Consider the following 50821-nt stretch of genomic DNA (forward strand, 5'->3'; position numbering starts at 1 on the left):
AAAGCCTAAGTTCTCAACAAGAAAAGGTGCACTCATTGGAATGCCATTCAAAGTGGGAGGTCCAAAAATCCAACCAGGCATCACAGAGTTCCTTCTGTATGACGTCATTTGACAATGGCCCTTTTTGTTGTTGACATCAACTTGAGGCTGGCTGCAACTGGTACAATCCAAGTGGGATGAATCTGATTTCACGCTTTTCTGGAAAGAGTGCCTCTCAGTGACGGGAAGGAAACCAAATGTCGGTCACACATGCACACTTTCTGTTACTGTTATTAGTAGAATAGAGGCTAATACTTGTCCTGTTTTTGGTAGCATCTCAAGCTTTCCTGCATCATTCCTATGTTTCATTTGTTACATTTTCACTCAGGTCATCAATTAAAAAGATGAAGTTACACTCTGGACCGCGGCTGAGTTTTTCCTGCCTTATTCTTATAATACTGGCTGTATATTACACATTGGATGTAATTAAAACAAAGAAAAAAAGATTTGGCAGTTACTTGGCAAAATAACTCCATCACGACTGAGATTGGCCTACTCACCTGTAGAACTTTTTGACAATGAATATTCTTAGTTAAGGCGGCCCGGTAGTCCAGTGGTTAGCACGTCGGCTTCACAGTGCAGAGGTACCGGGTTCGATTCCAGCTACGGCCTCCCTGTGTGGAGTTTGCATGTTCTCCCCGGGCCTGCGTGGGTTTTCTCCGGGTGCTCTGGTTTCCTCCCACATTCCAAAAAAACATGCGTAGCAGGCTGATTGAACACTCTAAATTGTCCCTAGGTGTGAGTGTGAGTGCGAATGGTTGTTCGTTTCTGTGTGCCCTGCGATTGGCTGGCAACCGATTCAGGGTGTCCCCCGCCTACTGCCCGAAGACAGCTGGGATAGGCTCCAGCACCCCCCGCGACCCTAGTGAGGATCAAGCGGCTTGGAAGATGAATGAATGAATATTCTTAGTTAAGGGAGGATAACAGAAGTAGTGATGATGATCGACAGCCAGCAAAAGAAGGATTAGCCAATTTTGGCAGTACTGACAAGAGAATTTAATGATGTGGAGAATGTGCCAATCTGACAGAGCTGAAGGACAAAAAAAGGTTGTTTACAATAAGGTTGATCGAGCCCTCACTGGAAGTGCTGAGAGACAATCAAACAATCAACATACGTTACAAAATTTGTATACTGATTGACCATCGTTCTCTCTCTGTCTCTCTCTCACTCACTCCCTTATGCTATCTTCAACTTTTATGTCGGATCAGTTATCCACAGTCTATCCGTAGCCAAATATAAAATGGTTCTGTAGAGTATTAATTTAGTTTCTGCAGGAAATATGTCACCATTGCAAGGCTATTTATATTTACACTCGAGTGAGCTGCCATCAGTATTTCATGGCGGCCAAATCGGTCCGTGTTGTCGGCGACAGCCAAACAGCATTGCAAACGGACTTACCAGTGCTAGGTCAAAGGCAAGTACCACACACCTGACATGCAGCCAAATCCATTTTAAAAAAAATTATATATATATATATATATACCCGGAGAAAACCCACGCGGGCCCGGGGAGAACATGCAAACTCCACACAGGGAGGCCGGAGCTGGAATCGAACCCGGTACCTCTGCACTGTGAAGCCGACGTGCTAACCACTGGGCTACCGGGCCGCCATATATATATATAATACAATAAATAAAACCGTGTTGTACACCTTTTAGTCCCATAGACATCAATGACTCCCCCCAAAATAATGAGAAATTAAAAATAAATGGAAAAAGAAAATAGGTGGGTGCTGAACCGCTGGTATGCAATGGCTGTAGTTTTGAGTTGTAATATCACCATTCACCACTTGATGGAAGACATGGCTTAGTTGTGCTTGCACGGGGTCTTATCCTGCCTGCCCTATACTACAACATGAGAAGTCCTAATATATGGCAAAAAATGCCGTATTTGGTATGACATACTGTATATTGTAACAAAATAATGTAAACATTTTGCTTGAGTTTATTTTTGTGGCGGCAGCTAAAGAGAGAGAGATAGAGAATCCCTTTTTCTATGCTAGCATTGCTTACTGGCAATCAATTACCACAATGCACGACTAGCCTACAATGACCTCTTACTTCATTTATTAATTTTTTCGACCAACCATTATGATTTTTCTGTGAACTCTCAAATATTAGCCTGTCCCATGGGTTTTTACATTCTCTGCAAGCACCAGAACCCACAATGACTCTCTGCTGTCCAAGTGTCACGTCCCCCTTTAATGCATGTTGTTACGCTCCTGAGATCATTTACATTCTGCAGAAATTATCGGCCAATTCACATATTGTACTCTGCAGATGCTGTAACATTTGGCTCATATCATCCTTGTGACAGACAGATGCCAGGGGTAATTAGATCCAACCGATTAAAGTGGGTTCTGCTGTCTGTATGAAATACACCTCTGCAGTTCTCAGATGTCATCCATGAAATGAGACAGACACTCCAAATGAGTGAACAGCTCAGGCTAATATCCCATCGCAAATGCTGTTTACTCCGGGTGTCTGGATTAAGCTCAACTCTCCGTGACTGTGCCTGGCTGGATTACCAGAGAGAGGAAATCCTGCCAAAAAGAAATCTCTTGAAAAATAAGGAGTTGTTCCCAATACTCAAGGGAGAATGCTTCATATTTTATTCAATTCACAGTCATTTCTGTCTAAACTCTTGCACTTTTTCTGTTTGTGGAGTGACTTCCTCCCCAACTGCTACCACAATACTTATTACTGTACTGATATTGGATTGCATTCCTTGCTCGATATTGATACAACGTTGACGGTGCAGCTCCCATGTTCTAAAGGGCATAACCTTTTCAACATTTTGTGATTGTCGAGAGTAATAGACAATCACAAGACGAAATCAAGAAGCACCCAGGGGGCCAGCAACCACATTCAGCAGCAATAATATATGTGCAGCAGATGTCATTTTTAAAAGATGGATATTTTTGCTTCCATGGCACTTCTAGCTTTGACCTATTGAACATGGAAATTGTAATAGCTGCAGAAACCGTGACCTTTAGCTATTTCTGAATCATTTCCTACGGATGCTCTTTGCAACATGTGATAAGACAAAGAGGACACTCAACATTTTTTTTCACGTTTTAAAAAAGTCCAAAGGAAATTGCTGCCTTTGACTGTCATGAATTGTCAAAAGGTTATGTATAATGCTCTCCGACCTTCTATTAACTGTCACACAATGCACTCAGCATTCTTTATTGTCAGTATGAGCATAAGCATTTCTTTTTTAAGCGCATAAGCCTTCTTCATTGCAAGCATAAGCATTCTTGATTGTGAGCTTAAGCAATTCATCGTTGTAAGCGTAATCAATTTTCATGATTAATATAAAAATGTTTGACAACCAAAATACATAATTATTCCTTCAACAATACCATGTAACCAGTACAGACCAATCATTTGGGTTCACCAACCGTTGTGAGCTGTTCCCAACCTCCAGTAAAGGACAAGGGTTGCGTCAGAAAGGGCCCTTGGCAAAATACGTGACTGACACACCAGTCGGGGACAGAGTTTGTGATTTGGTTTAAAGATATTCATTCATTCATTCATTCATTCATCTTCCGAACCGCTTGATCCTCACTAGGGTCGCGGGGGGTGCTGGAGCCTATCCCAGCTGTCTCCAGGCAGTAGGCGGGGGACACCCTGAATCGGTTGCCAGCCAATCACAGGGCACACAGAGACGCTCCACGCTCACACTCACACCTAGGGACAATTTAGAGTGTTCAATCAGCCTGCCATGCATATTTTTGGAATGTGGGAGGAAACCGGAGCACCCGGAGAAAACCCACGCAGGCCCGGGGAGAACATGCAAACTCCACACAGGGAGGCCGGAGCTGGAATCGAACCCGGTACCTCTGCACTGTGAAGCCGACGTGCTAACCACTGGACTACCGGGCCGGTTTAAAGATATATCAATAGATAATGGGGTTAGAAAGTAATTTACTGTGTATCTATATAGCAAGCTAACTAGCTATATATATGTGTATCATATATGTCTAATTTAAAAAATCCCCGTCTCACCCCTCGGGTGGTGTCCATCCCCCATTCAGCTCGGGTCGTCTACCAGAGGCCAGGAAGCTTGAGGGTTCTACGCTGAGATGTCCGATGTTCCCGCGATCTGTTGCAACCACTCATCTAGTTTGGGGGTCACTGCCCCGAGTGCTCCGATCACCACAGGCACTACTGTCACCTTTACATTCCAGCCTCTCTCCAGCTTCTCTCTGAGCCCTTGGAAACATCAGAAAGAAGGAACACGAGAAACTAGAAAAATAACATCACTTGGGACCGCTACATCCACTACAATGGCTTTCCTCTGCCCTTTATCTATGATCACAATATCTGGTTGGTTCGCCATTACCGTCTTGTCAGTCTGTATCTGGAAGTCCCAGAGGATCTTGGCTCGGTCATTTTACACCACCTTTGGAGATGTTTCCCATTTTGACCTTGGGTTTACAGTCAATACTCCGCACAGATGTTTTGGTAGACTATGCCAGCCACCTGGTTAGGGCGTTCCATGTAGGCTTTCCCTGCCAGCATATTACACCCTGCAGTTATGTGTTGAATCGTCTCAGGTGCCTCTTTGCACAACCTACACCTTGGGTCTTGTCTGGTGTGGTATATATAACTAGCTGGTTCGCCGCCCTCCAGGCGGCTCATCAGCTAGTTCCTGCGGAAGGCTGGTAAGGTGGGCCTTTGGCCCACAAAAGTGTTGTTGCTTGGTTCAACTTTTTGTTCATCTTCATTGCTTATCGCGAAAATAAAGAGATGTTTAGCTCTACTAAATAACTAACAATTTTATTGCAATGCTTGTGGGTAGACAACATTTTTTCGCTAAGATGCCCGCGCGATCGTAGTGAGCCACTGCCTGAGCGGCGCAGTGGCGGCGCGCAGCGGCGCGGTGAAGTAGGTACGTTTTGAAAAGGGACAGACGGAAGGACAGACCGCGTGCGGGACGACGCGCAATATATATATATATATATATATATATATATATATACAAAGCGGGCGAGATGCGATAACATGGCTCTGTTGGAATGCTACTACTCAAGCAACCCTAGTCAGAGGGGTTACATGCAGAGAATGTGGGATAAATGGTTACTTCGAAACCCACAGTCACGGTTGACCACGAAACAACTAGTAGCTCAGTGTTCCAACATCCACAAACGGCAACTGCTGTCACAACTTGAGATTGATGAGGTACAACGCGGGTTCCATGGTGAAGGGCCCCAGGCTGCCAGATCAGAGAAGGAGGTCATACAAGAGATTGGGAGGCAAGCCCCAAAGAATGCAGATGATGAGATTGGGTGGCCAGCCCCAATGAATGAAATGCTGAGCGAGGCAGCAACTGACCTGAAAGCTAAGATCATGGCGAGAATGAAAGCTGGGCAACCTAGAAACCGATTACAACGGATATGTGAAGTACCATCTGAAAGTCTCATAGAAAGTGTGAATGCAGCACTGAGGGCGATCCCTACCGTAACGATCACAGAAACCAATGAGCTGATATACGCTTTAGCATCAGTGATCCTGGAGACTCTGGGCTATAAGAGCAACCATAGAAGTCATGAGATACGTTACCCACCATGGAAAAGACGGTTGGAGGCTAAGATCAAGGCGGCCCGGAAAGATGTGAGTCAATTGACGGAGGAACAGAGAGGTGTGATGAAAAGGCCGATACCCGAGAGGTACATCCAGATGACCATACCTGAAGCACTCGAAACTGCCAAACAAAGGCTCCAAGCCTTGTCCAGTCGCCTAAAGCGGTACACGAAAGAGAATGAGGCCAGACGAATAAACAGGCTGTTCGCAACACAACCTGCAAAAGTGTACGCTCAGTGGCAGGGTCCTAACAACAGAGCTGACCCACCAAGACTGGAAATTGAAAGTTACTGGAAAGGCATATGGGAGAAGGAGGTTGCACATAACAGCAGTGCACAATGGCTGGTGACCCTGAGAGAGGAGCACAGCAACCTCCCTGAACAGTACATCCCGAGTAGGGGCTTGTCCTCCCATGATGGTCCCTCTTCCAGCGCCTCATCTTCTGTTCCCCATTGTCTGAGACATTCTCTGAGTACGTCATCCGTTGGAGCCTTCTCCTTGATGTATTCATGGAGCTTGGATGTTTCATCCTGGACAGTGGCTCTCACACTCACTAGTCCCCGGCCTCCTTCCTTTCGGCTTGCGTACAGTCTCAGGGTGCTGGATTTGGGATGGAACCCTCCATGCATATATATATATATATATATATATATATATATACATATATATATTTTTTTTATTTCCAGGTTACGGTGTGCAAACCTTCAATCAGACAATGGTGCTGTTGCATCTAAAGTCACTCGTCACACAAAAACAAACTGGTCGAGTCTGTGCAGCGTGCAAATGCGCCAAGAGACTGTTTATTGAACTCTGCTCACAAGTGACCAGCAAAACATAAATCGCTTAATCCACGCTTAGTTCCCTCTGTTACACGAATGTAACAGTTGGATTAAGCGTAAATCGATTTTAATAGATTTTTACACGCCTTGAGAGCAGTGGCAGTTGAGTTGGTTTTACTTGTGTTCAGTTGGGACGAAAGACCCCACCCACCCACACACAAACATTGGAAGTTCTGATTTCAATTACTGGGTTAAATCTTCGACACTCCATATTGAAACAGTCTTTCATGCAGTCAGCATTTATCAGATATACACTGCAAATGTTTTGCTGGCAACTATCAAAGCTGCTAAGATATTTAAGACAGTCTTAAATTAGTCACAAAGGCACTGGACCGAAATGGTTTTCTTCAATATAATAAAAAATGTGATCAACAATGCTAAATGAAAGTTTTTTTTTTTTCTAAAAACAGACTTCGGTTTTGAGACGTGGCACTCACACCCAGCACTACCCGCAGGCAAAGCAGCTGCAATTTTACATGCAGTAAATGAAAAGTTCAAACATTTTTTGTCAACTTTAAGAATTATTTAAATGTGATCACAGTGGTGGCAGTCTCTTTCCACTTTGTCCTGTTACTTTCAAAGAATTTTAGAACACAATTTAGTTTCTTTAAATTGTTCTCTGTTGTCAAACAGTGGATGTGTTGATGAAATCAGACTTAAGAATTGAAATCAGACTGACTGTTGCCATGTGACAACCTGGTCATTAATTTCAATCTGTGATACAAATTCTGCTTGATATTAGGTCGCTCCATACCACTCTCAGACCCCTTAAGGCACCATGGAAAAATCCTGAGAGAAAAAGATAAGCTCAGATTGGTGATCAGCTCTTTTTAATAAGTGGCGTAAAACAAATTTGCAGGATGATATTGCTGACTACAACTTGCGCAAAATGAAGGAATTAGAGATCATAATTTCTCATAAATGTTTAAGTTTTCACATGTGAATGGTAGCGTCACCTACAGCAGTGTTTCCCAACCTGACACCACAAGTACACAAGCAAATGTCTATAAAACAAAATGGCTTTCATGTTCTTATGTTACAGTGTTTTGCTGTTTACACAACACTGCTGTCTGAGGTCAGCAAAAATACTGTGACATGAGGTCCAACCAGACCTATAGTAGGCCTATGGTCCTGAGGAGGACTGCCACTGCTCTTGTCAGTCAGTCCTTCCTTATCCATCCCTACATTACTTTTCTGTTCCCACTCTTCACATTTATCGCACAGTTTTTTTTCAATGTCCAGTCCTTCCTTCCTCCTTTGCACTCCTTTCTCTCTTGCCTTTGCCTCGTTCTGCTCTTTGTGCTCTTCTGACTCTTTACTTTTTATCTGTACTCCAGATCCATGTAATAGCTATGAAAAGAAATGACAGACTGCGGAGGTGGTGGCTTTTTTCAACCTAAAAAAGCAAAATGACAGGTGTTGGACAGATTGTGTGTGTGATGATCTACTCTCTTTTCTGACGAGGCAGGAAGGTTTACTTTTCATCTGTAGTCATTTGACATTTGATTTATTTCAGAATGCCGACAGACATCCATCCACATGTTCATAATAAATATGAAAACCAATATTAGACCAAACAAAACTTGTATGTCTTTTGATTTGAAATTCAGCCAGGAAGTATGTGGAATTTTAATTGTGAACATAGCCATAACCACCACCCTGGCGTTACTCGTGAGAAGACAAAATAGTTCAGAGAGAAGAGTGATCAATCTTTCTTCCTTACGTTATTTATTTTGACTGATACTGTGACTCCAGACACGTTGTTCTTGTTTATTAAACTTGTTATACCTTGTTTTAATAAATAGAAGGATCGTCTGGGCTTTATATTGTCATTGAATGACACTCAGGCAGATAAATTTTATGGATTTTTTTTAACCTCGATGGCAAGCTCTGCCTGTGCTGCAGCTAGAGAAAATGCACCGTAAATGAAACTACTGGAATCATATGAAAAATAGACAAACTGGCCAGATCATATTGTAATCAACTTGATTTTTATTGCAATGTATTGCTATTAAGAGGTTGCAGCGAACATTTCTACTAATTAAAATTGCTTGAAATACTACCATTCATCGGACAATGTATACGTACAATAGTGATGCATAATAACTTGCAAATGGGTAAAGAAGCCATTTTATACCTCTTGCTGACCATATACATGACTTTATATGGTAGAAATGTACAACATTGCATAGTATGTATCCACATTTTGAATTGTTCAGTAAGTGACAGCAGATCGGCAACAGTTAAAGCAACGTGTCAGGATAAACGCACACTGTGTGTTTTGAGTTAGAGTAGTACGGTTAGCTTTTGGAAAACCCTCAAACGCCTGGAATTATCTGTGCGCGTCAAATACAGGAGGCACTGCTGGGATGATTGACGCTTATCTTTAAGTTACTCGCACAGGCGCGCGCACACCGCGTTTAGTTAAGAGGATGTGAGTGTGCAGCAACGGGCGTGTGGTGACATCAAAGAGAATAGATTTGGAGTTGGCAGAGATTGGGTCCAACAAATGATTTAGCTGCTCAAGCTGTAAAAGTGATCAAGTGTGTGTGTGTGTGTGCGTGTGTACCAGTGGCGTGCGGTGAGGTTCATGGTTGGTGAGGCACCGACTCCTTTAGTGTCAGATTTACAAATGTATCAACCAAAAACAGTAGCTTATTCAATTGGCTACTGGTTATTTCATATCCAAAATTTGACCCCATGGGTAAAAATACAATATTCTATTGTATTTTTCTTCAGAATCAGAATCAGAATCATCTTTATTGGCCAAATATGTAGAACACACAAGGAATTTGTCTCCGGTATAACACGCTGCACTAGTATCATCGTAAACAACAAAATCATTGAACCATTTTAGAGTAACCACTAGTTTTGAAGTACCATTTTGTGGTGCAAGAAGAAGAGTGACTGTCAGTGACTGTTTAAGGAGTTAATGGCTAGAGGGAAGAAGCTGTTTAAGTGTCTACTGGATTTGGTGCGCATGGATCTGTAGCGTCTGCCTGAGGGGAGTGGCTGAAAAAGGTGGTGGGCAGGGTGCGGGGGATCCAGGAGGATTTTCCGTGCCCTTGTCTTGATTCTTGCAGTGTGCAAGTCCTCAAGAGTGGGTAGGGCGGTGCCAACGATTTTTTCTGCCGTCCTAACTGTCCGTTGAAGTCGGATTTTGTCCTTTTTTGTGGCGGCCCCAAACCAAACCGTGATGGAAGAACACAGGATTGATTCGATGACTGCAGTGTAGAACTGTCGTAGCACCTCCTGTGGCAGGCCATGCTTCCTCAGCAGCCTCAGGAAGTACATCCGCTGTCGGGCCCTTTTCAGGATGGAGATGCTGTTGACTTCCCACTTCATGTCCTGGGAGACTGTGATTCCCAGGAACTTGAAGGTCTCGACGGTTGACACAGGGCAGTTGGATAGTGTGAGGGGCAACTGAGGAGAAGAATGTTTCCTGAAGTCCACGATCATCTCTACAGTTTTGAGCGTGTTCAGCCCGAGGTTGTGTCGGCCGCACCAAAGCTCCAGCTGCTCCACTTGTTGGCGGTACGCAGACTCGTCGCCGTCTTTGATGAGACCGATGACCGTGGTGTCGTCTGCGAACTTTATGAGTTTGACAGCTGGATCTGTTGAGGTGCAATCGTTTGTGTAGAGAGAGAAGAGCAGTGGCGAGAGGACACATCCCTGTGGGGCACCAGTGCTGGTAGTGCGTATTGATGATGTTGTTGCTCCCAGTCTCACCTGTTGTGTCCGTCCCGTCAGGAAGCTGAGGATCCACTGGCAGATCGTAGGGGACACACCGAGGTGGAGTAGTTTGGGGGTGAGGAGTTCCGGGATGATGGTGTTGAACGCAGAGCTGAAATCCACAAACAGAATCCTTGCGTAGGTCCCTGTGCTGTCGAGGTGCTCGAGGATGTAGTGCAGACCTATGTTGACTGCGTCTTCCACAGACCTGTTTGCCCGGTAGGCAAACTGGAGAGGGTCCAGCAGGGGTCCAGTGACGTTCTTAGACTAATTTATTTTGTTATAAGATTTTGACAGGCTCTGCAGTTTGGTGTCATCAAAATGTTGTGACATCTCATTAAATTTTGTACAGTCGACCAAATCGAGGAAAGCTAGCTCACAAAATGATCAAACCTAGCTTTCATCTGAACACTGATGTTGACCATAATCTTATCGAACATTTGTTTTCTCTCATCTCTGACCGACTGATTTCTTCCACTGTTGTTTCGGCCAAGTGTGCTGCATTTCTGCTCAAATCGCTCATACAGTGTGTTAAAGTCCCGTCTCATGCGTTCAACAACTCCGATGGTGTCGTGGGTTCGCGCACAACAATATCCAATGTTCATGACTTTGTTTTGCAGCACTCTAAAAAGTGCATCAGTTTCACTGAAAATGCCCTCATATGCCATCATTAAAAAGCATGTCGATGCTTCTGACAGCCATCGATCATATCCAGTGACCATCATTTGAGTATCATTGTCCCAGCGATCGGGATCATAGGTTTGCGCTACTAGTTTTTTAACTGTTTTAACAGCTGTTTTCTCCAACACTTCCAAGACATACGCAGCTACAGCAGGGGCTCGCCTATCATCACTTACATCATCAAATCCTAAAAATGCTTCCATCACCACAGTCCACTTCACTTTTGGCAACATAGCGCAAAATAACAGATCTGTGCTTTGTTTGTGATATCCGTAGTCTCGTCCAACTCTATGGAAACAAATGGGGCAGCATTGATCTCCCTTTTTAGATCATTTATTATCACATCACCGAAAGCTTCAATTATATCGTTCTGTATTCTATTGGACAAGCCAGAAAGCACACTGGATGAGTCCAAATGTCTAGCTAACGTCTCATCTTTCTCATCAAAAGCATGTGATAGTTCTACATAATCGCCACGATTAGAAGAGCTTGCCCTCTCGTCGTGACCACGAAATGCCAACTCCCGTTTAGCGAAAAAGCAGGTTGCATGAATGAGGTCTTTCACAATCTCTCGGTTTCCCCTTACCTTGGCATTGCGGATGCTAACGTTGAACCTTCGCTGTTCGTTCAATGCCAAATCGATCCTTGCGCTTTTCATATCACAATATCCAGACAAGTTGAGAACAAAAGGCAGGGAAAACAGTAAAGACGGATTTTCGAAGGACAGCCACATCACCGTTCTTTTTGGCTTTACCACTCCGTTTGAAAAGTTGTCCGGGCTGTCCCGTAGTTTGAAGCAAACCTTTTCACTCCGGCGTTGGTCTACCTGTGTTAATCACGTCCACTTTTGACAGAAAGTCCAGTTTTGAGAAGTTTTTAAGCTTCGATATATAATCCTTTTCTTCCATTTTGGCTGTCCGACGTAGCAAATTTAAAAAAGGATCGCACTTGACTCGCCTGGCGCCTCTGCACAGAAGAAGAGCGCAACGTACCTGTTTGCTCACGTACGCCCTCTTAATTGCGGCAAAGAACGATCTGCCGCAACCTATGCCTTTTCACTGCGGTTTTATTTCCCATCAGCCAATCTGAATATGTCACCAAAAAAAACATTAAACTTTAATGGTTTAAAAACATTAGCCAGAATTAGGAAAAGCATATCAAATAAATGTATCTGCAAATGTTATATTGCTGATGTGCAGATGTACGGCAAGCAGGACGTGCCAGTTGCATGTATCAACCCAGTTTGTGATGATTGCGCAATGCAATGCGCGTTCAGAGGTGCGGCACTGCCTCACCTGCCTCCCCTGACCGCACGTCCCTGGTGTGTACGTGTGTGCGCGTGTGCGTGTGTGCGTGTGTGCGCGTGTGCGTGCGTGTGTGCGTGTGTGCGTGCGTGCGTGCGAGTGTGTGCGCGCGCGCGTGTGTGTATGTGCGTGCGTACGTGTGTGTGGACCCGGATGTCGGAAAGAAGTATAACTTCTGGATGCAGAAATAGCTGTCTTTCAGAATAAGAGTATTATAGCAAAATTTTGATTTAAAAGCAAGGCTGGTCTAACTGGACAGCATTCTTGAATGATCCATCCCTCTTCTACATTAGCTATCCTCATTAGGCATTTTTTTTAGGCAGCCTGATATATATATATTTTTAAAGAGGCGTCCTGACTGTTAATTGGTGGAGGAGATTTGCCTTGACATGGCTTGGCTTGAAATGGTACAGCTTGGCTTGAAACATTTATGGGGGGGCTTGACTTGACATGGCTTGAGTTGACTGCTTGAAATGACTGCTTGGCATGGCTTGGCATAGCTTGAATTGACCGCTTGGCTTGGCTTGACTGCTTGAACTGACAGCCTGGCCTGACCTGAATTGACCGCTTGGCTTGGCCTGAATTGACTGCTTGGCTTGACTTGAAATGACTTGGCTTGAAATGACTTGGCTTGGCATGGCTTGGTTTGACAGGACTCGACATGGCTTGTAATTTTTTTCTTTTGAGGGGAGGCTGACATTTCTGGTGATGCTTGAGTTGGCGGAAATTACTTGACATGGCCTCCCCTTAAGTTTTTCTTTTTTTTTTTTCAAATGGCTCGACATGACTTGGCTTGAAATGACTGCTTGGCTTGGCATTTAGTTGGCAAACCCCAAACATTTGTGTCTCTGTGCATGTTAGTCATATATTTTTGTGTTAATGCACACTGCACCCTAATCATTCTATCAGTCTCACTTTACAAAAAGTATTTTAAAAATAAAATTTAAAAATCTTTAACCTATGGTGGTGTGTGACCTGCGTCACCAGAAGTTGTTAGCGCTCATCACTCTGCAGTTGCAGCTTGTGATCACAGTTGTTGTGCTATATCTTTTATCAGTATCATTATTCTCATTCAGAATTTGTTTTGTAAAATTCATCGAGTGGATGGGCAAAGAATGTGAATTTAAAATTATTTAAATTTAAAAAAAAATATTTAATTTAAAATTTAAATGGCATTTTAAAACAGTACGTGTGATATACGATCGTTAACAGGATGCCTAAGTGCGTCGCATGCCTCAGTGTAAGGCTATTGCTCATCATGGTATGCGTGTTTACGTGCGTGCGTGCGTATGCGCGGTAATGGGTAGATCGCAGGAGGTTGGTTGATCGAAAAGTAGGTCCTCGGTCAAAATAGTTTGGGCAGCGCTGCACTACGACATGCGCCGTGTGATTTGATTGTGACCAGTGACCAGTACAGAGTGTAACCAGCCTATCATCCAAAATCAGATGGCATAGGCTCCGGCTCACCTGTGGCCTTAATAAGGGTGAGCAGCATAGAAAATGGACGCATGGATTGTTTGATTTAATTGGTGAAATGTATCATTTTGGGAGGGAATTATAGGCAAGTGCTGGTGGTGAAGGATCTCATACTGCAGAGAATTGCAGCTGGCAGCTCAGTGGACCGTCAGCAATGCAGACATGGAGGCGGTGGTGAGTCCAAACTAATGGCAGCCACTATCTTTCTGCAGGCAAACGCTTCTAACACAGGCCATCAACTCAACCCCCACTCCAGAGGCACTGTTATGAGTTCTGTAGAGAACGACAAATGTCTCGCAAAGAAACAGAGATGAGTTAGGAGATCATTCTCTCTCTCCCTCCCTCTCTCGCAGGCTAATAAGGTGAGGACATGTACTGTAGGTGTACCAAAGTGGATCACCACACCCTGATGCTAGTGGATTGTGTGCGTGTGTGTGTGTGTGCGCGTGTGTGTGTGTGGAGACTAAAATCCAAAATGAAAATGTCACAACAAGGTGAGCACTAACCCGAAACAGTAGAGAATCTATGTCAGTTTTATTCATGATGAAGATTAGTAATTTGCAGCATCCATCCATCCATCCATCCATCATCTACCGCTTATCCGGGGCCGGGTCGCGGGGGCAACAGCTTTAGCAGGGAAGCCCAGACTTCCCTCTCCCTAGCTACTTCTTCCAGCTCTCCCCGGGGGATCCCGAGTCGTTCCCAGGCCAGCTGGGTGACATAGTCTCTCCAGCGTGTCCTGGGTCTTCCTCTGGGTCTCCTCCCGGTGGGACATGACCGGAACACCTCACCGGGGAGGCGGTCAGGAGGCATCCGAATCAGATGCCCAAGCCACCTCATCTGGCTCCTCTCGATGTGGAGGAGAAGCGGCTCGACTCTGAGCCCCTCCCGGATGACTGAGCTTCTCACCTTATCTCTAAGGGAGAGCCCGGACACCCTGCGGAGAAAACTCATTTCAGCCGCTTGTATCCGGGATCTCGTTCTTTCGGTCACGACCCATAGCTCGTGACCATAGGTGAGGGTTGGGACGTAGATCGACCGGTAAATTGAGAGCTTCGCCCTTTGGCTCAGCTCCTTCTTCACCACGACAGACCGATACAACGTCCGCATCACAGCAGACGCTGCACCGATCCGCCTGTCGATCTCCCGCTCCCTCCTACCCCCACTCGTGAACAAGACCCCAAGATACTTGAACTCCTCCACTTGGGGTAAGATCTCCTCCCCGACCCGGAGGGGGCACTCCACCCTTTTCCGACTGAGGACCATGGTTTCAGATTTGGAGGTGCTGATTTTCATCCCAACCGCTTCACACTCGGCTGCGAAACGCTCCAGTGAGAGTTGGAGAGCTCCGTTTGAAGGAGCCAACAGCACCACATCATCTGCAAAAAGCAGGGATGAAATACTGAGGCCCCCAAAACGGACCCCCTCAACGCTTCGGCTGCGCCTAGAAATTCTGTCCATAAAGGTTATGAACAGAATCGGCGACAAAGGGCAGCCTTGGCGGAGTCCTACCTCCACTGGAAACGATTCCGACTTACTGCCGGCAATGCGAACCAAACTCTGACATCGGTGGTATAGTGACCGAACAGCCCGTATCAGGGGGTTCGGTACCCCATACCCACGAAGCACCCCCCACAGAACTCCCCGAGGGACACGGTCAAACGCCTTCTCCAAGTCCACAAAACACATGTAGACTGGTTGGGCGAATTCCCACATACCCTCAAGGACCCTGCTAAGCGTGTAGAGCTGGTCCACTGTTCCACGGCCGGGACGAAAACCACACTGCTCCTCCTCAATCTGAGGCTCGACTTCCTGACGGACCCTCCTCTCCAGCACCCCTGAATAGACCTTACCAGGGAGGCTGAGGAGTGTGATCCCTCTGTAGTTGGAACACACCCTCCGGTCCCCCTTTTTAAAAAGAGGGACTACCACCCCGGTCTGCCAATCCAGAGGCACTCTCCCTGTTGTCCACGCGATGTTGCAGAGGCGTGTCAACCAGGACACAACATCCAGAGCCTTGAGGAACTCCGGGCGGATCTCATCCACCCCTGGGGCCTTGCCACCGAGGAGCTTTTTAACCACATCGGTGACTTCAACCACAGAGATAGGAGAGCCCACCTCAGAGTCCCCGGGCTCTGCTTCCTCCAAGGAAGGCGTGTTGGTGGAGTTGAGGAGGTCTTCGAAGTACTCTGCCCACCGGTTCACAACGTCCCGAGTCGAAGTCAGCAGCGCCCCATCCCCACTGTACACATTGTTAGTGGTGCACTGCTTCCCCCTCCTGAGACGTCGGATGGTGGACCAGAATTTCCTCGAAGCCGTCCGGAAGTCGGCTTCCATGGCCTCACCGAACTCTTCCCACGCTCGGGTTTTTGCCTCGGCGACCACCGAAGCCGCGGCCCGCTTGGCCAATCGATACCCGTCAGCTGCCTCTGGGGTCCCACAGGCCATAAAGGCTCGATAGGACTCCTTCTTCAGCTTGACGGCATCCCTTACTGCTGGTGTCCACCAGCGAGTACGGGGGTTGCCGCCACGACAGGCACCAACCACCTTACGGCCACAACTCAGATTGGCCGCTTCAACAATAGAGGCACGGAACACGGTCCACTCGGGCTCAATGTCCCCCGCCTCCCCCGGAACATGGGAAAAGCTCTGTCGGAGGTGGGAGTTGAAACTCCTTCTGACAGGGGATTCCGCCAGACGCTCCCAACAAACCCTCACTATACGTTTGGGTCTGCCAGGACGGACCGGCATCTTCCCCCACCATCGGAGCCTACTCACCACCAGGTGGTGATCAGTTGACAGCTCCGCCCCTCTCTTCACCCGAGTGTCCAGAACATGTGGCCGCAAATCCGATGATACAACAACAAAGTCGATCATCGAACTGCGACCTAGGGTGTCCTGGTGCCAAGTGCACATATGGACACCCTTATGTTTGAACAAGGTGTTCGTTATGGACAATCCGTGACGAGCACAGAAGTCCAATAACAAAACACCACTCGGGTTCAGATCGGGGGGGCCGTTCCTCCCAATCACGCCCCTCCAGGTCTCACTGTCATTGCCCACGTGAGCATTGAAGTCCCCCAGCAGAACTAGGGAGTCCCCAGCAGGAGTACTCTCCAGCACACCCTCCAAGGACTCCAAAAAGGGTGGGTATGCTGAGCTGCTGTTTGGTGCATATGCACAAACAACAGTCAGGACCCGTCCCCCCACCCGCAGGCGGAGGGAGGCAACCCACTTGTCTCCCGGTGTGAACCCCAATGTACAGGCACTGAGCCGGGGGGCAATAAGTATGCCCATACCTGCTCTGCGCCTCTCACCGTGAGCAACTCCAGAGTGGAAGAGAGTCCAACCCCTCTCGAGAGAACTGGTACCAGAACCCAGGCTGTGTGTGGAGGCAAGTCCGACTATATCCAGTCGGAAATTCTCTGCCTCACACACCAGCTCGGGCTCCTTCCCTGCCAGAGAGGTGACATTCCATGTCCCAAGAGCTAGCTTCTGCAGCCGAGGATCGGACCGCCAGGGTCCCCGCCTTTGGCTGCCGCCCAGCTCATATTGCACCCGACCCCTTTGGCCCCTCTCATGGGTGGTGAGCCCATGGGAAGGGGGACCCACGTTGCCTCTTCGGGCTGTGCCCGGCCGGGCCCCATGGGTGTAGGCCCGGCCACCAGGCGCTTGCCAACGAGCCCCACCTCCAGGCCTGGCTCCAGAGGGGGGCCCCGGTGACCCGCGTCCGGGCAAGGGAAACCTTGGTCCATATATTTTGCTCATCATAAGGGGTCTTTGAGCCGTGCTTTGTCTGGCCCCTCACCTAGAACCTGTTTGCCATGGGTGACCCTGCCAGGGGCATAAAGCCCCAGACAACTTAGCTTCTAGGATCATTGGGACACACAAACCCCTCCACCACGGTAAGGTGACGACTCACGGAGTGGTAATTTGCAGCATGTTACCTCAAAAAAAATGTTGAAACTAACTCAGCAAACACAAGATATAGTAAACATTGATGAGGTGAAAAATGCAATGTACAGCACTCCGCAGAGCTGTGCAGCAAGCAAGGGAGTTTAAGTTTAGCAGAGACGATCTCACAACTCCAATTAAACAATCAAGCGCTGCAGGACCAAGTGAGGAGGCTGAGTGAAAGGGTGCCTCACCAAAACATGATGCCTGCAGCTGCCAATGGGCTTCCTGAAGTGACAATCAGAATAGAATTCAAGACTGCTGGACAGAATTGCGAACATGGGCAAAAAAACTGACTCTCACACACCAATTTGATACACCAAATTGATTTGATACAAGATCCTCCTCTTTGTTTTCAAATCTCTGAATAATCTCGCACCACCTTACCTCTCTGAGCTCATCCGCCCCTACACACCTGCCTGGCGCCTCAGGTCTGTGGACCAGACTTTGTTAGAAGTACCAAGAACTAAACTGAGGCTCAGAGGGGATCGAGCCTTTTCTGTTGCCGGTCCCTCTCTCTGGAATGACCTCCCACTGAACATTCGGCAAGCCTCCTCGTTGCCCATCTTCAAAGCCCTCCTCAAAACTCACTTGTATTCTTTGGCATTCGACTCAGCATGACTTAGATTTGTTCTTGATTTTACTGTTTGGTGCTTTCTACCGCCTTTATTACCGATTTGTCTTACTGTTTATTGTGCGTGTTAAATTGCTCCATGTCCAACACTTTGTATGCAGCGATGGCTGTTTGAAAGTGCTCTATAAATACTGTTGACTTGACTTGACTTGACTTGACATCAGGATGATACAGGCATCAGCAAAGAGAACAAGGAGAAAGATTATTCAAGAGGTGGTGAAGGCAATATATCCAGGTTCGAGTCTGCATGACATGTAGGAGATAAAAAAAGTGACCTCACCCCTTCCCCAACTGAGAACCATATTAAAATGTCGTTTCAAGGACGACAGCTATATGGACATTTACCACAAACTGATGTTTGTTTGTTTGCTTGTTTGTTTGTTTGTTTGTTTATTGAACATAAAACATATACAGTAATAATTTGACAGAAAATAAGGTAGATAAAAAAGTAAAAAGAAAGAAATCAGTCTTCATTCAACACAGTTATTATGTTCAAGGGAGTAGGATGAAGTAAAAAAACTTATCTAGTCCTACCCCGTTATGTGTTTATATCTACTAAATCATTTTTATATCAATCAGAAAAGAAAAAGTAAGAAGAAGTCTCCATTAAGGCTCATACTTTACCCTTAACCGTGATATTTTCACAACTTTTGGTTTGTATCGGGATTATATACATCCTCACCCTGGCACGCTTGTGTCAATTTTCTCTTGTATTCATAATGGATATTGCAATACCTTTCTCTATTTAGCAACTTAGTTCTGATTTATCATTATATTTAATGTTTAGAATTTATCATTTTAACTCTGATTGATGTAGGTTGTTTGTACTATTTTTTTGAATTTGTTTTCGAAATCAGCAAGCGATTTACTCATTTTTAGGTCCGTTTCGAGATTATTCCACATATTAACACCTTTGCTAGATACACTTCTTTGCTTGATGTTTGTTCTTGTTTTGAGTTTTTTGAATAAGTTGGTACCTCTTAATTCATAGTTGCTTTCTCAAATTTCAAAAAACTTCTGAATGTTTTGGCAGAGCAGGTTATTGTACAAAGCACACAATAATACTGTGCGGTCATTGTACAAAGCACACAATAACCTGCTCTGCCAAAACATTCAGAGGTTTTTTGAAATTCGAGAAAGCAACTATGAATTAAGAGGTACCAACTTATTCAAAAAAAACTCAAAACATGAACAAATATCAAGCAAAGAAGTGTATCTAGCAAAGGTGTTAATATGTGGAATAATCTCGAAACGGACCTAAAAATGAGTAAATCGCTTGCTGATTTCAAAAACACATGTGCACCACACGAGACAACCATGAGTTCCCTTACAGTCATTGAGTTAATGTTCATTCATTCATTCATTCATCTTCCGTACCGCTTGATCCTCACTAGGGTCGCAGGGGGTGCAGGAGCCCATCCCAGCCATCTCCGGGCAGTAGGCGGGGGACACCCTGAATCGGTTGCCAGCCAATCGCAGGGCACACATAGACGAACAACCATCCACGCTCACACTCACACCTAGGGACAATTTAGAGTGTTCAATCAGCCTGTCATGCATATTTTTGGAATGTGGGAGGAAACCGGAGAACCCGGAGAAAACCCACGCAGGCCCGGGGAGAACATGCAAACTCCACACAGGGAGGCCGGAGCTGGAATCGAACCCGGTACCTCTGCACTCAATCAAGTTTAAATCAACATTCTTTCTCAATCCATATCAATGCTATTTCATGTGCAACATAAGTATCTCAAACACCCTTCACTATGCCACATTTCAGAATGTGTAGTAAGTAGATGCAAATAACTTAGTTAATGTTAATACTGTTAATTGCTAAATGATGCTATATGGATGGTGAGTGAAATAAACAAGTACACTGCGCTTGTTCTAAAGAAATTCTTAAGGTCATACAACACCAGACTGTAAGTCAAGTGACCACAAGCTTTAACTTCTAACTGCGACTGTCAACCAGAGGGGCAGTGGAAGCAAAGGATAAACATGTGGAGCAAGGTCTCAATGCCACCAAGTCGGCACACCAATGCCAGAGTGAGCTCATAAGGGACGCATAAGGTATTGAAAACTAAGCATTTGAAAATATTTAAATAATTATCAACTTGCAGTGCTTACGAATACAGTGTCCCCTCGCTATTTTGCGGTTTGTTTATCGCGGTTTTAGTGCATCGCAGATTTTTTCAAACCTATTCATTAAAAAAAATAATAATAATAAAATTTTAAGTTCGCAGACAGTCCGCGAGAAGCAGCGAAAGTCAGCAAAACAACAGCAAGTCACATAGAGCAACATATACAGTACTACATGTATATGTTTACTGTATTTTGTTATTGATACACTAACCCAGGGGTGCCCGAACTTTTTGGATCGAAGATCTACTTTTCGATCAACTAACCTCCCGGGATCTACCCTTACCGGCGTGCGCACGCACGCACACACACACACACAACTTTGAGATTTATCTGCTTTATTTTATTTTTTAAATATTTTTTTAGTGAAAATGAGACTGATAAGATGATTAGTGTGCAGTGTATATTAACACAAAAAATATATTACTAACATGTACAAAGACACACAAATGGTTGTTTGTTTTTTTTCTTCTCGACACTCCTCGGATCTACTTGGGACCTGTCTTAGATCTACCGGTAGATCAGGATCTACCTAATGGGCACCCCTGCTAACCTAACCTAACTTATACATGTTTAAATAATCTATTAGTATATAGCATTAAGTAATGTTAATTACTACAAAATTTACTTCTACATGCATGTGTACCATTAAATTTGGCCTTATAAATATTTTTTATACCACGGATGGCAATTTTCCGTGGATACGCGGAAATCCGCCGTTTTATTTCTTAAATTGATCATTTTTGTGAATCATCTAAATCCGTTGAGAAAATTATAGGGGTGGTTAGGTACCTTATCGTCGAGTTTTCACGAGCTCTCCCGATCAGTCTTTCCATCTTCCGATTGTAAACAGCCCTGCGATTGGACGTGTATGATGTCTTACTTGTTGTGATTGGTCGCCCGTCCAGGCCACGCCCCTTTCCGCTTTTTTCATCACTAGCCATTGCCATCCCTTTTATACTCATACACATGTACATGTTCCTATATGGGGGGGGGGGGTACAGTACTTCGCGGATTTTCGTTTATCGCGGGTTGTTTTGGTCCCCATTAACCACGATAAACAAGGGATTACTGTATGTCCCTAACAGAGTGGAACTCTCTCACAGTCCATGCCTCAATTATCCACCCATACAGTAAATTATTTATAAATTACGTCAAATGAGTCCAAATTGTATTATTGACACTCCGATGGATTTGGGAAATAGACATTAAGCAACAGTCATCGTCACTCGACAATATTTGGTCCCTCGACAAGTGCTACGCGATAGCCGACAGCACAGCGCTTCTCACTGATCAAGACTTACGGCATCTCTGATGGGTTAGTCTGCTCATCGGCAACCCGCGGCCCCAGCCGCATGCGGCTCTTTAGCGCCACCCCAATGGCTCACCAGAGCTTCTTAAAAATATTTGAAAATCGAAAAAGATGGGGGAGTGAAAATTTATTTTTCAATTCACAGAGGGAACTGGCAAAGACGGGCAATCTGCAGGACCGAGAAAAGCATTTTAAAATGGTACACGTCAGCTACGAAAGTTAACACGCTGCAAAAGTGCGTCCCGTGCCTCGTTCATCTCAGGGGCTGTCGCTCATTTTGGCATGCGTGTGTAAGTGCGTGCGTGTGCGGTCACGGCTCGTTCGCAGGAGGCTGGTTGATGGAAAAATAGAGCTTTGGTCAAAAAAGGTTGTCTGCTCTTCAGGATGCACTGCAGGGGAAAAAAATCAGGAAGGCTCATTGGGTATTTGTAGCCAACTTAGTCATTTTGATAGTAGGCTAATATAGATACATACAGCATGTATTGCCTTCTTTCTAAGTTTTTTATTTGTTGCGGCTCCAGACACATTTGTTTTTCATTTGTTTGGTACAATATGGCTCTTTCAACATTTTGGGTTGCCGACCCTTGGGTTCGGCAAAATCCGATGCTGTAAAATAATAATATTTTAATCAAGGTTTTACTCCTACCCATTTACTGCATTTATTGTTTATTGTTGAGGGGAGGTGGGCGGGGTAAACAAACTCCGCAAACAAGTATCTTATGTGACAGTGAAGCAATACATCGTCTTCTTAGTTTCGTGCTTCGTCGTTTCAAACTAGACTTACTCTCTTTGCCAATATTTTATTCTGTGTAGCAGTCATTAATGCCAGAGCGCTGTTATTATGGCGAAAGAGAAAAGCTGACAGGATGACAGTGTCGCTCTGTTTTAGCCTTTAGATCCGTCAGCATGTAACTTAAAGTGACAGGCAAAGCTGACTGCAAAAATCAAAGCCTTCTTTAGCTTCCACATTTTTCAAATTGCACTATTTGAGTGGCTTAGAGAAACTTCAAAGCGTCAGAGAAGAGGATTTTTTTTAATTTCAGATAAGGCCCCTGAGCTGAATGTGAACTGCTGGGAGTGTAGAAGCTCACATCCTAATCAATGTGACCAGCTGAATTCAAGACCGAGGAGCTCATCTTGTGAGTCCTGTTTTTTTTCCCCCTCTCCCTCATGTTTCCTTGCTCTTTGTAATTTGTATAACAATATGATTTTCGTTGAGGAAGTCAAGCACCTTGATTTCACAAGGTCTTGAGCAAAATTCGTTGATTAGTTTAAATGCAGTCGTATCATCAGGTCCATTGATTTCTGCATTATTCCGTTGTCATTCTCAAGCCAGGATAAGATCCTTTAAGACTACCTTCAGCTGCGAAGTATGCATTTGGTAGTTAACGTCAGTTCGTCCCAGTCACTTTATCTCACCTGCTCTCCGATGTTTGTGAATTACCGCATTTCCGAAACACTATTTTTGTTGGAGCTTATTACCTCCCATATTACAGTGAAATGACAAACCATGCATGTCAACGTGACGTGTCTAATGGTGGAGGAGTCTCATCATCATGGACGATTTATGTTTGTCTCTAAACCGAGTAGGAGACTTTTGAGTCATCTCTAGATTGAGTCAGGTAGGGTAAAACAGTTTTAGATAAAATAGCTTCCACTTCCCTCAAGATCGGTTAAGTTACACGTGCAAATAATTGTCAGTCATGAAAATTAAAGTTTGCATCACTGTGAAATTTTGCTAAAACAATGGTGGACTCCACAGTTTGTGCAAATTTCTTTGCCCATTTGAATCAGAGATTGAATACTGTGGCCATGGAGAAGGTGTCCGGTTTATATTCAAGATGTTCAGATTCCACTGCACTCGACAGTGTGTTTGGACTACATTCTAACACCTCATATTGTGTAAGAGCGAGCAAGGCATTACTTTTTAAATTTGTGTAAACTGATATAATTTTGTCACACACTAAAATGATCAATGTTTGTTTAATTTCACTTTTGCAGTCCTGCATTTGATTATGCCACCCTCATATTCCCTTTCTAGAAACCAGGTAAAGATTATGTACTACAATATTAGTTAATCCCTCATCTGAAAATGCGACAGGCCCGGTCTGATCGATGAGCCTTGAGTTTGATAACTGTACTTCTATTAACAGACAGCATCGGTGCTTTCACTAAAAGGTTAAAAAAAAATAGAACAGAAAATAAAATAGTTGTAGCAACAATAATAATGGTGGAAAGCAGATAAAGATTAACAAAAAAATATAATACAAATACTTGTGGAATTGAGAGATTTTGTGATAAAAGAAAACCTGGGAAGACATTTGAATGATGATATGCTGTCTCATTACTGCATTTGTTGTGCAAGATTTCTGACAGATAAACAATGCAAATAAAAATACACTTATCAAATTTGCTTCTTTATATATTTATTTATCAATCAACAGTTTGTCCTCAAACAGGAAAAACAGCACTGAAATCCAGAAGCAAAGAAGACAGGCGAACCAATTTATATGTACTGTGTATTCGCTGAAATTGAATGTTTGACATTTAAATTGAAGATGCCGTAAGAGCAAGATTATGAGAGATCAAAGATTTTTTTGGGGGTGGGCGGGGGGCAGTCTCCAAATGATATCTCTTCACAGACGCATTCCATTGGAGTCCAAATATATATTCAAATATATTTGAGTGAGGGCGGCCCAGTGGTTAGCACGTCGGCTTCACAGTGCAGAGGTACCGGGTTCGATTCCCTGTGTGGAGTTTGCATGTCCTCCCCAGGCCTGCGTGGGTTTTCTCCGGGTGCTCCGGTTTCCTCCCACATTCCAAAAACATGCGTGGCAGGCTAATTGAACACTCTAAATTGTCCCTAGGTGTGAGTGCGAATGGTTGTTCGTTTCTGTGTGCCCTGCGATTGGCTGGCAACCGATTCAGGGTGTCCCCCGCCTACTGCCCGAAGACGCTTGGGATAGGCTCCAGCACCCCCCGCGACCCTGGTGAGGATCAAGCGGCTCGGAAGATGAATGAATGAATGAATATTTGAGTGAATACAGCCTCTTAACAGTTTGTCCCTCAGTAAACAAATGAAATTGGCAAGAAGCCATATAGCGACATTCGGCTTAGTGCTGTTAACAATGGGTCTCTACTGTGCAAAATATTTGATAAAACTTGAAAGAGCTAATGTTGTACAATTAAACAGCCCTTAATAGAAAATATGATCAATTTTGTGTGGAATAAACAATTTAACTATAAAACTATGATTTTGGGGACTGAAACATCACCCATGTGAACGAATGCCACTGGTTTGTCGGCATTGTTCAACCACAGCTAACCACATATTCGTACATAGTGTTGTTATTAATGAGGTTACCACATTACCACTAAATGGTCTGATGAGATGACATTCATGCTTGTAGGTCGATTGTTGTTCGTGTATTCAGAGGTTTTGGAGCAGCCGCATCATTGAAGATGATGACGGATGCAATCACAGCTTGGTACATCCAGAAGAGAATTACAGGAGGCGATAAGAGGAGAACAGACTAGCAATGTTGGACTTGTATTTAAAATTTAATTGGATTTTAAATCAGTTTCAGCAAAAGTACAGCTCAGCGATAAACTGTGTACACAGCAATGTGGTTACTTGGCTGTCGGAGTTGGCAAAGTATAATTTATTCTTGATTGCCAGTCATGACAGTCTTTTGTCAGCTCAGTCATAGCCACATGGGTATTATCTAAAAAATGAATAGAAGCATACATGAGACGGTAAAACTTGGTTGTGCACGGCATCTTTTGACCTAATCGTGTTGTCTCTTTGCTCAGTTTTGCCCGGTTTCAGAAATGTGCTTGATGAGACTCTAACCAGAATCAATCATGAGTCTGGATTCCAAGGCTGAGGGCTGGCTGCTATCCCCTCCAGTTAGCTTCCGAGTCAGTAGCGAAATGCTCTTGAAAGTACTGTTGGTCAGCACTCCAAATCAGGAGGTAAGATATTTGAACCTTGCACACCTAGGCTATGCCGAGAATTTTTCTCCATTATGATAATGAACTTGTCACCATAATTGAATGTGAACAACTTCACCGCCATGCTAACCAAGCTGCTATTCCGACTGCGCCCCAATAGTGATAGACTTTGAATGAAAAGAGTTTATTAACAAAAATGTGCAAGATCGACAAAGTACAACAAATGATGCTGGTTACAATAACCAGGAAAACAAGACAAACCGAAATCACTTGCAAAGGCCAAGGATAAATACAAATGGAAATCGCTGGTTGTGAAAAGACAAGAATGACCCAAAACACCTATAATACAAACCGGGACCAAGATTACATTAAAGATATACAGTATAAACAAATAAAATTGCAGAAATAAATACTTACAAACGCAAATGCGAAACATGACGAGAGAAAATATGTCGATCAACAAAAGACGCCTAGAAGAATTCAACACTTGGGTAAAGAGTTGTGAGCAGGGTGAATAATCCACCAAAGGCATCACAGTCCTTATATATTTGGCTTATTATGATGGAGACACACAGGAACAGAATTACGACGGGTATCAACTGGGAGTTCATTATCTTGCTCAAGGACGCTTCAACATGGTCACAATGTACACTACATATACACACTTAATATTAAGACACCTGCAATACAATACACGACAGCATATTGTAAATGGATCACAATTTGTTTTACTTATCGGTAACTGATTTGAAAATGCCCAACATTGCTTAAATCGAGTGTTTTAAGCTACTTTATGATTTTGGACATATGCAAATGAGATCCAGCACATGTTTTCAAACGTACCTAAACATATTTTCATGCCGGGTGTTGACTTAATTTGCAACCATGTTCTACATTTCCTGCGGCTGCTTCACTTGTTTCATTATGCCTAAGTGTCCAAAACAACCCTGAAGCAATCATAATCCTGTAGTCTGTGAAAGTCTTCGCTTGACTCCAAAGAAAAATCAATTTCTGTGCTTTCCAAGCCTAAATTTCAGTGGTGGAAGCATGTAGCTGCAGGCATGGAGTGCACACGGCATCCATTACAGTGGAGAAATAGTGCACTTCTCTCTACGGACAGCAAGTATATTTACTTTGGTTCGGCAGCCGTTTACAACGGAGGACTTTCTTAAGATTGGTGTAATTGATGGTTTCACATATTTCTAGACTTTTTCACTGAAACGAAATCAATGGCTAAAGGTTTTATCATTGTAACGAATTTATAATTCTCTGAGATTACATACTTTTAAAAGTAATGGTTGTCCAATTTTTTTTCAGAAGCAATATTAATGTTCTGAAAAGCAACTACACAATATTTCTGGACGTACATCCTACTTTTGATTTTATAATCAAATATAAAGTATCCCATCATCCCATAAAGCCTCCTTTTCCATTCTCTTTAACCCATTATACTGCTTTGCTTCTTGTTTTTTTCTCACGTTAAGTGTGTTTGGTATTTAGCAGGGCAAAAATTCCCTTTCTTTGAAATTGTAAATTGGTTGCTTGTATGCGGGCCTTTCTTTGTTTCACCACTGGGGACTTTCTAGAATGGATAAACAGGACTGTTCACTAAGCACGAACAAAATTATTCGTAACTGTTTTGGCCAATGGTTATCTATCTTTGCCATGCACTCAAGGAAGGAAAAGGGGAAGGGAGGAGAAAGGAGTATGATTTGAGCAAAAACACAAAAGGAGCAGAGCTTGTAGCTGCTTTTAAACACATGCAATTCCCCCAAAAATATTAAATACTTCAGTTGACACAGATTCTTTGACGACACCATCCAATGTTGCAAGAGCATAATTCATTTCATGGATTTACCATGATGAACCAGGATGCAAGGGTCTCTTTGTTGGAGTTTTGTAAGTTATTTTGATGTTGCATGCACGTCACATAAAGCAATTATCATGGGTCCATTTGGTTAAAGGTCAGCTCAATAGGACAGTGCAACTATGGAATGACATCTCTGTATGAGTGCTTTTTGAACAGTCTATTTAGAGAACACAATTTAAAACACATTTAGCCTCGAGCAAAAATGTATCTGCTGTCTAAGTGCATTTTGCCGCGTCATCTCTCATTAGGAGAACACATTCAACAGAATAATTTATTATGGTGAAACGTCCGCTGTCTCGATCCACTTTCAACATGCATATGAAAGCTTCTCCATGAACCCAGCAAATGCGTGTGTGCATTCTAGAGAGAGAGAGAGAGAGAGAGAGAGAGAGAGAGAGTGAGAGCGAAATATAAATATATATATATTTGTTTGTTCATTTGGAAAGCTAAAGGTTGGTTTTCTTATGCAAGCTGATTGATTTTCACCTGTCCGTTGTTCTGATATTTGAATGCAAGTTACATGAAGAAACCAAGCAGAACAAGGCAAAGTGTGCAGTTGTTGTACTTTGCTGTATTTTCTAATGATCTTTGGGGGTATTTTTCATGTTGTTTGTTTAACTTTAAATTGTGTCATATGGTACCAAGTTGAAAGCAAAGTGAAGCGCCCAATGTCTTTGTTCAATGAGCCGAGGGACAGAGACACACTTTAAATAATTAATTAGCCAAAACATGAAGATTTACATCATAAAAAATCCCCATTAGGCTTTTAGCACACAATAAGGTTGATTATAGATGAATGCAATTTCCCACAATGAACAGGCCATTTTTGACACATCTTGATTACAGTCTATGGAAATCCAAATGCCCTCTACCCGCTCCCTGCTCAGCAGCCTTAATGGAGATATGAGGTGACATTGTAAAGATGTGCTATATGCAGTCAGTGCCCGCCATTTTCACACTCCTTCTCACACCCTATTTAGCAATCAAGGCAGTTGGAAAAATTCTCAATGTGCCATTTGTTTAATACGCTGTCCTTGAATACACCATAATGCCAGTTCTCATGTATTATACAAACCATCCTGATACATAATAGATAACAATTTCAATAACCACACAATGGTTATGCATTAACTTCATTGCCATTCAAAAACAAATTGTGAATGAATGCGCAGGAAATAATTGAAAATGAATTATGGTCAAATGAAACCATGGTTGACCTGTTTTTAATTCCAAAAAGTATTTTATTGGCGCAGGCGCAACACTGCTCACCACCAAAAACACGCCATGCTTATAGTGAAGAATGTGGGGGCAGCATCTGCTTTGGGGAGGTTTTTCTTCAACTGCACCTGGGGCCTTAGTCATGGTGGTGGGATTTATTAATATAGGCATTTTAAATGATGAATTGTGTGCCAACTCCCATTTAATGAGTGTGAATGTGATGGGGTAATTTTGAACAGCACCCTCAAAAAATGTTCGCGGTAGCCGACTGGTTACCAGTGCAGTGGTTGTTCGTTTGAATCCGGCCCCAGCTTCCCTGTGTGGAGTTTTCACGTGCTTCCTGTGCTTGGGTGGATTTTCTCTGGGTACTCCGGTTTCCTCACACATTCCAAAATCATGCATGGCAGGTTTATGGAACACTCTAATCTAAATTGTCCTTCGGTCTGGTTGTGAGCGTTCATCTCTATGTGTGCCTTGCGATTGGCTGGCAACCAGTTCAGGGTGTACCCCGCCTACTGCCCGAAGACAATTGGGATAGGCTCCAGCACGCCCGCGACCCTTGTGAAGACAAGGTGGTTCAGGTGATTTATTGTGGGGAAGGTTTTGATATTATTTTTTTCCCCTCATTTTTTGTCACAAAAACCTGACTCTTGAATAGCGCTCTGTATACTTTTGATATCCACTGTATATTAGTTTGTAATAATAACAACTCAAGCATAATACTTGCTTGTAAACTTATTTGCCCATGTGGGTGTTTTAGAACAGATGATATGATGTTGATCCGGGTGAAATGTGGGCCTGTGAAGCCCTTTGAGCCTTTATGTGATTAAGGGCTCTTCAATTAAATTTGACTTGAATAATCTGTGAACCTCAACAGTTCAAAAATAACTGCTTGCATGAAAATATCTCTTTAAGTGAAAGTGACCTTTCTTACAGAGAACAGAGTTGTAGAAATAATGGATCCAAATGATTTGTTTTGTTAAGCGCTTTGTTACAGCTGCCGCTGTTGTGGAAAGCGCTATATAAATCAGCATGTATTGTATTGTATTGTATCGGCTGAATTGTGCTGCCTGCAGTACACTCAACCACCACATTGTTTTTTTTTTTTCTCCATTAAATTTAAAAGGCCGAAACAGACACATTCCTCTTAGAAGGTTGCTACATTGAAAGAGTTTAGAGTTCGCTTTCAGAGCTTTGAGGCTAGTAATTTTTATTTAAGCACCCTACATCAACATAAGAAAACTAGTTACTGTGGAAACAGTAGCAAAAAATGAGTACCGGTACATAATAGGATGAAATAAAATAAAAAAATTCTTTCATCTTTTATATTACGTTACAAACACAACATCTGTGTAATTTTTGGAATATCAATATTCCCGCCTGTAGGTTCTTAAATTTTAATGTAGTTCATTACTGTATATTGGTACTTGGAGAGCCAATCATTTTTTGGGATGGTAGTTGATGTAAAAGGGTTGAGAAAGGTCGATATAAATCATGCGTCGTCAATATAATGCATACAAAAATTAATTCATTCCCCACCTAGTTTGGTAATAAATTCATTGGTGCAACAATAAAAAAGTAAGGAGCCACTTTGCAGCCAAATGAATCATCTCTTTTTCGGTAGTCGAGCCTCAAGAGACGGTATTCCTCTCACCACAGGCACTGGAGTGAATTTGAAGGCTTTGCACAGAGATGCAGTAAAAGGGTCCAATGTTAGTTCAGCATTGAGTCAAATTCCATGACTAATGAAATTGGGTTTTAATGAGTAGGAGGATAACACAGCTGAGGAATGATAGTTGAGATATGACTGACCAACAACAGGAAAGAAAAAAGTGCAGTCAGAATTATGGATGAGACACTCTCGGAGGAAAGAAACATATGCAATGCAGCACTGTCTGCATGAGAGTGCATTTTAATCAGCTGAGAAAGCTCCAGCGAGTTAGATAAAATGTTTTCTCAGAAGTAGGAAAGTGTAGGTGGGATTTATGGTACATTATGTTCCCTACCAGAAACAAATGCTCTTTAAATTTTCGCCCACAGAAATCATTTGTCACACACGGTTGAAGCACTCATTTCTTTGCCTGTGCAAGTTGTTAAGACTTTTTCCCCCAGATTTAAAACAGCATCCTGCAGCTAAGTTAGATCATTTAAAACCACAGACTCTAATAGGTGAGAGTGAGTCATCGCTGGTATTTCACACATTGACAAGACACCAAAAGCTTGTTTTGTGTAAAGTTGTTGCCAAGCAAATGGGAACCAAATAAAAGCAGAGAAAGATATTTAATGTAAAAATAAATAAACGATGCATGATGACAGCAAAGTTGACTCTTTTGTATAAATACCAACTACCCGGTACTTCAACTACTCATTGACAAAGCCCTGTATTTATGGGGAAAATGCGACAACTCCTGACATCAAAACATGTCAGAATGTCAACTGCCGGTGGCTGGCATTGAAATCAAAATATTTCTTTGTCCTCTTGTGCTTCACTTTTCCCTGAGGGCGGTAATAACAATTGCTGCTGACAAGAATACTGTAGCATTCTCTTGGGAACAAATTCAAAACGATAGGTAGACACGAAGCTGACTTCAAGAAAAATGCCAAATAGGGCTGGATTAATATTACAGAGGAGTGGTTGAATACCAAACACGTCGTCGTTAAAATGAGTCTGGATCGGACTTACTCCTGACAGGATGGCATATTCAAGTCTTATGCTTGACAGCTAAACGGAATCCCCCTGGATAGTATGCAGTGGGCCCAACCCAATCTCAACACTGCAGAGTAATAAAAACCTGCAGCATGCATTCCCATCTGACCTATCACAGAGGATAGGTGCCTAATAAAAGAGATATAAGTAGCCTGTCATCAAAATAGTGTCGAAACAACTGTAGACCACATTCTTATTTTATGTTACATGCAGCAAAATGAAATCTACTTTTGAATTGCGCTCTGGGCCAGACGGGGAAAAAATAGTCTTGGGGATGTGCTTTTATTGCACCCACAGTTCCATTATATCAGCCAAGGTTGTTATGCCTATCATTTAAACATGTAAATAAGACGATAACAGCAAATGGCAAACTCGAGAGAAAAAGTCAACTCAACAATTAAAACAAGTTGCAATCATTTGCACCAGTGTTCAATTGGAATAAAACACGCTTCAATTCAGTAAATCATCTGAAATGAATTAATACGGACAATCTCCAGTAAGAGCATGTATGTAACTGTTATCATGTATTTTATAACATATTGTACAGTTGGTCCTTGCTTTAGGTATATTTGGTGGTTATGATGCTGCCTTGATGTTGGTTGGGTGGGGCCAGCCAGACAGCCTCCTCAGCCAGAGTGCTCAGCACCTCGCACCTGATAATCATCAGCTCATCACCCACCTGTGGCCAATCTGCTCGTTCGGACTGGTATAAGTTGGCTCCCTAACCAGTCCTCAGTGCAAGTTTGTGCCGTTACAACCTGTAGTAACCTCTGTTGGCATCTCCTGACGTTTTCGTTTCCTGTGCAGAGTAGACATTTCCTTGTGGACTCCTCATGCTTCTCCCTGAACCTTTGAGTAAGTCCCAGTTTTTTTCCCTGTGTGAGGGTTTCGCATCCTGTATAAAACATTTCCTTGTGGATTCCTCGTGCTTCTCCCGGTGTTCAATTTGCAAAGACTAATAAACAACGCCAAGTGTTGGCTTGCACCATACCTGCTTGTTGTCATGCAATTGAGGTCACATACAAACCTTAACAGATGTATTAAGATGCGTATGAATATTCTCTTGCATCCAAGTAATTTCATTATACCGTATGAGGGATTAAATTGATCGCAACTGGACTGCTTTGTGTGGTTGTTTGCCTCTCATCTTAGTAGGTTTCATCAATTGATGCAATTGATTTGAATAAGGCTTGTTTCGGACTGCACCAGCCCAAGTCGGTGTTGCGAAACCAACTATTTATGCTGGAGGCACACCCCAACTATGAATGGTATCAATTTTGGGGGGGAATGCAGAACAACAGTCGTTAAGATGCGTTGCAGAGAGGCATCTGTCAAGTTTATCAATACCAACTCCAATTCCAGTGAAGTCTACATAGACCACCATCAAGGAGTCGTACGAGCTGGACCTCTTAAGTGTTGGGTTTGTCGAAAAAGGGCAAAATCAGGACAAAGGATGTGTAAGTTCTGCACGCACAGAGGCCATTTCCTCTGAAGTGGAAGTGTGAACCACACTGAACACACACAACACCTAATTAGATGGATGCACTCTTTTGTTTCCAATTCACGTTTACTGCAATGAATTAGAAACTGTATCCCCTCATACCTCGACATTTGATGTGAAAATCAATTCTGCATACAAAATGTGCTCTTTTAAACTAAATAAATGTGACCACATAATTTTGAGTGCCACACTAACGTTCCGAAGTCTTAACTTATGCAAAGGAAACTATCAGAGTGCAATGCCACACAGAGCCACTAAAAATCTCAAGCAGGAATTTCATTTCCTGTAGTAAAATGTAACATAAAGCAGTATGAAAATGACATTGCTATTACTGGGCCTGCACTACCTCTATCAGACCATCTCATAAATCTGAGAGCAATACAAGGTTAGACATTCAGTGGCTGTTTTTTTTGACAGAAAGTGCCTTGGAACACAGAATGAAGCAGTTTGCAAAAAGACTGCCGGCTATCGCTGCTCATTTTTGCTCTTAGGAGTCACAAAGTGTCTTTCAGACACAAAGCTATTAAAAACCCCGGGTGTCAGCAGTGACTGACTGCATAGTGGCTTGTACAGTGCGACAAAACAACAGATTGTGTGTAATTATGTTCCTCTTTGCTCTGCGAATAATTAGTATAGATTTTCTTTCCGTTGCCAAGCATTCTTTGCTGTGTTGGATTTAGTCACTGCAATTTCCCGTCAAGTATTGCTCTTGTCACAGAAATTAGTTATTTTTTTCCATGATATAGTGTGTGTTTGTATGATACGTAGCGGTGTGATCGATGATCATCACTGCTTTACCAAAAGGCCAGCGATCTTCTCAGTGGTTGGATGGCTTGTTTGTGAAATGGAATTGTCATTAGTAGATGTGCAGCCAGCATCGGTCTCTTATTTGTGTTGCCTCCTGGCCAATCACATGCCCATTAGTCTTAATTGTCCCTTTTATGGTTTAGACCTGCTCAGTTCAATCAGCCTCTGCTCTCATTTCGTCACATTGCTTTTATCTAAAGAACCAAAAAGACAAGGCTGGCTCCCTCCAGCCAATAACTTCTCCATTACTCACTGACAAAAGCTCACATGTACGTCAAACAACAAAAATAATACCCTACAATAGCCCTGACCAAAGCTAAAGAGTACGAGACATTTTGACGACTGACTCATTTGATTCATGAAATTGTACTTGAATAAAATGTAATTGCACATTCAATAGAGGAGGTGGCAGTTGCGCTCTCATTGTCAGAGTGTGTGCAGAGAGAATTAGCTCTAAGGTGCATATTTGTATTTATTTTTTGCACCGTCCATATGCACACACTGCACTGAGAAGACAGATATGAAGTACGGTGAACAATCCCTAGGAGACACCAAGGAAAAATATTTAACAGGGATGAAAAAGACGTGCAGCCCGGTAGTCTAGTGGTTAGCACGTCGACTTCACAGTGCAGAGGTACTGGGTTTAATTCCTGCTCCGGCCTCCCTGTGTGGAGTTTGCATGTTCTCCCCAGCCCTGCGTGGGTTTTCTCCAGGTGCTCCGGTTTCCTCCCACGTTCCAAAAACATGCATGGCAGGCTGACTGAACACTCTAAATTGTCCCTAGGTGTGAATGTGAGCGCGCATGGTTGTTCGTCTCTGTGTGCCTTGCGATTGGCTGGCAACCGGTTCAGGGTGTCCCCCGCCTACTACCCGAAGACGGCTGGGATAGGCTCCAGCACCCCCTGCGATCTAGTGATGATGAAGCGGTTCGGAAAATGGATCGATGGATTCCCCTCCGTGAGTCGTCACCTTATCGTGGTGGAGGGGTTTGTGTGTCCCAATGATCCTAGGAGCTAAGTTTTCTGGGGCTTAATGCCCCTGGCAGGGTCACCCATGGCAAACAGGTTCTAGGTGAGGGGCCAGACAAAGCACGGCTCAAAGACCCCTGATGAAGATTACAATAAATGGATCCAAGTTTCCCTTGCCCGGACGCGGGTCACCGGGGCCCCCCTCTGGAGCCAGGCCTGGAGGTGGGGCTCGTTGGCAAGCGCCTAGTGGCCGGGCCTACACCCATGGGGCCCGGCCGGGCATGGCCCGAAGAGGCAACGTGGGTCCCCCTTCCCATGGACTCACCACCCATGAGAGGGGCCAAAGGGGTCGGGTGCAATGTGAGCTGGGCAGCAGCCAAAGGCGGGGACCCTGGCGGTCCGATCCTCGGCTGCAGAAGCTAGCTCTTGGGACATGGAATGTCACCTCTGGCAGGGAAGGAGCCCGAGCTGGTGTGTGAGGCAGAGAATTTCCGACTGGATATAGTCGGACTTGCCTCCACACACAGCCTGGGTTCTGGTAACAGTTCTCTCGAGAGGGGTTGGACTCTCTTCCACTCTGGAGTTGCTCACGGTGAAAGGCGCAGAGCAGGTGTGGGCATAGTCATTGCCCCCCGGCTCAGTGCCTGTACGTTGGGGTTCACACCAGTAGACGAGAGGGTTGCCTCCCTCCACCTTCGGGTGGGTGGACGGGTCCTGACTGTTGTTTGTGCATATGCACCAAACAGCAGCTCAGCATACCCACCCTTTTTGGAGTCCTTGGAGGGTGTGCTGGAGAGTACTCCTGCTGGGGACTCCCTTGTTCTGCTGGGGGACTTCAATGCTCACGTGGGCAATGACAGTGAGACCTGGAGGGGCGTGATTGGGAGGAACGGCCCCCCCGATCTGAACCCGAGTGGTGTTTTGTTATTGGACTTCTGTGCTCGTCACGGATTGTCCATAACGAACACCTTGTTCAAACATAAGGGTGTCCATATGTGCACTTGGCACCAGGACACCCTTGGCCGCAGTTCGATGATCGACTTTGTAGTTGTATCATCGGATTTGCGGCCGCATGTTCTGGACACTCGGGTGAAGAGAGGGGCGGAGCTGTCAACTGATCACCACCTGGTGGTGAGTAGGCTCCGATGGTGGGGGAAGATGCCGGTTCGTCCTGGCAGACCCAAACGTATTGTGAGGGTTTGTTGGGAGCGTCTGGCGGAATCCCATGTCAGAAGGAGTTTCAACTCCCACCTCCGACAGAGCTTTTCCCATGTTCCGGGGCAGGCGGGGGACATTGAGCCCGAGTGGACCATGTTCCGTGCCTCTATTGTTGAGGCGGCCAATCTGAGTTGTGGCCGTAAGGTGGTTGGTGCCTGTCGTGGCGGCAACCCCCGTACTCGCTGGTGGACACCAGCAGTAAGGGATGCCGTCAAGCTGAAGAAGGAGTCCTATCGAGCCTTTATGGCCTGTGGGACCCCAGAGGCAGCTGACGGGTATCGACTGGCCAAGCGGAACGTAGCTTAGTTGGTCGCCGAGGCAAAAACCCGAGCGTGGGAAGAGTTCGGTGAGGCCATGGAGGCCGACTTCCGGACGGCTTCGAGGAAATTCTGGTCCACCATCCGACGTCTCAGGAGGGGGAAACAGTGCACCACTAACACTGTGCACAGTGGGGATGGGGTGCTGCTGACTTCGACTCGGGACGTTGTGAACCGGTGGGCAGAGTACTTCGAAGACCTCATCAACTCCACCAACACGCCTTCCTTGGAGGAAGCAGAGCCTGGGGACTCTGAGGTGGGCTCTCCTATCTCTGTGGTTGAAGTAACCGATGTGGTTAAAAAGCTCCTCGGTGGCAAGGCCCCAGGGGTGGATGAGATCCGCCCGGAGTTCCTCAATGCTCTGGATGTTGTGGGGCTGTCCTGATTGACACGCCTCTGCAACATCGCGTGGTCAACAGGGAGAGTGCCCCTGGATTGGCAGACCGGGGTGGTAGTCCCTCTTTTTAAAAAGGGGGACCGGAGGGTCTGTTCTAACTACAGAGGGATCACACTCCTCAGTCTCCCTGGTAAGCTCTATTCAGGGGTGCTGGAGAGGAGGGTCCGTCAGGAAGTCGAGCCTCAGATTGAGGAGGAGCAGTGTGGTTTTCGTCCCGGCCGTGGAACAGTGGACCAGCTCTACACCCTTAGCAGGGTCCTTGAGGGTATGTGGGAATTCGCCCAACCAGTCTACATGTGTTTTGTGGACTTGGAGAAGGCGTTTGACCGTGTCCCTCGGGGAGTTTTGTGGGGGGTGCTTCGTGGGTATGGGGTACCGAACCCCCTGATACGGGCTGTTCGGTCACTATACCACCGATGTCAGAGTTTGGTTCGCATTGCCGGCAGTAAGTCGGAATCGTTTCCAGTGGGGGTAGGACTCCGCCAAGGCTGCCCTTTGTCGCCGATTCTGTTCATAACCTTTATGGACAGGATTTCTAGGCGCAGCCGAAGCGTTGAGGGGGTCCGTTTTGGGGGCCTCAGTATTGCATCCCTGCTTTTTGCAGATGATGTGGTGTTGTTGGCTCCTTCAAATGGGGCTCTCCAACTCTCACTGGAGCGTTTCACAGCCGAGTGTGAAGCGGTTGGGATGAAGATCAGCACCTCCAAATCTGAAACCATGGTCCTCAGTCGAAAAAGGGTGGAGTGCCCCCTCCGGGTTGGGGAGGATATCTTGCCCCAATTGGAGGAGTTCAAGTATCTTGGGGTCTTGTTCACGAGTGGGGGCAGGAGGGAGCGGGAGATCAACAGGCAGATCGGTGCAGCGTCTGCTGTGATGCGGACGTTGTATCGGTCTGTCGTGGTGAAGAAGGAGCTGAGCCAAAGGGCGAAGCTCTCAATTTACCGGTCGATCTACGTCCCAACCCTCATCTATGGTCACGAGCTATGGGTCGTGACCGAAAGAACGAGATCCCGGATACAAGCGGCCGAAATGAGTTTTCTCCGCAGGGTGTCCGGGCTCTCCCTTAGAGATAAGGTGAGAAGCTCGGTCATCCGGGAGGGGCTCAGAGTCGAGCCGCTTCTCCTCCACATCGAGAGGAGCCAGATGAGGTGGCTTGGGCATCTGATTCGGATGCCTCCAGAGCGCCTCCCTGGTGAGGTGTTCCGGGCATGTCCCACCGGGAGGAGACCCCGAGGAAGACCCGGGACACGCTGGAGAGACTGTCACCCAGCTGGCCTGGGAACGTCTCGGGATCCCCCAGGGAGAGCTGGAAGAAGTAGCTCGGGAGAGGGAAGTCTGGGCTTCCCTGCTAAAGCTGTTGCCCCCGCAACCCGGCCCCGGATAAGCGGTAGATGATGGATGGATGGATGAAAAAGACTCAGACTGAAAAACGCTGTTCATCGTTATTATTTGTTGAAAATGGATCTATATTTCTTGTCTTTTTTCTTTAATGTTCAGGATACGGTGTTCTGCAAAGGTGTACATATCACAATTTTATTGACAAATATTTCTCGTGGCAGCAGAAAGTTGTGAGGGGTGTTTTCTTTTTTCTAGGGGCAGTGTAACAGAAAATAATTCAGAAGCACTTGTGTAGTGATATTGTGACATTGGGATATGCAGCACTGGGTCACTCCTCATTCAGTGACGATATGAATGGGAGTGTGAATGGTTATCTGTCCCCGTGTCAGAGTGATTGGCAACCAGTCCACGGTAGCGTCTGCCTTTCCCATTGTCATTCCTTGCGACCCGAAATGGGATAAACGGTAGAGAAAATGGGATGAAATTGTGACGAAGATGTGTGGGTAATACAGTTTTAGTCCAGTCTTGTAGGTGGTTTCCTACTGTGCAAATCGAGGTGGGAAAACGCAAACACTATTTTGATTGGGCATGCTCTGTCCGCCCAATAATGGGTCCAGTCTATGCAGAAGTGAGGGACTTGAGACAAATGCAAGTCATTAATTTTACGACTTGCTTGGAACAAACATAGGAAAAACTCGACATGAGTGACTTGACATTCATGTGGCTCGACTTGACTTTACTCGTATGCCATGATCTGGCAAGTCATCCTAGTTGCCTTTGAAATTACTTTTATTTAAAATAGTGTGCCTTTTGTCTTTGAAAAGTTATTTTTTTCATGTTGTGCGTGCAACCCATAAACGATGGCCACCAGTATGTTTTGCATGCCACATTGAGATTAATCTTCAAAATGTCTTTCTTTCACTTGTTTGGATCTACAACATGCTTTCTTTGTGACATAACATCCATATTGAAATGACAAACATTTCTTTAAATGCAAATGTTCTCCAGAGATCAATGTTAGAATAGAAACTCCATTATTGTTGCTTTTGCATTACCTTTTCCTCCGAAGACTCCTCATTATGGCTTTATTTGGATGAGAGGAGCAATCATTTGTGCCCGAGATCTGTTTTCTTGGCCTGTGGAAGAGTTTCTCTGGGGGGACTCAACCAGCTATTCACGATAAATGGGATGTGGCATGGCAATCTGTGGAAAGACGCTCAGGTCATATGTGCCCTCATACATAAATTACGTACTTAATGCACAGCTAATTTTCCAGACAGACAATTTCAACCCCTGGTAATATGTATACGTGCATCTGTAAGACTGACATCAATAATCACATTAGCACTGATAGTTTTATTGGCATTTGCAAGTGTCTCTCCAGAAATTTTGTCAATCCCTTTTGTGAAGTATACAAAATGTTGAATTTTGATTTCTTGCACTTGTTTTTTTTTTTCTTCAAAAATAGTAAAACACGGTCTCTAGGATTAGGTAACTGGTAACTGCTTTCAAAGATGCCATTGTAGAATATATATTTGCCTTCAAAAGTTCCTTTTAATAGACGGACTACTAAAGAGGATCAGCACTAGATCCTTCCATCGTGACTAAAGGAATAAACATGTACATCGGACATGTCACCAGTAGAATAGTACATAGTAATGGAGTGCAGACTTAATGGCAGACAGACCCAAGTGAAAGGAAGCAGTTTGAGAATGAAGAATGAGAACTGAGATTATATCCTATCAACAGTTGTCTTCATTGGTGTGTGTCATCAGCAAACCGTTGGCACTGACCCGGAATGATTTGGGAGTTAGGCAAAAAAAATAACGCTTTTGTTGACGCTTAGTCTGTCTGTTTTCAAAGCTTCCGTCATTCGTCATTCACCAGAAAAATGAGAATCAGTGAAATTAGAACCTTGTCTGTGCATAAATGCAGCCCCAGACCTGTTCATTTCCAGCCAGCCTAAATTTCACACTTAAACAACCATCCATTCACAATACATTCATACCTACGTATGTGCAATATAGAGTCTGAAATCATGTTCCCCAGAGAAGCAGACATGCTAAACCCTCTATCACAGTGCGACCACCACGGTCAAATCTTAGTGTGTTTCTTGCGACAGACTGTACACCGGTCCAGTCTTGTCCTAAAGTCAGCTAGAATAGGTTCAAGTTACCTGCAACCCTAATGAAGAAAATGGGTACAGTATACCAAGTCGATGGATAGGTGATAATTTGCCAATATAAAAGATGTAACATTCACTGTACATATTAGGAGCTAAAGTGAACATATTAAACCACTAGTGTGGCAATTGACCCAAAAAAAAAAAGAAAAGCTAAAATTTGTTACTTCCCAATAAATGGTCTGACATACATTCAACAACAACTTTATTAGGCCCTAATATTTCATTGGTGGTTTTACAGCTTGTTCTGCCAGCTTGAAAAAGCTATCACACTGCTTTAATCAGTCTTGTGAAAAAGCCATTTTGTTGTGTGACAATGTGAAGATGCTGTCTGAAACCACAGTTAAGAGTGCTGACCTTCAAAACTATGGATTTACTGAGATAAGGATTTACTAAGAAATGCTAATTGTATTTCAGACCGGCTTCTGGGAGACAAAAAAAACCCAAAGTATGGAACTTCATGATTTTAACAGTAAGCTGGAGGCTGTAAATTTCCCCGGTGTGGGACGAATAAAGGATATCTTATCTTATCTTATCTTATGAGTTGACGAATGTCCGCAATAAACATGAAAAAGACGTGTTTAGCCTCATTCCATTCAAGTGCTTTTATGTGCTTGAGTTATGTACCATATACGAGCGAAACCGTCACACTGTCTGTCTGTTGGCAGTCCAGTAGCCCTGGCTGAGGAGTGCATTTCAAGGCGAGGCTCAATGTTGGGTGGACCTAATCATTTGACTCCGCCCACACAGATTATCTGTTTATTTTCTGCCCTTATTAGGGCCATCTTTTTTCCTTTTATTTATTTATTTGAGGGGGGGGGGCGAGACAATGTCCTTAGTAGTTTTAATTGTGCTTACCTTTTAGTACTTTATTCAACATTGAAAATGACAAACTTTCGCCCCTCAATCGATCAGGGGAAAGCTAACAACTTTAATAACTAATAACTCTTTGACTGAAGTGGTTGAAACTGCCATTTGACAACCATTCTGGGAAAACAGAGGATTGTAGAGCCATGGAAGCTCGTTCAACGTGTTTAGGGGCCCTGAAATTGGGGATGTTGGTTTTGAGTATCTGGTTCAGGGCTACTCAACCTTTCCGGTCCGCGCGGAGTACCGGACGACCGTGACTGGTTGGGCAGTCTTGGTTCTATGAACAGTTCTTTTCCAGGGTCTAAAATTCATACAGGGTTTGTCTTAAAAAATAAAAAAAACTCACATATATATATATATATATATATATATATATGGCATCGCTTACACTAGGACCTCAGTCTGTTTACCATGTGCTTGTCTTTACAGACTTTTAACCCTTAAAATTCTCCTCACGCTTCCCAACCAAACATTATATCCCCTTTTGCTAAAGACACATTTTGCCACAGTATCCCATGCCTTGGGTGAACTCATTCGTTATTTGGAATTTAATTTGTTATTAAATGGCTTAAATGTTATCAGGAGAGGGTCAGGCTCACCTGGAAACTCGCTCTCTCAAACACTGCAGTTGCTCCTGTTGAGAGGTGTCGGCAAGGCGTGGGCATACATATTGGCCCTGGCTTGGAGTTCTTAGAAGAGGTGCTGGAGAGCACTTCCCCAGCGGACTCCATTATTCGGCTAAGGGACGTTAATTGCTCGCATGGATATAGCCCCGTAATTTTGTGGCCAGTGGAAAGTGGCAGTCGCTGCTTGAATGACACCCTGTGCGAGACCCTACTTTGAGCTGAATCATGCAGTCTAAAAGGGAACACATTTCCTCATGGGGTACTTTTGTGCTCGGAGTAAGGTCCCAAAATGGTAGTTAACAGTGTAGGAAGGTGGAGGGGATGTTTACTTAAAGATGTGCAATTTCTGTTTATTTTTGAAGTTTGAAAATTGTTCAATCCCTATTTTACCATTGATTGTTTGGACTTCTTTTGCTTTGTAATAAAGGGACCCATCCAGACAACTCAAATTTTAGTTCTTTGGCTTTTGTCAGTTTTGAAGCTTTTATGAACACTCCAAAAATGCCATTCTACAGCTACCATCTAAAGAACATCTATGGTTGATTGGCGGATGAGGCAAATGCACGTTCTCGGCCAAGTATTTTATTCTCCATGTGCTCCAGTGTGACATATTATGTAATTAGTGCATATAATCAATATCACATCGTGCAGTTTGCTACATATATATTTGTATTTGGTTTGCTTTACTGTCCGCCACCAGATCAGCGTTCCAAAAGTACATTACGGGTAAATAGCTGATTGAACACTGTAAATTGTCCCTAGGTGTGAGTGTGAGGGCTGATGGTTGTTCATCTCTGTCTGCCCTGCGATTGGCTGGCAACGGGTTCAGGGTGTCCCCCTCTTACTGCCCGAAGACGGCTAGTATAGGCTCCAGCTCCGCCCATGACCCTTGTGAGGATAAAGCGGATCAGACAATGGATGGATGGAGGGATTACCAGGAAATAAAAGTAAAATTAAAAAATAAATAAACCAGTAATGCTCATGGGTACTTCAACCATATGTCCATAGACGTAAAACTTGTTTCATTCCCTATTTTGTTTCAAGAATATCATATTAGCACTTTCAACGGCAGATATTAATCTGTCTTCTGTAGACACTTTAATTTACAGCCACTTGACAGCTTTTGAAGGTTGAAACTTCATATAGTGTATAGTCAAGTCAACAGTATTTATAGAGCACTTTCAAACAGCCATCGCTGCATACAAAGTGCTGTACATGGAGCAATTTAACATGCACAATAAACAGTAAGACAAATATAGGTATAGGTTCAGTGCATTCCCTCTGTCAGTATTTTGTGACATGTATTTTTTTAAAGTACAGTAGAATAGCTTGTCATGTATTTTTCATGTAATTACTTAAAGGCGCTTGATGTCAAATCAATGTCTACGAGTGTCAGCTAATAATACAGTAACATGCATGGTTGTTTACCCACTTAAAGGCAGACAAAGGCAGAGAGTCCCGCTGATTTACATCCAGCACCCTTTCCCTCTCCCTCTGTACAGATTTAATGGCCTTGAATTAAGGTAATAAAAACAAAAAAATCTAATTGAGGGGACGCTTTAGAGAGGTTGGCTCTGATGTTTCACTTTGCCAGTCCATGCTGAACAAATGACAGGTTTTCTCTGTGGTTTGTAAGTGGATGGTTTGAGGGTGGCGGGTCGGTGAGAGAGGATCTCTTTGACAGAATTGTAAAGTGGCAGAATGAACAGATGTCTCCCGATGATTAATGTTCCTCCCCGCCTTACCTCAGAGGTGCTGCACGCCCATGCATCTCGAACCATACACCAATTTCTTTAACTTGTAGCTTTCTGGAAAGGTTCCTCTTCTTCTATGATCAACAATGTTTTGAAGGTTAAATTGGTGACATGATCTTGCAGCCTTACAGTTTGGGTGTGTTGGTAATTGATTGTTGGTAACGATTGAACAACTTTAGCAGTTGAAAACAATTCAGACCGCTTGCTACAGACCGAAATCTTAAAATATCTGATGATGGCAGATTGTGGCAAAGTCATATTTGTATTATTTGCCCTCAGGGGCACCATTTTTCATTGATTTTCACAATATAATGTGTCTATAATTTAAAAAAACACACATATATTCACACCTCAATGTCTATTTGCAAACGTACAGTATATTTCCAACTCTCTCCTCGTTTTTAATGTATTTTACAGTATTCAAATGTATACTGACAGATGTAGAACAACAGCGACCCCTGTTGCAGCCGTTCGGGAAAGGGGAAACCCACACACTGTCTGGGGGGAAATAGCTCATTAAATTCTAGCGCTGCATGGTAATGACTACCAGGCATATGGTAAAGGGCTCACATTAAATATTTACACTCTTGGTTAATATTTTAAATCGTAATTTTGTATTTAATTGGAATTCATACTTGATATAAATACATAACTAAGTGGGACATATTGTTCTCAAATTGCCACTGCCTCTAACTCTTCAACACACACACACACACACACACACACACACACACACACACGCACATGCGTGCACGCTCACAAACTAGGGAAGTACTGTGAATTGCAAATTTTCCCATTGTGGGACGAATAAAGGTTATTTTCCTGCATCTTATTTTAAATATGACATACATGGTACAGTATGCATATGTGTTGATGATTACAGTTGAATCCCTCACAGCCATCCCTTGGTCATTCACTCGAGCCACTTTGAGGCTCGTGTGTGCTGGGTTTTTCACAGCTGCTCAGTTTTGTGTTCTCCCGCGAGGGATTACGTCGTAACCATAATGTGACTCTATCACAATCGACAGTTTTCACAGCAATAAATTCATCTCTGATTAGCCTAATTCTCAGATAATCAACATTATCGATGTTGATTCGTTTGAATTAGAAATTAATTTAAAAAAAACAACAATTCATTAATTCAATGAAGACAACTGTTGGAAGGATATAATTTATACATTATTGCTGCCGAGTTTTGGAATCCAACACTCAGAAGTTTGAATTCCAAGTGGATATTACGACTGATGCGTTACAGTATATCTGAAACAACAAGAATAATCGTGCACATCCTGATGGCAGAACATTTCAGAGAATTGTCGAGGATCAAACGTGGAACACTTTTGCAGAGAACATGGTATTTTATATGTTACCCATATGTATCTCAATTCTCACCCACTCTGCTCTTGTTGGCTTCAATCCCTCATCATCCGCTTAAATTATCATTATAGAGTGTGCATGAGTGGAATTTCCAAGACTGCATAAAATCTTACAACCCCCCTAACACACATGCACACACACACACACACACAAACAACCCACCCCTACCCAACGCCCGACACTCTCCTGGCTGATATCCAAATAAAACACGTGAGCGCTGTGATAATATGCAAAATGATTTCATTTATTTTACTTTTTTCTGAGCAACAATGTCCAAAATATGTTGCCTATAAATTTAAAATGTACAAGTATATACATGACCGTATTTTATCCCCCCACCCCAAAAAAAATGTTGGCATATATGTACATTACCAGTCATAAATGAGGTAAACACAAAACAAAACCCAACCCTTTCTGCAGTTCACGTTGTGATATTGATGTATGAAGTAGAGCAAGTTACTCCCTGATCCTACACTGAAAGAAATCCTAGTTTAAGTCATGCCCACAATGAAAGTAACACAACACCAGTCAAAGCTGGAATGCTGAACTGCAGTACTTGTGTATATATACACATACATATAATATCCACATATGTGTATTGTGTTTCCCTTTTAGGGTGGAATTAAAAAGGTTGCTATGGAGAAGAAGGATTTCCTCAGCTCTTCGGCCTATCACTGAAGCTGCTCTTCTGCCTGGAGATGGCGCTTTGCATTGATGCTGTGGCTTGTCCGTCAAGGACCAAAGCTTGTTCAACGTCTTCCTTTGTGCCACAGATTTCAGGCTGTCCATATCTGTCCCTATGACAGCCTTTCTGCCTTAGTAATTTGTCCAGGCGAGAAGTGTCGCTTGCCTTGACACACCACCGTCATTCCACAATACAAAGGTATACATGAGGGCGCTCGTCAGCATTGATCCCTTGAACATCTGCAGTATTTTTTTCAGATGTAATTGGTCAAGCTCATCCGAATTAGAATCAAGTCATCTTCAGTGACGTCCAATAATTGGGCCCTTGATGACTTTAATCAAGAAGGTGATTTGCCTTACAAGTACAATAAGTGTGTACTGGACTTTGCTCACCTAAAATAACTACAATAATAATAATAATTCCTTAACATTTGCAAACAAAGTTCTAGTACTACATTGAACAAGAAGATGCATTATTTAACCATGGTTACGCCTGCCAAGCGTGACTGCTGAGATCATTCCTGTCATTCCTCCCATGTTATCCAACCAAGATCTAAATGATAAGACTCTGATTTAAAGATCGTTTGTATTCTGACTGTTTTCGAGCCAATATATACAGCTAACTATACAGTGTTGCGTTATACTCGCCCACCATAAAGCTAATCAAAACTTGTTTCGGAACATACAATACTGTACTGGTACTTCTTTGAGACGATGTTCAGACAACTTAGATTCACTTTCCCCGGAAGCACTTCTTTCTCATTCCTTCTTGAGTCATTGGAGTCACTCCTGTCAGGTTTGTCTCGATTTCTTGAATTTTAATCCCTACCTACACTGGAATCACTCTTTTGACCCACTTACTAATCTTCTCGGTGTGATGGCGCTCACTACTTTGAACTGTCCAATTTCTTTCATCCTGTGCTGGCACACTCTGCTCTTCATTACTTTCGGTAATCATCAGAAAGTTTACATTTCCAGTTTCTGTTCTAACCCCTTGCCATTTGTGTCTCCAATCTTTTTTTTTTTTGTTTTTTGTTTTTCTTCCAAAAAATGTGTCAGACAACTACATTGATTACATTGTTTTACTCTCATCATAAATTCCTAAGCGTCTTGATCTCTGTCCTGCAATTGTCGTCCGGCTTCTGAATTTCTTTGCCCTCATCTGAAAAATTCTGCTTTTTTCCCCCCCACTTATTCTCCTCTTCCCCTTGGCATACGTACATGGTGTAATCACTTTCACAACAAACCAAATCTCCCCACACTGGTCTATTTACAATGCATCTGTGATTCCCCGTCTGTGTGTTCTTCAGTCCGGGTTTTCCTATTTTTGGTAACTCTCATTTCTGACTACCACATGAAATACTATACATCTCCTGTTCAAGATTATTAGTTGTTGCAAGATTTTAACAATGAATATTTGATATAAAAATGTTGCTAAGGGCTTGTTATTATACGTTTCCCACCATGCCTGCTCTTTTTGATTTCTCGTCCTTCCTTGAAAGAGCAGTGCCACCCAATGTCAAGCGTTAGCATGATTCAAGCCAAGAAGTAGGATGCGGACCGGATCTAATCTTTGCACTTGAAGTGTGTACTCTGCCCATATTCAGTCATGCTGTATAGCTTTCCCATGCCCGCAGCGTAACTTGGCGTCTTTGAAGCAATCATCACTTAAAATTGGAACACTCCCTACTACCTTGTAGAGACGCACAGATATAGGAATGCACCAGTTGATACAAGCTAAGAATCACATTAGGAGAAACGCAAGTCCTGATGCCTCACCATGAGTTTTGGTCCCGCCCTTATGATGATATAAATACGTTCTGAATCCCTTGCTTCTTTGCACTCTTGACCACTACAGCGATTGTCTGTAAACTGCGGATGCCCGAAATATCCTGCAAATAAACTCTTCAAAGGCACTGTTCATAGATTCCAGCTTGTATTTGGATAACCAACATTCTCCTCGTCTGAATTTCATGAAAGCACAGGGGAAAGGTCACTTTGCCCCAACACACTCTAGCTTGGTTTCTCTTGAGGAGAAAGAAAATACGAGCTTCAGCACTATAAAATCTGAGGGCGCCAGAATCATGGATGTCATAATCCCAGCATGCACGACTCCAAGCTGAAGTTGAAAGTTAACCAGCAAGTGCAGTTTGCCAACAGCTGTTTGTTCATCTGTTGGCTAATAACACACAGACAGAAGTATTAGGCCCCTCATAGCCATACCATTGCAGACCATTGCATTTTGTTGGAATCAGTTTGGCATTACAGTATTAGTGTAAAATAGTGATATGAATTCAGGGGAAGCGCAGGCTTTTCGCTACAGGTTCATGAGCACGATTATTGCGATGCATTTACTCATTTTTTTCCCCAAAAGCTATGCATTGAAGCTGTCTAATTCATGTTGTTTTGTTCAATAGGGAAACATATTTTTGGCCTGTATGTTCCTGTGCTGCATGTGTTAAGGGTGAGTTCAAATGGCATTGTGTTTGAAGGTTACACTCGTTATTATTCATTAATTTGGATCCTTAATACTACATTTATGATTTAAAATGATGCTATATTTGATGTTCATCACTCTGTTTGGAATACACACTTCTCTCAGGGTGGCCAGTGTTCATAACTGTCTTGAATTCGAGCAAGAATTGCGCTAGTCACCGACTGTGCAAAAAATGTTTCATATCTCACATAAATATATGCCATGCAATAATATTAAAGTGTAAACTATGACTCCTGTTTAATATATTCCCCAAATAGAGGATATGATCAGTTTTTTAACATTTCATGAAGACCCTGCATAACCTTAACCATACAAACATTTCTGAAATTTCCTTTGAAACAAGAAAAAACGTATTCATTCATCCATAGATGAGGCGTAGAGCAGACACACTTGCACTCTCTTCACAGGGGGCAATAATCTGGATGAGCAAAAAATAATCTTGAATAACTGCAAAGCAGCAGTATCAGCACAAAGGAACATTTTTTTGGCAAGAACCGCACAGACAATTTTGCTTGGGTATAGGGCCAGTTTCACGCAGCTCGGGGTGGGGCTGTACTCTTCGATCAGAGTTGCATCATTTTGAATGCTGCACCCGCTCTGTGTTTTACCTGTATTACCTAACAGTTGTCATTGACAGAATATGTGTGGGCATGCACTCTACAAGAACATTTACATACAGGCATAGCATACAGAGCTAAAGTAAGTGTACAACTGAGAATCTTGCCAAGTGTATTTTTAGAGATACTAGAGAAACTGCTGAAAAGAGGAGAAATAAAATTTCAGGCAGCAAAAAATGTTGCTGTCCTGTGGAAAACACGTCTATGCATTTTTGTCATTTAAAAATGTTAATGTTCATCCCATTCATGTAAAAATAAATGTTAAAAAAGGCAAAAACATACTTGTTTTTCACAGGACAGCGACAATATGCTTGAGGCAACAATTTGAATTACTCACGTCGTGCACTTGTAATTCACCCGCAGGTGACATGGCTGGGAGCCTCGCCAGATGGCCTTGTTAATGACCCCAGTGTAACACCCAGTTAAGAAATCTGCTGAAGAGCTACAATTATTGACAAATGGCAACTTTAGACTCAAGAGAAATCCTACCTATCAATGGCAACTGCACTACAAGTCCAGTTTTTCCTTACTGGTCTTGAGTGGTGCAAATTATTTGATTGAACAGATGCGGGATGAGGCAAATGAGGATTTGGCTTCAGCTGTGTTGATGGGACCTGAGAAAGACCATCTCCCTAGAGGCATTTGGAGGATTTGGCATCAAGTGAATCGACTGATGCCGATTAAAGTGACATTGTAGTTTGTAGTATGTATAATGTGTTTACTATTGTCCATTCAGCAGCCTGGATAAATGTGGTAGAAGGGAGAATAGAGATTTTCCTCTCTCTGTCTGAGACATAATCTGCCTCAAGAAGAAGTTTTCAACGTTAAGACATGCTGTTTTTCAAGTTGTTGGAAGAGCAGCATGTTGTCTACCAAACTGCAAAGGAAGATAGAACATACAGCACCCGCTGTGGATTTTAATGCGCTAAATCAAAAACCGGAGGTTAGACGGTACAGAAAGTGCACTTATGTCTCAGTGAAGGTCACGCCAATTATGTTTGATGGAAGTGCAACCTCATAAGCCACTTTTCCATAAGAGGTGTCTCTTATGAATATAAATCAGAATAAGAAGCCAGTGTAGTAGGATGAAGGTAACTGTTCAGTTTTCTCAGTAGTGACAAGGCTTTCCAATGTCAGAGGGACAGAAGAGGACAGTGATTACATTCACAGGGTGCTGCTACACATTTAAATTTGAGTTATGCCATGAAATTAAAATTTTCCATGTTCTCTCTGAAATAAATGTGTATTCAAAAACAGACTCCGGGCTTTTCATACATAATTCGTTTAATTGCCTTTATATTTGTGATGTTGTTGTTGAAAGGCCAGTGATGTTCCCATTCTTTACCATTGGGCATTAAAAACATTTTTGAGTAAACTGATGTTCTGATGAATTCAGAATAAAAACGTATATCAGGTCAACATTATTAAGACTGATATACATCGATTGGAGTGCCTGAACAAGATGATAATTGAGCATTATACAACATGTTCTCCTGTGATCACATTTTGTGCTTTAACCAAAATAAACTACCGGCACTTGCTTCTCGCCTCCTTTCCTCCTTTTCTCATATAGCCCAAATGCTGGAGTATGTGAGATTATGCAGGACATAACGAGAAAGTGAGGCAGGTGAAACCACAATTCATATGAATCCTCCCTGACCTCTAAAAGAGAGAAAGCGAGGGAAGCCGCAGACACTTTATGAGATTACTTGTGATGTCTCGCGATGGACTGCTTTCCCGTTGCGTCCCCCCCACCCCCCTCTCAAAAAATAAACATAAAAAATACAGACGCCAGCTCCATGGCTCGACACCGGCACCAAGTGGAAGAAATAAAGTTTGGAAGGGATAATAAATAAGAGCGACCAATTTTCTCAGGAAGAAAGAGCCTTTTGACGTTCCGTTAGCAAACGGGGATGATGTGGGAGGGGAAATGACTTGTTGCTCTTAACACCAAGTTCGTGTTTTAATTTGAGAATTTCGTTGATGATTTAGAATTGGAACAGTAAATTAGAATTAATAAATTAGTTTCCAGTAACGTCATATGATAGCAGTATGATGTATTCTCAGATGTATGCACTAAACGGATACTGGACAACACTGCACATTGTGGATGTGCGAATTAAACCGCTACATAATTTCGACCTTTCATTTCATGAAAAAACAATGGTCACGCCACCTTTCGGTTCATTGGCAGTCCTCTTCTATGACGCGTTACTTGTAGCC

At 43.5% G+C, this 50821-nt stretch overlaps 1 long non-coding RNA gene across 1 annotated transcript; it reads left to right on the forward strand.

The window, feature by feature from the left end:
• Window positions 1-22456: 22456 nt before the first annotated feature.
• LOC127601311 (uncharacterized) lies at window positions 22457-47842 on the forward strand. The gene is made up of 3 exons (XR_007962529.1): window positions 22457-22835; window positions 25510-25671; window positions 45416-47842. It is a non-coding gene; the product is annotated as an uncharacterized LOC127601311 (long non-coding RNA).
• Window positions 47843-50821: the final 2979 nt, after the last annotated feature.

The sequence above is a fragment of the Hippocampus zosterae genome, chromosome 5 (assembly GCF_025434085.1).
Source record: "Hippocampus zosterae strain Florida chromosome 5, ASM2543408v3, whole genome shotgun sequence".
Lineage (NCBI taxonomy): Eukaryota > Metazoa > Chordata > Actinopteri > Syngnathiformes > Syngnathidae > Hippocampus > Hippocampus zosterae.